Genomic DNA, 72,089 nt, shown 5'->3' on the forward strand with positions numbered 1-72,089 from the left:
AACCAGTGGCATCTGCATCTGCAGAATGTGAAGAACCAGTGGCATCTACATCTGCAGAACATGAAGAACCAGTGGCATCTACATCTGCAGAACATGAGGAACCAGTGGCATCTACATCTGAAGAACGTAAAGAACCAGTGGCATCTACATCTGCAGAACACGAAGAACCAGTGGCATCTGCATCTACAGAACGTGAAGAACCAGTGGCATAGACATCTACAGAACGTAAATAACCAATGGCATCTACATCTGCAGAACTTGAAGAACCAGTGGCATCTACATCTGCAGAACACGAAGAACCAGTGGCATCTACATCTGCAGAACGTGAAGAACCTGTGGCATTTACATCTGCAGAACACGAAGAACCAGTGGCATCTACATCTGAAGAACGTGAAGAACCAGTGGCATCTACATCTGCAGAACACAAAGAACCAGTGGCATCTACATCTGAAGAACGTGAAGAACCAGTGGCATCTACATCTGCAGAACATAAAGCACCAGTGGCATCTCCATCTGTAGAACGTGAAGAAGCAGTGGCATCTAAATCTGCAGAACACGAAGAACCAGTGGTATCTGCAGAACACAGAACCAGTGGCATCTCCATCTGCAGAACGTGAACAACCAGTGGCATCTACATCTGAAGAACGAGAAGAACCAGTGGCATCTACATCTGCAGAACACAAAAGAACCAGTGGCATCTCCATCTGCAGAACGTGAAGAACCAGTGGCATCTACATCTGCGGAACGTAACGAACCAGTGGCATCTACATCTACAGAACGTGAAGAACCAGTGGCATCTACATCTGCAAAACACGAAGAACCAGTGGCATCTACATCTGAAGAACGTGAAGAACCAGTGGCATCTACATCTGCAGAACACAAAGAACCAGTGGCATCTCCATCTGCAGAACGTGAAGAACCAGTGGCATCTACATCTGCAGAACGTGAAGAACCAGTGGCATCTACATCTGCAGAAGAACCAGTGGCATCTACATCTGCAGAACATGAGGAACCAGTGGCATCTACATCTGAAGAACGTGAAGAACCAGTGGCATCTACATCTGCAGAACACGAAGAACCAGTGGCATCTGCATCTACAGAACGCGAAGAACCAGTGGCATAGACATCTACAGAACGTGAATAACCAATGGCATCTACATCTGCAGAACTTGAAGAACCAGTGGCATCTACATCTGCAGAACACGAAGAACCAGTGGCATCTACATCTGCAGAACGTGAAGAATCTGTGGCATTTACATCTGCAGAACACGAATAACCAGTGGCATCTACATCTGAAGAACGTAAAGAACCAGTGGCATCTACATCTGCAGAACACAAAGAACCAGTGGCATCTACATCTGAAGAACATGAAGAACCAGTGGCATCTATATCTGCGGAACACAAAGCACCAGTGGCATCTAAATCTGCAGAACACGAAGAACCAGTGGCATCTGCAGAACACAGAACCAGTGGCATCTCCATCTGCAGAACGTGAACAACCAGTGGCATCTACATCTGCAGAACGTGAAGAACCAGTGGCATCTACATCTGAAGAACGAGAAGAACCAGTGGCATCTACATCTGCAGAACACAAAAGAACCAGTCGCATCTCCATCTGCAGAACGTGAAGAACCAGTGGCATCTACATCTGCAGAACGTAAAGAACCAGTGGCATCTACATCTACAGAACGTGAAGAACCAGTGGCATCTACATCTGCAAAACACGAAGAACCAGTGGCATCTACATCTGAAGAACGTGAAGAACCAGTGGCATCTACATCTGCAGAACACAAAGAACCAGTGGCATCTCCATCTGCAGAACGTGAAGAACCAGTGGCATCTACATCTGCAGAACGTGAAGAACCAGTGGCATCTACATCTGCAGAATGTGAAGAACCAGTGGCATCTACATATGCAGAACATGAAGAATCAGTGGCATCTACATCTGCAGAACATGAGGAACCAGTGGCATCTACATCTGAAGAACGTGAAGAACCAGTGGCATCTACATCTGCAGAACACGAAGAACCAGTGGCATCTGCATCTACAGAACGTGAAGAACTAGTGGCATCGACATCTACAGAACGTGAATAACCAATGGCATCTACATCTGCAGAACGTGAAGAACCAGTGGCATCTACATCTGCAGAACACGAAGAACCAGTGGCATCTACATCTGCAGAACGTGAAGAACCAGTGGCATTTACGGCTGCAAAACACGAAGAACCAGTGGCATCTACATCTGCAGAACGTGAAGAACCAGTGGCATCTACATCTGCAGAACGTGAAGAACCAGTGGCATCTACAGCTGCAGAACGTGAAGAACCAGTGGCATCTACATATGAAGAACGTGAAGAACCAGTGGCATCTACATCTGCAGAACGTGAAGAACCAGTGGCATCTACATCTGCAGAACGTGAAGAACCAGTGGAATCTACATCTACAGAACGTGAAGAACCAGTAGCATCTACGTCTGCAGAAGATTATACAACGTGTAAAGCCTTTCGCCCCTGTTTAGTGTACACAGCGTACAAGCGTTTGGAATCGACGGGAGTGAAGTTGGACTTACGAACAAATCGACTTACGAACAGAAGCTCTGGAACCAACTCGTTCGTAAGTAGAGGAGTCCCTATGCTGATGGCCACCTTTTGCAAGCACCCCTGCAGTTTGTCCAACTGCTGTATTCCTTCAGGTGGGGAGTGGTGGTGTAGCGGTTAGCGCTACACTGCTCTACGAACCCGGCGACCCGGGTTCAACTCCCGCTCGCGGCCACCAAAACACCGGTGACGATTATCTGCACCGGTCGTGGGCCTCCCCTAGGTCGACTCAACCTCAACTGAGTACCTGGTGCGGTGTGTAGTAAACATCGCCACTGGGGAGACAAAGGCGGCCGAGCGTGGTGCTGGCCACCCACCCCCTCGTGTGCCGTGCCGGCCTTCGTAGGTGCTGCTCGCTAACAGCACTTGCCCCAACAGTCTGCTAAGACCAGACGGGGGGATCTTTGTCTTTCGGATGGAAGTAGAGATTTTGGAGGATTTGTTTGATCGTTGAAGGGGCGATACGATATAAAATAAATACTGCGCTCTGCGTTTCCCTGGACGCTTGCCTCCTGCTGCTGCTGATGTTCCGCAGCAGGGGCCGTGCTTCTCCTGAACGCTGTGCACGAGTGATTGGACGGTGAAAACGTGGCCCACTGAAGCCCTTCTGGGCGGTCGGTCGGTCTGCCGGTCGCTAAAGACACGTGTCGTCCCGTTGTTCATCACGCCTCGGGGAATTCATTTGGAGATAGTACCGGCGACTCGACAGTCGAGAGAGACAAGAGCCAGACTCGGACCAAAGGCACCATAATAATACTGATGGCACTTGAAATGCATACGACGCAGTGAATATAAATTACAGACAACCCCACGATATTTTAGTGTTATTTGATTCTTAATTTAAAAAAATGTTACTTTGAAATTCACCAACCCCCTCGCCGCTGCTACGTGTCTTCCGCACAACGCAGCACACGCAACATCGTGTTCGCAGCCCTGCATCGATATTGAAACAATTACGTCAAACGTTTACATTTGTATATATATATGTGTGTGAAATACGTAAACTGTTAACGGACACGATTGCGAGTACACATTTTTCAACGTGTAACCCACAACGTTCATCTCGACACTTTACGACATTCCGCAATACAAAAAATTAATCAACAAAAAATCTAACTGCTGCCCCCCCCCCCCCGAAAATTAGAGGGGGGCATCATTGAGGGCAGACGCTTTCCCATAATGCATTTGGAATCGTTTTCTCGTCATCGTTTTCTTTGGGGGGGGGGGGTTTGTTTCGAAAACGAAGTTGACTTGGGATCTCGGGAGAGTGAAAATCGTTTCTTTAAAAAATATATAATAGTACTTTTTTTTTACTTAACATCTGCGCTAGCAGCAGCAACGGAAGTCTGGGATGCTTCGTATAATTAATTCCACCGCGTGGTCAAGAACAAGTGACCAAGCGAGCTGGGTGACCTTTGGTAGCGAACTCGTGCAGATTGGTACAAATTGACACTGCGACCCCAAGTCGAACTCCCAAAGGCACGGGCTCCTCTTTGGTGGCGAACGCGTGCAGATGCGCACAACTCGATACTGCGACAGCTTGTAAGTAAAGGCACGGGCTCCTCTTTGGTGGCGAACGCGTGCCTATAGCCGCAACTCGACGCAGCGGACCTGGAGAGGCGACCCTTCCAAGTCGGGTCTCCAGGTTGCAGGTTTTTTTTCGACGTGTGCGCGTGTGTGTTGTTTGTTTTTTATTTTGTCGGAGGGCGTCTCGTCACGTTGCTAGGGAAGAAGTTATTCTCCCAGCCACATGAGTCTCGGAGGGGGGACGGGTGGAAGCAGGTTCCCACGATTTGTATGATTGTGTCAATTCCTCGGCGTGCCACTTATATAATTCGTAGCACACACACGCCCCCACGCACCTCTCCACCAACGACCACTGTTGCTACGCAAAGACCTGCGCCCGTCTCTCTTGTCTCAACCTCTCTTTCCCCTCTCGTGAAATAAATAAGACTCCGCTGGCTCCTGCGCAGCGTCTCCCAAGATGCGAGCGATGCTCGCACGTCGCCGTGCTTAATGGCGCGGTGTGTCGATAGCGTCGATTGTTAAAAATAAACAAAACCTTCCTCTCTCGAGCCCATGCCGCTTCCCCGAAGCCGTGGCAGGGCGAGAATGGTTCCGCTGTGTGAGAGCGGGAGCACGTGTTGTGTGTGTTGGGCACCGTTTCGCCCGTGTGGGTGGTAAAGTTCCACGCGGTGGCGACCACTGCCACCATCACCACCTTCGCCTCGCCTCCCCTAATGATGGGCTCGCGTGTAAATCTCTTTGGCTTTGGAGCGCAAGACATAATGCGTGAGCTTGCACGCTTGAGCTCACTATAATGACAGTGAAGGCACAATATATATTTTTTTATAACCCGAAGAAAAAGAAAATTATGACTTATAAAAAGTGTCATTTTTTTTCAGCCGAGAAAGTATTCAACTCGTGTCACAATATACATTGACGTCTGTGACAAAGAGCTTCATAGCTCATCGGATTTCTCCAGGATAAATAAAGATTCTGATACATATATATATTTTTGGCAGTACTTTCGAAGTAAGGGTCGGTCCCGCATAGCGAACCTTCCTCCAGTTCCGTGTGGAGTAATTTCTGCTGCTGCTGTTGTCGTTGCTTGTGGGATGTAACCGGAAGAATTCTCAGAGGAACTCCACTCGATGCAGAGGGTACGGCAACTATGTTAAAAAAAACAACACCCTCCCTCCCATCCTGTACGAGGTGGCGGACGGGAGGGAAGTGAGAGCGAACACACAACACAACATCGGTGCACGCGCCCGTCCATGCGCTATCGACCAACCCCACCACCGATTCCATCGCAACCCCCAATCTCAGCCGTTGAGATTGGGGGGTCATGTGCACCACCACCCAGAGCCACCACCACCACGGCTCGGAGAGGTGGGGAGGGGTGGAGGGGGTCATACGTCCACGGCCAGGGTGTAGCGGTCGTTCTTGCGATTGCAACGGCGCATGACGAGGGCGAAGTAGAGCGAGAGCAGCACGACCCAGTAGCAGGCGTAGAGCGCCGCGCCCACGATGAGGAAGGTCTGCTCGGTGCTGTCGAAGGGATTGCTCACCTCGCGGTACACCGTGTAGGCGATGCCGCCCAGCAGCACGGCGAACCACAGCGAGATGGGCACCAGGCCGATGAAGTTGGTGACGATCGTCTTGCGGCCGGACGTGCCCCAGCCCGCCTTGGTGATGGTGGCGATGGCGAACATCTTGGCGGGCAGGAGGCTGCTCATGTAGAGGAGCGAGTAGAGCGACATGAAGATCATGACGACGTTGCCGCGTAGGAAGCACGCGAACGCAGCCTTGAGCATCCCCACGAACTGGACGGTGAGCAGGAAGAGGAGGATGTTCCAGATGCGGCCCCGATAGAAGAGCTGCACCACCGTGGCGACGAGGAAGAAGGGGAAGAAGCCCGTGATCACCGCCTCGTACGTCATCCACAGGTGGTGCTTGTGGAACCACAGCGAGTTGTAGAGCCACTCTCTGAAGTAGGACTTGCTCCAGCGCGTCTGCTGGTTGAGCCAGCGCAAGTAGCCTGTGGGCGTCTCAGTGAGGCAGCGCGCGCGCGCCGTGTACTTGGTGGAGTAGCCCAAGCTGAGCACGCGGTTCGTGAGGTGGCGGTCGTCTCCGAAGCTGCACTTGGAGCCGAGGAAGCGCTGCTCGTACCAGTCCTCGAGGAAGCGCTGCAGCAGCGAGTTGCGGTACATGCCCAGCGGGCCGCTGATGCACTGCACGCATCCGAAGTAGGACTGGCAGGCGCGCTCCACGTTGAAGGCCATCCAGTAGCGCACACTGCTCAAGAACGAGATCCAGGAGTCGTACTTGTTGAGGATCTGGGTGCGGGAGAGGTGGTGGGGATGGTGGGGGAGGTGAGTAACTTGCGGTTGGGATTTTGTCAGCATTGCGATGTTAGTAGAGGTTTTTTTGGAGTTAGATCGCGTAAATATATAAATGTTGCGTCGTTAAACCTGCCACCACCCGACAGCCAACTAGTAAGGGTTGTCACGTAAACAGAACGTGGCCAATTCGTAACTCGTACAGCACACCGGTGTGTTGGAGAGCCAAGCCACAAGATTTATAATCTGAGTACGACGTTTCACCAGTAATTACAACTAGCTTCATCAGGCGACAGCCAGGTTTGTGGGTTTAACGACACGTGTTTACATTTACGCGATCTAACCCAAAAACATATCGACTATGGATGACATTGGTCGCGAAAGCCTGCCACGTGTTAAACATTGCGATGTTGTCTGACCCAACGCCTGTGTTACGTTCGATGTATGTTGTTGTTGTTTTTTTAAAGCTATGGGTGCAAACCCGAGAACCAGGAGGACACGTTACTTGTACATCGCGGAGTCATCGGTAAACCGGATAACTCCACGTCCAATGTCACCGCACGCACCTGCACGTCGCCTCCGACGCCTCCGACCTTCTCATCCTCTTCGAGCACCTTCACCATCTCCACGGTGCAGGCGGGGTCCAGCACCGTGTCGGAGTCGCACACCTGTGGGGTGTGGTGGTGGTGGTGGAGGGGGGGAATGGAGAAGATAACTTTGACGAATCGGACTGACCAGCTGATCGAAAACATTTTTGGACACTTATCTGTGATAGTTGTTAAAAAAAAAAATCAAGTTTCACGTTGTGTGTTTTGTTTAGCCCATTGAGAAGTCAAGAGACGAGTGGATGGTTGAGCGAATGGGCGAGTGAGTGGTTGAGTGGCTGGATGGATGGTTGAGTGAGTGGGTGAGTGGGTGGATGGATGGTTGAGTGAGTGAACGAGTGAGTGGGTGGATTGATGGTTGAGTGAGTGAATGATTGAGCGAATGGGTGGTCGAGTGGCTGGATGGACGGTTGAGTGAGTGAGTGAATTGGTGAATGAATGACTGAGTGGCTGAGTCAGTGGGTGGTCGAGTGGCTGGATGGATGGTTGAGTGAGTGAGTGAATTGGTAAATGAATAAATGACCGAGTGGCTGAGTGAGTGGGTGGTCGAGTGGCTGGATGGATGGTTGAGTGAGTGAATGCATAAATATACATTTACGTCGCTTGACAGTCAAATTGGCATTTAAAAAAAAACTTTTCACAGCTGGAATTAAAATCATAGTAATGTAATAATTCTCCGGAGACGGATTCGGAATCGGTCTTCTTTATTTTCACTTCACGGTACACTTGTTCCCACACGCTCCGTTGCTGGCAGACAACGGAGAGCGGCAGACTCCCACAACTCCCACCGCGCACGTGGCACCCGGAGCCCCGTTCGCGCGTGGCTCTCACCTCGTTCAGTTCCCCGTCTCCCCTCGATCATCCCTCTCTCCTCCCTCTTAATCCCTTCGTCACGTGGTCCCCCCAGCCAATCCTCCATGGGCAATCTCGACCGTTCTCGATGGTTCCCTGTCACTCCCGGGACCACGCCTCTTATCCGGATCCCCATTAGCTGGGGCCCCAATGGCTGGGCCAATCACCCCTGATGACATGCCGTGATCACGCCGGCCCCACGCTCCCTATCTCGACCCTTATTGGCTACAAGCAGGACCGGCAAGCCAATCCCCCACGTGAACCCACTATAGCTGTTATTACATCACCCCCCCCCCCCCCCCCCCGGTGAAAAAAAAGTAGCCGTCTCGGCTGGGAAAGGGTGATAAACCAATTCCGAACACATTATTAGGGCACCAAGGTGCATTTAACGATACGAGGGTGAACCGGCGTCCCTGCGCCCAACAACATTTAAAAAAAGTCACCCATACAACAAGAATCACCACATACATTAGGGCGCCCCTGCAGCGCAGTAACAACAGGGAAGTAAACGAACGATCAAACGTTAACGAAACGGAAGAGATTTCGACCGCGTACGCGACGCGGGACCCCCTCCGCTTCCAGCGCATGATCCCCTTGCTTCCGGATGGACAGGAGGTGGTAGGCTCGAAGAAGAAGTAGGTTGTTGATGCTCGGTCACGTCCAGGGCAGGTCTCATTGGAGGGGGGGTGGCTGGGGCCGCCTCAGCCCTCAGAACCTGTTCATCTGTAGGAGGCACAACACAGTCCCCCTTGGGATCAATGGATGTGACAATCGGCGTGGTCGGCTCGACGGAACCCGGCAGGTCAACTAGTGGGGATGAAGGGCCGACACGCGCGTCAACATAGGGTTTAAGCCGTGAGGAGTGGACATACCACCGCCGATTTTCGTACTGAACACGGATACTCTGCAAGTTCCGAACATCCACTAGTGTCACAGGCCCTCGCCACGGCCTGTGCAGCTTGGGGGATGTGCCCGCCGGTACCTGGGGGCAGTGGAGCCACGCCCGGTCCCCCACTGACCAAGACATGTGAGTATGCGATTGACGCGCATAACGTTCGTTCCTTGCCTGAGCACGGGCCGTCGCACACCGGGCAGCCTCTCGCGCCTCCGTCACTCGTTCAAGCGAGTCACGCACGTGGTCAGGCAAGGAACGGGACGGTCGCTTACTCGGCTCACCCAATTGCACATCGATGGGTGGAACATTTTCACGGCCATACATCAAAAAGAATGGTGAGTATCCCGTGGACGTGTGTGGAACCATGTGGTAAGCCGCTAAGACGCCTGGTATGTGCAGGTCCCAATCGGTTTGCTTTTCACTGACTGTGTGACAAAGCATAGCCGAGAGGGTGCGGTTGAATCGTTCCACCATACCATCTGTTTGTGGGTGGTAAGGAGAAGTGCGAATTTTCTTCGTACCCAACGCGTCACAAACTTCCTTAAGCAATTTGGAAGAGAAATTCCGCCCTTGATCTGTGAGCAGCCTCTCAGGTGCCCCCTTGTCCATGACATACCCGTTCAAGAAAGCGTCGGTAATGGATGCTGCCGTCTGGTCGGGCAGAGGCCAGGCCATCGGCCATCGAGAAAAATATTCCACCCCGACGAGAAGGTATTTATTGCCCCTCGCCGACAGGGGAAACGGGCCCAGAATATCGAGAGCAACCAATTCGTTAATGCGGGACACCTCAATGGAACGTAACGGTGGTACATAGGGGTTCCGAGGCGGCTTCCTCTTTGCACAGTCCTGGCATGAACGAATAAAGTCCTTGACGTCTGCCGTCATACCGGCCCAAAAGAAATCCTTCTGCAGCGCGGCCAAAGTCTTTTGGACACCGAGGTGCATCAACTTATCAGCGTGCAGAGCACGAAGCAGGTCGTAGCGAAGCGAAGTAGGCACCACCAAGCGTGGTCGGTCAGACAACCCGTCGGTACACATTAACAATCCCGACTTGCCTCGGAACATCTACCATTTCCAACCCGCCAATTGAGATTTTTGTTTCCCTATCAATTTCCGTAGCGGAGACAGCGAGGCATCAGCCTCCTGCTCACGTAGCCAGACCGCGTGTGGTAGCCGTAAGATATCATCCGTGTCCACCGACCCTTGCTGGTCGTCCTCCTTCGCTTTCGCCCCTGCATCCTCATCCGCTATCGCCCCCATAACCGGACAAGGCGAGGTGGCTGGTGCCGCACAGCGGTGCGTGCCCGTCAGGCAAGTGCACTGAGGAAGGGGCGGCAGCCGTGAGAGCGCGTCAGCGTTCGTGTGACGGGTCCCCTTCCTGTATGTAATATCAAAGGAAAATTCCTGTAGCGATTCCAACCACCTAGCCAATTGGCCTGACGGTTGATCTAATTTCAAGGAGTATTGTAAAGCCGCATGATCTGAGCGAACTAGGAATTTCCGTCCATACAGGTACGGCCGGTACAATCGGACAAAGTGAACAATTGCCAAAAGTTCCCGTCTTGTCACACAATAGCGTGTTTCCGCAGGAGACAAAACCCGGCTGCCGTACGCCACTACTCGCTCTACCCCGTCCTTACGTTGCGACAAAACGGCCCCAATGCCGATATCACTAGCATCCGTATCGAGGATGAACGGCTGTGAGAAATCTGGGTAATCCAGCGTTGGCGCCGTGGCGAGGTGGTCCCGAAGTGCCATAAAAGATTTTTCCTCTTCCGCTCCCCATTTAAACCTTTGATTTTTGCCAGTCAGAACGTGTAATGGCTTTGCCAACGTCGCAAAATTTTTAACGAAGCGGCGATAATAGGAAGCGAACCCAATAAACCGCCGAACATCTCCCACCGAAGTGGGTGTGGGCCACTCTCGTACACATTTCGTTTTCAGAGGGTCAGTGGATACGCCGTCCGAACTGACAATATGACCCAAGTAACGGACAGAGTGTTGCAGAAGGTGGCATTTTTTAGGTTTAAATTTAAGGTCAGCCGTACGCATTCTTTGAAAAACCGCCTCTAGACGTTGGAGGTGTTCTTCGAACGTGCGGCTGAAAACAATTATATCGTCAAGATATATGAGGCACGTTTCCCACTGCAGTCCCGTCAACACCAATTCCATGAGCCGCTGAAACGTCGCCGGTGCCGCATTCAAGCCCATAGGCAACCGATTAAATTCAAAGAGACCTTGCGGCGTGCGGAACGCCGTTTTCGCCTTCGACTCATCGTCGAGGGGAAGCTGCCAGAACCCCGAGGACAGGTCAAGGGTGGAAAAAAACTTAGCACCCGATAAAGCGTCCAACGAATCATCCATCCTCGGTAAGGGGTATGCATCTGCCACCGAAACTTTGTTTAACCGGCGGAAATCAACACAAAATCTTGTACCACCATCTTTCTTCTTTACCAGAACGACGGGCGCGGCCCAAGGGCTGTTGGACGGCGAAATGATGTCCGCCGCCAACAATTCATTAACCGCTCCGCGCACGTGATCCCTTTCCGCCGGGCTCATGCGATGAGGGTGCATACAGATGGGAGGCGTCGCACCGGTGTCAATATGGTGCGACAAAAGCGACGTGCGGCCGAGGTCCAAATCATTTTTACTGAAAACATCAGTGTACTGTATCAATAATGAACGCAGGGCATTCCTTTGTTCGTTCGACAAGGAAGAATTTTCTCCGCACAAATCAGCGATCCAACGTTCTTGAGAGCGATCGTGTGGGGGCCTACCAGCGGGCATTCGTGCGCGCGGCGCTGCGTTGCAAGAGGCGAAGTCGGTAGTGGCGTGAGCCAACACCGACCCCTCCGGAACAATAACGCGGTCAGGTCCCCCATTTAACACCTGTATAAAAGGTGCTTGACCCGGTCGCACGATCGTTTGTGCCGCCGCTAAAGAAAAGGATTTAGATGCCGAATTCGATGGGGATAGCAGCACGCCTTCTGCACCCTTCCCCATTCGAAGGGGTTTACGATAACGCAACGGTATTAGCATCTGTGCTCCCGGTGGTACTTCTACCGTAGCAGCAACAACGGCAGTAACTGCGTTACTTGCAGGCGCGCTGGCCAGCAAGGAAGGCAGGAACGCCATTCGACGACCCCCCGGCATTTCCAAACAGTCCTGGTCGACTCGTATTTTCAGCGGCATCCGACGCAGGAAATCAGTACCGAGTAAGCATGGAACAGCTAGCGAGCGAGAGATCAATACAGGTCCTGCGGCGGTAATATTCCCGATAGTGATGCTCACATCTGCCTGGCCACAGATACCCATGCTTCCCCCATTCGCGGCGACACACGCATCATTAACCTTACGTATCTGCGACGCAGGGATGGACAACAAATGAAAAATAACATCAGAAATGATGGTGGCCGACGCGCCCGTGTCCACCAAGATGCGCACATCAACGCCGTCGATGGTACCGCGTACCGTCGACGAGCCCGAAGCCGCAGCTACAACCCTGCGAGCCAATTTTTTCCACTGCGTAGCAGAGCGCGTAACTGTAGCGGGGGAAGTAAATTTTTCCTGAGGAGTGTGAGAATGAGTGCGAATGGATGGGTGATGTGACAGGACCTGCCGGGTGTCCGATGTGTGCCGACTCGCCCGAGGTTGTTGCGGCTCCGCAGTAGGTGGAGGAGATGGAGGTCCCCTCGTCGGAGGAGGCGACAGTAGAGGTCGACAGCGGCAGTCACGGGCGAAATGGCCCCGTCTGCCGCACGTGAAGCACGCCGCCGACGTCGGCCGGCGGTCGGACGACCCGGCCCTTGCACGCGGACGGCCCATGTAGTTGCCACGCTGGTCGCGCAGCCGCCGTCCCGGAATCCCGTGCGAAACAGCAGCAGCCAGCATGTCGTCGTCGCCCGAGTCGTCGGAGCAGTGGACCACCAGTTGTGGAGACCACCCCAAAGGTGGCCCGTCGATCTCTGGTTTCCCCGTCCACGCCGCCATCTGGTCCCAACGCCTGATATTAAATTTTGCGTCCAGGCAGCGCGCCACCCATCGCGATGTAAGTGGTTCGTGGCCGCAAACTGGCAGCGAAATCTTGAGTTCCTGAGCCAACTCCAGCATACGGGAGAGGATGAGAGGATCCAAATGGTCGGCCGTCGCGTCGGGGTAGGCAGCCATGGCCAGCGCCATCAACGCCCCACGATAGGTCAACGGCGATTCCTCCGATGCTCGGCGACGTAACATAAATTTTCTGGTGGCTGACGTCGGTGGGTCATAGAATTCCGCCATCTCCGCGAACGCGTCCCGCAGTGTCTTCTTCTTGGCCGCCGGGATGGAACGGAAGACCCCCAGAGAAACATCGTCGAGCAGTGTAGGTAGCGCTCCCAGCGCTTCATCCTCCGTCCAATTGACGGATCTAAAAGCCGATTCAAAGCGCCATGTGAAAGCACTCCAATCACTCCCGGCGATGAATTCTTTGATTTGTGGAAGGCGATGCCCGCGGTGGCAAGCGCGCGCCGCGGGCGTCTCCGACTGACGTTCCCGCTCTCCACCCGTATCAGGCAAAATGGCGGCCGGCGGCCGCGTGGCGGTAGGCGTGCCCAAAATGGCGGCCGACGGCTTCGGCGCAGCCGCCCCACCCAGAATGACGGCGTCCTCCCGCGTAGCAGAAGGAATGGCGGACGCAGGTTCTTTCACCGGACTCCTTCCCGCGGCGTCCAGTTGATCGGCAATCTGGCGGCCCGCGGCTGGTGAGGATGCCACCGCGGTCACCAGACTAAGCAGAATGGCGCGTAATGACTCGATCTGCTCCGCCATCAGCCGCCACTCGCCTTTTGTTCCTGCAGCGGTCGCATCTTCCGTCGGTCGACGCTGAGAGACGTCGAGAAGTACATTTTCAGCAGGCGGCATAGGGGCTGTAGCTCCCAACAGCTCATCTTCATCCATCTCGACCTCCTCCTCCGATAGAGGCACAGGTAGGTTCTTTTTTCTGGGGTGCTTGGACATCTTGACGATCGTCCAAACAGTCGCAGAAGTACTTCTGACACCAATGTAATAATTCTCCGGAGACGGATTCGGAATCGGTCTTCTTTATTTTCACTTCACGGTACACTTGTTCCCACATGCTCCGTTGCTGGCAGACAACGGAGAGCGGCAGACTCCCACAACTCCCACCGCGCACGTGGCACCCGGAGCCCCGTTCGCGCGTGGCTCTCACCCCGTTCAGTTCCCCGTCTCCCCTCGATCATCCCTCTCTCCTCCCTCTTAATCCCTTCGTCACGTGGTCCCCCCAGCCAATCCTCCATGGGCAATCTCGACCGTTCTCGATGGTTCCCTGTCACTCCCGGGACCACGCCTCTTATCCGGATCCCCATTAGCTGGGGCCCCAATGGCTGGGCCAATCACCCCTGATGACATGCCGTGATCACGCCGGCCCCACGCTCCCTATCTCGACCCTTATTGGCTACAAGCAGGACCGGCAAGCCAATCCCCCACGTGAACCCACTATAGCTGTTATTACAGTAATACTAATGACGAGTCTTACGTGTAAAGCGCCGTTCATCATGCATCTCAAAGCGCCGTACAGCACGATCATAAAACTGAACACTAAGAAACAGCAACCATCACAAATAGTAGAAAGCGCCATTAGTTGAATTCGCTACCCGCTTAATAAGTGCAAGTGTATAGATATTTAATGATGTTTATTTATTGACGAGTGAATGGATGATTATGACGATGATGACAGCCGTCTCTTATTATGTAGAGTAACGTCAGGCCCTCTCCTCGTCTCAATAAAAATGGAATGGAACTTCAGCGGACCTGATTAAGGGGGGGGGGGGGTGTCTGGGTTCGAGCCCAGATTCCCAGCTCCTGCCCGTGATAAAAAAAACAGGTTTCAAGGGTAGCGAGTTGATGGACTCAGCCCAGTCATAAAGAGTTATAAACCTATTCTAATTTGCCATGCACATTCGAAAATAAGACCGTTTACAAAAAAGACTTAAAGCCCTCCACACCCCCGCCCCCCCGACACACCTCTATAAAAAACCGCCACTTTTTTCAAAAATGTTATTGCTGTGGTTTTCACACCTGATGATGATTGCTTGTGTTGCAATCGAAACGTCGTGAGAATTTGATTGGTAAATAAATTATTATTTTATTATTTCCCTTCTACGTGACTTTACCGAAAGAACCAAGAATATGAATTTCTGCAGTCACGAAAGCTATAAATCAAAATTTGCACTCGGCTGTTGGGGGAAGTGCTGTAAGCAAGCACTCTCGAAGGCGTGGACCAAATAATCAAAATGGGAGTGGGGTGGCCAACAGCACGCCCGACCGCCTTTGTCTCCCCAGCGTTGATATTCCACCGAGCACTGGTTCGAGACTGAGTCGACCGAGGGAGAGGCGCGGTACCGGTAGAAGGAACGCAACTAAGTGCGCTAACCACTGCGCCACCGCTCCAAACGAAGACAAAGACCCCCCCGTGTAGCCTTAACAGACTGTAGGGGCAAGTGCTGTTAGCGAGCACCTACGAAGGCCGTAACGGTACGCATCACGACCGACCGCCTTTGTCTCCCCAGTGGCGATGTTTACTACACACTGCACTGGGTACTCATTTGAGGCTTAGTCGACCTAGGGGAGGCACGGGACCGGTTCAGATAATCGTCACCGGTATTGGCCGTGAGCGGGAATTGAACCCGGGTCGCCGGGTTCATAGCGCAGATCGCTAACCGCTAAACTACCACACTCCAAACGCACACATACACACGCACGTTATAGAGGGGCTCGCACATTAAATCACGAATTGATCCAAAACATCTGAATGCACAGAGGACCGCAGAGCTGGAGGAAGTTACAGGTAGCGCCCTTCCTGTGGGTTCATCCACGCGCCTCTTGAGTGGCTCTCACTCACTACGAAAGTGACGAGCAAGAATAGTACAGGGTGCTTCAAAGAAATGTTAACACTTCTGAGAAGTTGTCAACAACGCCACAAGAAATGTGCCTCTGGAGACCACCTGGAGAAGATTCCAGGCACGTGTTGACACCAATGGCGAACAAGTGGAGACTCGTGACTTTTTGAAGCCATGAACATGCATTTGTTGTCATGTTACAGTGTAGTATCCGTTCTTTTTTCATTCAAAACGATGGTCCCATGTAAGTGTTAAACAAAAATTTAAGCACCCTTGACCAGTTCGCCATCACGATTGTTATGATGGCGACGATGATGATGGCGACGATGATGACGACGATGATGATGATGACGACGGCGACGAAGATGATGACGACGGCGATGATGACGATGATGATGACGACGATGGCGACGACGATGATGATGACGGCGATGATGATGACGACGACGATGATAACGACAATGATGATGACGGCGATGATGATGATGACGACGATGATGACGATAATGATGACGACGGCGACGATGATGATACCGACGACGACGACGACGCCGCGCGTACCTGCATGTAGTCGACGGCCATGCCAAGCGCCTTGAAGGCGGTGTACATCACCTCGCGCTTGCCACCCCAACGCTGCATGAGGCACACGTGGCGGTGGCCAAGCGTCGCCTCGCGGACGCGCGCCTCGCCCTCGGCGTACGACCGCTCGCTCTCGCCATCGCCCAGCTCGTGGTAGTTGCTCCGCCACCGGTAGGTGACGGCGGCGCGACCCATCACCTCGCGGAAGATGTCCATCATGTACGCGTCCTCGTCCGAGTTGCCGTCCACCACCATCACGACGCGCACGCCCGGGTAGGCGAGGCGCTTGACCGACCGCAGGCACTTGCGCAGGTAGTCGGGGTCCTCCTGGTAGGCGGCCACGCACAGCGCCACGCTGCGACGCGTCGGCTTGAGCGAGGTGCCGGCGCGGCGCATCTTGCGGTGCTCGAGAAGAGCAAAGAGGCTCTGGATGAGCAGGTGGAGCGCCAGGATCGCGCCGTAGAGGCCGAACGAGAGGTAGTAGTTGTCGGTCGAGATGAATTGGTAGCCCGTGATGTACGCGGCCACGATGGCGCCCAGCACCACCAGGGCGAACATCGTGGTGCCGACCAGACGCAGCGCCGAGGTCACCTTGCGGCACAGCATCTGCGTGGTCGTGAGAGGGAGGGGGTAAGAAGGAGGAGAGCAGAGCGTGAAATCTTTCGTGAAATATTTCATTTAAACAGAGGGGGGGGGGGGGCACATAAAGCAAAGCATTGAAAAAAACAAAAAACCGAAATGATGAACGAAGCAAAGTGCCGACTACACCGAGCATCTTCTTGTTTCCTCTGATCGTAAAAAAAGAGAGAGGGAGGGAGGGGGAGGGCGAGGGGAGTGGGGGGCTTCGTGGTTGGGGTCTGACAAAGATGATCTTTGCCATCTCTCTCTGTTCCTCCTTCTCCTTCCGCTCAATCCACGCTTCCGCTCTCTCTCGCTCTTCTCCCTTCTCGCCCCCTTCACTGGAACAAAACTTCCCCCTCTTCACATAAAGCGCTAAACACCATTCGCTCACCAAGTTTCCGCTCCGCACTCAAAAACTCACTCCTTGGTGCCCCTCCCTCACCACCACGCGACCCCTGAATCCCTCATCCCCCATAACCACCGCCACCGTTATTTTTCCCTCTGCACATTCTCATTATCTGGCTGCCACTCATTAACCCCATTCATTCATTCCTTTCATCATAATTTACAGTCATCATTCCCCATTCATTCCTTTCATCACCATTTAGTGTCATCAATGTTACTGTCATCGTTTACTCTCACTCATTCCCCATTCATTCAGAGGCAATGCCACGTTAAAGAGATGGGGTTTTCAGCGGACTTAAATCTATCAACCGACTCAGATTGCCCTGATTTCAAGTGGCAGGGCGTTCCGTGACTTGTGGGTGCCACGCTGACAAAAGCACCGATCACCAAAAGAGCGCAACCTGTAGACTCGGGAGTGCTGAGCAGTTGGACATCAGAAGATCTTCAGGACCTTGATGGAATAGTTAAATATATAAATATATAAATGTTCCTGCAAGTGATGTGGGGTGAGCCCTTTCAAAGCCAAGTATCTTAAAATCCACTCGGAATTTGACCGGTAGCTAATGAAGGGATAAGAGGACTTGGGTGTAACGTGTTCATAGAATGGTGTATGTCGTGTAAGCACTCTAGCAGCTGCATTCTGAACAAGCTGGAGTCTGCCCAAAAATCCCAACCAGCGTGGCGTTGATGGTGATGACGATGTTGTATCAGTATCGGAGGAGGTCAGGGTTGCACTCAGCAGACACAGAAAACACGTGGACGGCTGGCTACGTGCGGTGCGAAAGAAGTTCCACATACATACACGTATAGCGTGTTGCCCCCTTGCATGTGTAATGTAGTAACTCCACGGGAGACGACTTCACGGGTAACACACTCTTTATTTTATCAAACTTGGTTACAGGTGACTAACACCTACTTTGTATCTCGGGTGACAACCACCCACTTCGCTACTTGGCGACTAACGCCCACTGAGTTACTCGGATGACCAACATCCACTTAGTACTCGGGTGACAAACACCCACTTAGCTACTTGGCGACTAACGCCCACTGAGTTACTCGGATGACCAACATCCACTTAGTACTCGGGTGACAAACACCCACTTAGCTACTTGGCGACTAACGCCCACTGAGCTACTCGGATGACCAACATCCTCTTAGCTACTTGGCGACTAACGCCACTGAGCTACTCGGATGACCAACATCCACTTAGTACTCGGGTGACAACCACCCACTTAGCTACTTGGCGACTAACGCCCACTGAGCTACTCGGATGACCAACATCCACTTAGCTACTCGGCGACTAACGCCACTGAGCTACTCGGATGACCAACATCCACTTAGCTACTCGGCGACTAACGCCACTGAGCTACTCGGCTTCACTAGGTCTTCAGCTCCGTCTTCGGGTCTTCAACTGGGTAACTCTCCCCGAGTGCTCTCGCGCGTCCCCCTTTATACCCCACCTGCGGACGTCGCTGCGAGCACCCACTTATTCGACCAATCGCCGGGTGCTGGCTACGATCCTCTTTTCCCACATCTCATCGTGCCTCACCACTCACTCCGCGCCGCCTCGTCATCTGTCACTCCCGGCGCGCGCGTCCACACCACGCCCACAACGCGTGCCCAACCCCGCACCCCGCGCCGCCCCGTGATCCATCACTGTCACAGTCGGCGCACGTCAATACCACCACTACATCACCCCCTACCACATAGCTCGCAGCCGCCCCGGCTGCTACAAAAATTACAAACCCTCCCTGTGTGCCCCGTAACACAACACAACAACAAGAACAACAACTAAGCTAACAACACAACACGACGCGAACACCACCATCCGCAACCCTCAACCAATGCCACCGCGACAACAGAACAATATATACAAACCGGCGAGTGACAATAGCAATGTGTATACAAAAAAAAAAAAAATGGAAATTTTTTTTTTTTTCTTTCGACTCGTGCAGTGTCCCCTTTTCTTCCGAGCGTCCCTACAACGGGACATTATCCCGGCAGAGGGGAACACCGGGCGAGCTCGGTGTAGAGCACAAAAAAAACCCGTCCTCATGAAAATTGTTGAGACCTAGCCCGAGTCCGCCTTGCCGGTCCGTCGTACGGCACCAGACGCGGTTGAACGTCCGGTGGTGCCGGCGGTTCAGGAAGACATCGGCCAGGCATCGAGGACTCGTGCGTGCCCCGGGGTTCAGGCTCTCGATGGTCAGCAGCCGTCAAGCCCGAGGCACCTGGGGGTGGGTCAGGTGGAGACACGTGAGGATCAGCCTGCGACACCTCCCTCCCCGAGTCGACGGTCACATCACACGCCCGGTCGTCACGGCACAGAACGGGGTCACACGGTGCCGCATAGGGCTTCAGTCGGGAGGGGTGCACATACCAACGGCGTTTCCCCCATTTAATCTGTATACTCTGGGGCCGTGCAACCCGCACAATTTCCACCGGTCCCCTCCAAGGTCTCAACAACTTGGGGGACGTAGCCAACGGTGCATGTGGACAATGCAGCCAGGCCTTATCGCCTGGTTTCCAATCATGCGTATGCACCCTCCGCTCATGCAATTTCTCGTTTGCCATTTGCCGCGACCGCGAATTCAACCTTGCCCCCTCCCGCGCTTCAGTCAATTTGGCGATATTAAATTTGATGTGGTCTGCCAATTTAGATTTTGCACGTGGCTGGGAAATCCCCAGTTGGACGTCCATGGCCGGATCGGCCTCCCGCCCATACATAAGAAAAAATGGGGAAAACCCTGTCGCCGCATGAGGGGCCATTCGATAGGCCGCGAGTACCCCCGGCACCTGTAAGTCCCAATCAACCTGATCGTCGCAGACCTGTTGGCACAACATAGACGTAATCGTTCTGTTCAGACGCTCAACCATCCCGTCAGTCTGCGGGTGGTAGGGGGAAGTACGCACTTTCTTTGTACCCAACAGGTCGCACACCTCGCGCAACAAAACGCTCGAAAAATTCTTCCCTTGATCCGTCAGCAAGCGTTCGGGGGCGCCCTTGTCCAACACATAACCCTGGACAAAGGCGTCCGCCACCGCCGCAGCCGACTGGTTGGCGAGCGGCCATGCCATAGGCCATCGGGTGAAGTATTCCACGCCAACCAGCAGGAACCTATTTCCCCTTGGTGTAACCGGAAAGGGCCCCAAGATGTCCAACGCTACCAATTCGTTTATACGCGAAACCTGAATGGATTGCAGCGGTGGATTAGCCGCCAATGGTGGCGGTTTCCTTTTGGCGCACTCTACGCATCCCTTAAGAATATTCGCCACGTCGTTACCCATCCCCGGCCAATAATAGTCTCGCTGGATTAGGGCGAGCGTTTTGTGAAAACCCAGATGCATGAGCCGTTCATGAGCTGCCAGAACAATCCTACCCCGCATAGCAACAGGCACCACGAGCACGTGACGCCGGGACATGTTGTCCCACCTCATCAACAGGCCCTGTCTGCACACCCAGGAACCGACCCGCGCCTCCCCTTGTTCGGGAGAGCCAACTTTCCGACGCAGCGTAAGTAGGGAGCTGTCGGACATCTGGAGGCGGCCCCACTCAATGAGGGGCAACGACAACAGCGAATCCCTCCCCGTGGGGGCGTCCTCTCCCGGGGTGTCAGTGGCGGCGAGCGCAACTCCCGGGGCGCCGGCGACCGGGGGTTTGCACCGCGCTGATCCCAACAAACATGTGCAGTCCGTGCACGGCGGCAACCGCGACAAGGCGTCCGCGTTTGAGTGCCGCAACCCTTTTCGGTAAATCGTCGTGAATTGGTAGTCTTGAAGGACCTCCAACCATCGGGACAATTGGCCCGATGGCTGCGCCACGCGCATAGCGTATTGTAGAGCCGCATGGTCCGTCCGGACCGTAAAATGACGGCCGTAAAGATACGGCCTGAATTGCTGTGTAAAAAACACAATGGCTAACAATTCACGACGAGTTACGCAATAGCGTTGTTCTGCGGGGGAAAGAACCCTACTACCGTAGGCGACCACCCGTTCAACCCCCCCGACCAACTGTGAGAGCACCCCCCCGATACCCGTATTGCTGGCGTCCGTGTCAAGCAAAAACGGTTGTGTGAAATCGGGGTAACACAAGGGGGGAGCCTGCACCAAAGCGTCACGGAGGGAGCAGAACGCATCCTCCTCCTCTGCCCCCCAGTGAAACCTCACACCCTTAGCCGTCAAAGCGTGCAGGGGCTTGGCTATGGTGGCAAATTGCTTGACAAAACGACGGTAATAGGAGGCAAAACCAATGAAACTACGAACCTCCGTGACCGAGGTTGGCGTTGGCCATGAGCTGACGCAATGCGTCTTAGCAGGGTCCGTCGAGATCCCTGAACGACTCACGATATGGCCCAAATACCTGACAGATTCCCGAAGCAGAAAACATTTAGCCGGTTTAAATTTTAGCTTAGCGGAACGCATCCTGAGGAACACCGCTCTCAGTCGCTGGAGGTGCTCCTCGAAAGTCCGACTAAAGACGATAATATCGTCAAGATAAATCAAACAGGTATCCCATTGGAGGCCTGACAAAACCAATTCCATGAGTCTCTGGAACGTGGCGGGGGCGGAATGTAAGCCCATGGGCAAACGGTTGAATTCAAAAAGGCCCCCAGGTGTGCGGAAAGCAGTTTTAGGTTTAGACTCGTTATCGAGTGGCAATTGCCAAAATCCAGAAAGCAGATCGAGTGTGGAAAAAACTGCGCTCCCGCCAAGGCATCCAGCGACTCATCCATCCTGGGGAGCGGATACGCATCCGCCATCGAGATTTTGTTTAAGCGGCGGAAATCGACACAAAACCGCAAGGACCCGTCCTGTTTCTTTACTAGGACAATAGGAGCACCCCACGGACTAGAAGAGGGCGAAATGATATCGGCCGCCAACATATCATTAACCGCCGATTGCACATGTTCCTTCTCGGCCGGGCTGAGCCGGAAAGGATTCTGACGAATAGGGGCCGCGTCCCCTGTAGCTATGTGGTGGCGCAACAGGTCAGTGCAGCCGATATCGTACTTATGTTTGCTGAACACGTCAGCAAACTCGATGAGCAAACCCCTCAATGCTCCCAATTGCACCCCGGACAAGTTAGCAGAACCCGCACACAGCGAGTCCAACCACTCAGTCCCCTCATCACTTTGAGGATGCGACTCGACAGTAAAATCTGCTTGAGCCACGAGCCGTTCCTCAACGGGCAGCGGCGCGGCGTGAGCCAGCACCGTTCCCTGCGCAATTACGGCCGGCCGCGACCCCGTATTCAGGACCATTACGAACGGCTCACTGTCCCCTCTCACCATGGTTTGAGCAACCGCTAAGTCGAGGCCCTTACTGGCTCTGTTTGACGGCCCCAACAGCACCCCCTGTGCCTCCGCACCCACCTCGAGTGGCTTCCTGAACCGAAGGGGTACTAACATTTGCGATCCCGGGGGTACCCGTACAGTGTGAGTCGCCAGCGCCTGCACCGTCGCACAAACCGTGCGCACTTTGATAGGGCTCGACAAGAAGGCAACCCGCCGACCTGACGGAAGCTCTATGCAGGCCTGATCAATAAGAATTTTGATGGGCATTTTTGACAAAAAGTCCGTACCTAGCAAACAGGGAACGGCCAGCGATGATGATACAAAAATAGGGCCCGCTAATTTAATGTCCCCAATGCAAATAGTCGCCCGAATCTGGCCGATGATCCCCAGGGATCCCCCATTCGCCGCATAAAATGGCACGTCTACCGGCAGAAGGGGTCTACTTTGGACGGGAAGGATGTTATAAATAAGGTCCGAGATGATGGTGGCCGACGCACCCGTGTCAACAAGCACCCGGACCTCAACCCCGTCAATGAACCCCGTTACCACGGACGACCCGGCTGACGCAGCCACGATCCTGTGGGCCAATTCGGACCACTCGACTGCTTGCGGGCCGCGTACGGACCCCCCCCGCCGAATTGAACCCCCGGCACCCAGCCGCGAACCCCCCACCGCGAAGCGGCGACCCGAATGTGCCGTGTTTGTGGACCGAACGTGTGAGGTGCCGCGACTTGCCGGGTTTTGTTGGGATGACTTGTGGCCCTGGTCGTCGTCCCGACGTGGTCCTGCGGTGCGCGGACGCGGGGCCCGGCACCCGGCTGCGACGTGACCCCGAAGGCCGCAGTTGTAGCAGACGACGGACGTCGTAGGTTTCGGTTGCTCCAGCTTGCGGGGCGAACGTGTGGGCGAACGACCTCCCGTTCTCCACTCCCCCGGACACGGTGCAGCGAAGGCCCGCTCCTGCACCGCAGCTGGCTGAGGTTCGGCGATCGTGGCGGCCAGTGCCGCATTCCCCGGCCATTTGCAGACGACCCCCGGCTTGCGTTTGAGGACCTCGTACGCGTGAATGCTCGTGGCGATCGCCAGGGAGCAGATCTCCATCTCGTCCGCCACGTTGATGGGGACCCCCAACTCGTGGGCCAACACCAGCAGCTGCTCCGTCACCATGGCGTCCTTCCCCTCCTTATCCATGCGGGGAAAAGCCGCGTCCGCCAAGGCGAGCAGTGCCGTGCGGTAGGCTAGCGTCGCTTCCCCAGCCACCTTCCGCCGATCGTAGAACTGGTGGCGGCACGTGGAGGGCGGCCCGAACACCTTCGCCATCAGGTGTAGTGCGGCCTGGAGCGTAGAGCGGGACGACCTTGCAGCAGATGTGAAGGCTGCAAGCGCGTCGTCGTCAAGCACCGCTGGCAACGCACGCAGGGCAGTGGTGTCGGACCACCCCAACATCTCCTGATGAGCGAGGAACCTTCGTTGGAAGGCTCCCCAGTCGCCCCCATCCGCCTTGAACGCCGACAGCGCGGGCAATCTTTGCTGGAGGACCCGATCGTCGTCGACGTCGGAGAGATTTTCCCGCGCTCCGCTGGAGTTGTGTAAAATGTCGGCTCGGTTGTCAGGCGCAAAATGGAGGGCTCCGGCGCGCGCCGATGACGTGGGCTGCGCTGCGCGGAGGTGTCCGGCCACGTGGCGTCCGTCTTTCCCGCCAATCGGTGGCGGCCCCCCAAAAACGGCGGCAACTTCCAGGCTTTTGGCGCGAAGCGCCCTTTGGCGGGAATCCTCCACCGTCGCTTCCTCCACGACCCCCGCAGCCGTTTTTCCGCTCGCCGGAACGGAGATGTCGGCCAAGACAGCGGCGGCGGCGAGTAGCAACTCCGCCAAGCGGGCGTGCGCGTCCTGGAGGCCGGTGTCGGAGGCAAGCGGAGCGTCGGCCATCACCGCGAAGTGCTGCATCGGCGGCAACTCCTCGTCCTCTACTCCCGAGGTCGGTGTCCCCGGTACGCCGTCGTCATCCCGACCTCGCTCGTGGGTACGGGTAGTCTTCCTTGTGTCCATACTTCTTGAAGACAGGTTTACTTCTGACGCCAGTTGTAATGTAGTAACTCCACGGGAGACGACTTCACGGGTAACACACTCTTTATTTTATCAAACTTGGTTACAGGTGACTAACACCTACTTTGTATCTCGGGTGACAACCACCCACTTCGCTACTTGGCGACTAACGCCCACTGAGTTACTCGGATGACCAACATCCACTTAGTACTCGGGTGACAAACACCCACTTAGCTACTTGGCGACTAACGCCCACTGAGTTACTCGGATGACCAACATCCACTTAGTACTCGGGTGACAAACACCCACTTAGCTACTTGGCGACTAACGCCCACTGAGCTACTCGGATGACCAACATCCTCTTAGCTACTTGGCGACTAACGCCACTGAGCTACTCGGATGACCAACATCCACTTAGTACTCGGGTGACAACCACCCACTTAGCTACTTGGCGACTAACGCCCACTGAGCTACTCGGATGACCAACATCCACTTAGCTACTCGGCGACTAACGCCACTGAGCTACTCGGATGACCAACATCCACTTAGCTACTCGGCGACTAACGCCACTGAGCTACTCGGCTTCACTAGGTCTTCAGCTCCGTCTTCGGGTCTTCAACTGGGTAACTCTCCCCGAGTGCTCTCGCGCGTCCCCCTTTATACCCCACCTGCGGACGTCGCTGCGAGCACCCACTTATTCGACCAATCGCCGGGTGCTGGCTACGATCCTCTTTTCCCACATCTCATCGTGCCTCACCACTCACTCCGCGCCGCCTCGTCATCTGTCACTCCCGGCGCGCGCGTCCACACCACGCCCACAACGCGTGCCCAACCCCGCACCCCGCGCCGCCCCGTGATCCATCACTGTCACAGTCGGCGCACGTCAATACCACCACTACACATGCGTGGGGTTTTCTCGATTCGTATGTATGCCCCGTGCGTATGTTGAACTTTTTTCCGCACCGTACGTGGCCAAACCGTGCACAGTTGCTCGTCAATTGGCTGAAACATCTTCATATACAGAGGGCCGCGGAGCTTGGGAAATTATTGGGCAGCCCTGGCAGCTCTTCACCGCGTTGGCTGCTTCTGCTGCTTTCCCACTCCTCTGAGTCTTCTCTCTCTGCGAGAGCGAGGCATTATTGTTACTACGTCACATCGTCAGCCTCTGATCTCTCTGGGGCTCTTAGACGAGTCTAATGTCCACAACCCTCTCGGCAATTGCTTCTTGGGGTTCAGTTTTGGGTGGGTTGGGGGGGGGCAGAGTCGGGTTAATGATGACGTCACCCTGCTGCTCTATTTAAGACCGAGAGGAAGTGAGGGCTTCACTATTCTGGCAAATTTCCTGATGATATTGGATGTAATTACCAGCGAAACGTCGTACTCAAAAACTGTAAATGTTGTGGATTCACTCTTCAACACACCGGTGGGATAAAGTAGTGAACTATTTTTTCTTTTGTCAACGTGACACTTTTTTACTCATTGGCCGTGTCGGGTGGTGGAGGGTCACGACACATTTATAAATAACGCGATCTAACCCAAAAACGTTTATTATGAATAATATTGGTCGCGATAGCCTACAACGTGTTAAACTATTCTGGAGTCTCTCCACTCGGGGGCGATATCCGAATGCGTCACGGACGGTGGGACCGCGTGGCCTTGGCGGCTCTTTTTAGACTTCACGGCTTGTCCGTGAGAGGGCATGTGTGAACACACACGGGGGCAGTAGTGGTACTACTACTACCTCTTAGCTTTTCTAACTAGGGGGGCGGAGTGGGGGGGATTTTCTCGTTATTTATTCATTCATTAGTGTTTTTTCATTTGCTAAGTTAGCGGGTTTTGTTTTTCTGTCATCTGCGTAAGGGACCGGCTAAATTCACCTTGCAGTGTTGCGGGATGCAATTTCACGATTGACGCTCTATAAAATTGTAATCATGATTATACCCCTTGACTTACTTAAAGCTTTTCAAGGTCACGATCCCACTGGGCGAGCACGGCAATATGCTGACGAAGAGTTTGATTTCAAATGTCGAGGGCCGCTGCTGTTGCTGCTGGCCGCGACGAGAGAGTTTCAACAGAGGCGTGCGCGATCACCACCACCACCACCACAACCACCACCACCACCACGATCACCACTACCACAACCACCACCAGCACCACCACCACAACCACCACCACCACAACCACCACCACCACAACCACCACCGCCACGTGAATTTTCTTTCGTGTTGTGCACGCTGCATTTAGCGCCACAGCGCGTGGATTTTTAGCATTTATTTATTTGCTGGTGACTGTGTATTTCATATCGGAATCGCCTCCAGTGCTGTTGCTGCTGGCGGCAATAAAAGTTGTTTAAAAAACAGAGACAGAGTTCGTGTCGCGTCGCTCTTTCTTCTCCTCCTGCGTGGAAGGAGCGCAGTTGGTGGCTAAACTCCATCGTGCGCCGATGTTGAATTCGAGTGGCGAGAAACCTCGAGCCGCCACCGCCGAGCAATGAAGAGGAAAGAGCTTCATCGGCCACAGTTGGATCAATGCATTGGGCACGTTGTAGATTGTGATATTAAACGAAACACTTTATTTCGTTTGACCAGGTGAGGCCCAGTGAGCGGTGTGGCTCGTTTTCAGAAGATCTGGCTATCACAAATGATGGCTCAACGAAGTGGGCTCATCATCATCGTCATCATCATCACATGGACGTTTACAACAGCAGCCAAACACTCTAACGTTCATTCGTTCATTCTAAATATGGAAGGAGAAAACCGGAGGACCCGGAGAAAAATCCACGCGATCACGGAGAGAGAGAGAGAGAGACACGCAAACTCCAAATAAACAGCATACTTCTGGATCGGGATCGAAACCACGATCTCCTGCATACCCGTCGAGGAAGTTAACATCTCAGAGCCATCGTGGCGCGTAATGCCTGTGTAACAATGTCCGTGTATACGTGGGGAGCAGTGGTGTAGCGGTTAGCGCACTGCGCTATGAACCCGGCGACCCGGGTTCGATTCCCGCTCACGGCCAACACCCAGTGACGATTATCTGAACCGGTCCCGGGCCTCCCCTAAGTGGACGCAGCTTCAAATGAGTACCTGGTGCAGTGTGTAAACATCGCCACTAGGGAGACAAAGGCGGTCGGGCGTGGTTATGGCCACCCACCCCCTCGTGTACCGTTCCGGCCATCATAGGTGCTCGCTAACAGCACTAGCCCCTACAGTCTGCTAAAGTTATACGGGGGATCTTTGTCTTTATCTTTGTGTAAAGGTGACAATCTCGTCGGGTGGTGGTGGGATTAACGACACGAATTATGGCTCTCACACGCACACAGGGCATCCATAATCCACAGAGCTCCAGTGCACGCGTCCTACTGGTTTGTACCTCCCCTATGTCAACTCAGCCTAAAACTTACACCTGTTTTTAGTGCAGTCAGCATCAGGACCGAGGAGACAAAGGCGATCGTAGTGCACTGTATGAACAATCACAGTAGTTGTCAAATCCACTGCTGGATGAAGGCTTCCTCCCCAAGGCGTGTCGGTCACGTGGGTTGTTTGGCCATACTTCACCGAACGGATCGCGGTGCGGATTGGTGAATGGTGAAAGAGGGGGTGGTGGTGGTAGCCCAGGACTGGGTTGAGAAGTCACTCGCCACTGATATTAGCCGGGTTACCGGCCGCCGTTTAGCAAGTGCAGTTGCGCTAACCGCTGCGCCACCGCTCCGCCGCCCAGCACAATGAACAGAGAGGAGCCGAATTGGAATCGGTCCAATCTGCGTGGGCGCGGGAATGGGTTTGTGTTTTTTTAAATCATCATCAGACGCGTGCAGCGTGTCTTGCGTAACGGGAGCAGACCGGTTAAAGGACACTTTGGACTTATTTCGCACCACACGTAGCCAACATTGTCAAGAGAGAAGTTGTTGTTGCTGCTGCTGTTGACCGTGACCTCGCTTCATTGTGCACGCAAATAACACAAAGGCCTCCTCTGTCTCTCTCCCTCCTTCTCTCTCTCCCTCCTCTACGCCAACGTAGCGGCGACGTTGCCGACGCTACAGCGATGGTGATCGATGCGTTCAACGCGGCGCTTCGCAGAACGTCGCCGTGGTCACGTCCAGCATTTGCTTTGGCACCGGGAGGCGGGTTTAGTTGAAGGGGTGGAATCACGGAGCTCTTGGAAGATCGAGCCCGAGGGGGTGGGAGTCTCCTGCCGTTTGGGTCGCGACTGACGATCGTCAAGGGTTGTTGTTTTCAATAACAACGACGATGGCGGTGGTGCGCGTGCAGCAGAGGATGGCCGTGACATCCTCACCATACGAACACGTCACAACGACGGCTTGGGGCTCACGGGAGCTGTCGTAGAGGACGCTCTGATCCGATTGGTGCAGAGGAGGAGGATTTGAAAATGGCGGGAAAACCGGTGAAGGGGATTGGCGGAAGAAGTGGGAGACGTGTAGTATATAGTAGTGTAGTGTATAGTGTAGTATGTAGTAGTGTAGTGTATAGTGTAGTATATAGTAGTGTAGTGTATAGTAGTGTAGTATATAGTGTAGTTTCTAGTGTAGTATATTGTAGTATAGTGTATAGTGTAGTATATTGTAGTGTATAGTGTAGTTTCTAGTGTAGTGAATAGTATACAGTGTAGTATATTCTAGTGTAGTGTATAGTGTAGTATATAGTGTGGTATATTGTAGTGTAGTGTATAGTGTAGTTTCTAGTGTACTATATTGTAGTGTAGTGTATAGTGTAGTATAGTGTAGTATATTGTAGTGTAGTATATAGTGTGGTATAGTGTAGTGTATAGTGTAGTTTCTAGCGTAGTATATTGTAGTGTATATGTAGTGGTGATACGCGCTGGGTGTATATGTCGTGTGCCAGCGCGTATGTACGGGTGTGTGTGTGGTGACGCGCGCTGACGGGGAGGAGCAGGCGTCAGTGCGCGGGTGGGGGTAGTGCTGCTGATTGGCTGTGTGCCGGTGACGCGCCCAGAGGGAGTGATCGGGTAGCAGCGCGGTGTGATTGGTCGGAGAGTGGAAACACGCGCTGAGCGGAACCGGATCGTGGGGATAGCGCGTGGGGATTGGGTAACGGAGGAGCGGTGCCGACGTTGAGGTCCGCATCCGCTCCGTCTCCCGGGAAGAAGGGGTATATAAGGTGATGCACAGAGGAGCAAGGGGCAGAAGTGGAACCATCTAAGAATGAAGACGAAGGTGTAGAGATAGAGCCCGGAGAGGAGAGTAATGGAGAGTAGAAGAGAGTAAGGTATAGTGTGTAGCCAGCGAGATAGAACGGTCTACACGAGCTGAGTAATGTATAGTGTGTAGCCAGCGAGATAGAAAGGTCTACACGAGCTGAGCAATGTATAGTGTGTAGCCAGCGAGATAGAAAGGTCTACACGAGCTGAGTAATGTATAGTGTGTAGCCAGCGAGATAGAACGGTCTGCACGAGCCGAGTATGCATACGGTGTAGCCAGCGAGATAGAACGGTCTGCACGAGCCGAGTATGCATACGGTGTAGCCAGCGAGAGAGAACGGTCTGCACGAGCCGAGTGTGCATACGGTGTAGCCAGCGAGAGAGAACGGTCTGCACGAGCCGAGTATGCATACGGTGTAGCCAGCGAGAGAGAACGGTCTGCACGAGCCGAGTATGCATACGGTGTAGCCAGCGAGAGAGAGGCAAAGTCTACACGAGGCGAGAGAGGAGAGTGTAGCAGAGGCGCAGAGTCTACACGAGGCGAGAGAGGAGTGTAGCCGAGGCGCGGAGTCTACACGAGGCACAGAGAGCCGGCAGCACAGAATCCTGAGTCAAGAGAAGTGCGGTGTGAAGAAGAGAGGCCACGCGTTGTATTGTTACAAGTCAAGATTTAATAAAAGAAGTGTGTTCCCGTCAAGGAGTTTCCTGCCGTCATTTTCCAATACTTCATCTGGCGTCAGAAGTGAAACGGGCTTCCAAGTATGGAGACGAGGAAGACCCGTAGGACCCACGGGATTGACCGCGAGGAAGACCTGGACGACTCGGAGCCGCTGGTGGCGGGGGGTGAGGAAGAGGACTTGCCCACGCTGCAGGGTCCGTCGACGGCGCCGGCCGAGCGACCGGGGACAGACGCCGGGCTTCGTGAGGCGCACTCCCGACTGGCGGAGCTGCTGCTCGCCGCCGCGTCCATCTTGGCGGAGATCAGCTCGTCGGGAGGAGCGGGGACGGTGGGGGACATTTTACAAGGTCGCCCCGCAGATTCCCGCCAAAACGAATGGGGGATTCCCGCCATTGCGCCTGGGCCTGCTTTTGGCGGGAACGGCGAGCGCCACGTGGTGGTGGGTTCCCAAGCGCGCGCATCGACTTCATCAGCGCGCGAGGGGGTCCGCCATCTTACGTCTGCTGCTGGAGCCGCCATCTTAGACACCGACGGACAGGCGGAGAGGAACCACGAGGCGGATGACTTCATTTTTCAGCAGCGCCTGCCCACGTTGTCAGCCTTCAAGGCGGAAGGCGGAGACTGGGGCCAATTTCAGCGAAGGTTTTTGGCGCATCAAGAGATGTCAGCGTGGTCCGATGCTACGGCGCTGCGGGCATTGCCCGCCATGCTGGACGACGATGCGCTCGCGGCCTTCAGGGCTGCACGGAAGTCGGACCGCTCCACGCTGAAGGATGCGCTGGGTTTGTTGGCCAGGGTCTACGGGCCTCCCTCTACATGCCGCCATCAGTTCTACGCAAGACGGAAAGCGGCCACGGAGACCGCGCTGGCCTATCGCACGGCGTTGCTGGCTCTTGCTGATGCTGCATTCCCTCGGATGGACGAGGAGGGCCAAGACGCGATGGTTTTGGAGCAGCTGCTCAAGTTGGCGCAGGACCTGGGGGTCCCTATCAACACAGCTGACGACATTGATATTTCTTCTTTGAGAGTCGCCACGAGTATTCAAGCGCACGAGGCCCTACAACGGAAGCAAGGCGTTGGTTGCAACGCTGCTGTCGTCGCAGCCCCGGGGTTGGTGGTCGCCGAACCCCAAGTCGTCAGCCCACGAGAGGAGGCGTTCGCCACGGGACGACCAGGGGACTGGAGGCCGGGGGCCCGGTCGCCTCTGCGATCGGGCCGAAAGTCGGAGCAACCAAGATCTACTCCGACCCTCGTCACGTGCTATAACTGCGGCCTCCGGGGCCACGTGGCGTCCGGGTGCCGCGCTCCAGGGCAGCGCGCCATGGGAGCTCGGCTGGACGACGACCGAGAGCCCAAGTCATCTCTACAATCCCCGGCAAGTCGCGGCACCTCACACGCTCGGCCTGTTTATTCGGCACACATGGGACGCCGCGTTGCGGCGGAGGAGGGCCGGTTAAGGTTCGGGGATTCGGTTCGGCGAGGGGGGTTCGGCCGGGACCAGGGAGACATTGAATGGGCGGAATTGGGGCATAGAATTGTGGCTGCTTCGGCGGGTTCGTCCGTTGTTACGGGATCTATTGATGGGGTTGAGATTAGGGTGTTAGTGGACACGGGGGCATCGGCAACTATTATATCGGACCTCATTTATAATATTCTTCCAGTCCAATGTCGTCCGCTGCTTCCAGTGGATGTGCCATTTTACGCCGCTAATGGGGGATCGTTGGGCATTATCGGTCAGGTTAGGGCGTCCATTTGCATTGGAGATATCAAATTATCGAGACCCGTTTTCGTTTCGTCTTCCTTGGCAGTTCCGTGTCTTTTGGGCACTGACTTTTTGGCTAAAATGCCCATTAAAATTCTTATCGATCAACGATGCATTGAACTGCCATCGGGTCGCCGGATTTCATTTTTGACGGGCCCTACTGACATTCGGACGGCGTGCGCTACGATACAAGCGGTGGCGACGCAGACAGTGCAAGTGCCCCCGGGTTCACAGATGTTGATTCCCCTCCGGTTGCGAAAACCATGGGTGAGGGAGGCTTCGGGACAGAGTATGCTTTTGGGTCCTTCTAACAAGGCTGTCGGGGGTCTTGATTTATCGGTGGCTCACACTTTGGTGCGGGCTGACAGGGATCCGTTTGTGATGGTTTTGAACGCGGGGTCGCGACCAGCTGTCATCCCGCAGGGCACCGTGCTGGCTCACGCGGCGCAGGTTCCTGGGGATGATGGGTTGGTTGCGCAGGTGGGCTCGAGCCCCGCGCGGAACGTTGAGCCAAGGGAAGACCTTGAGTGGGTCCATTCGTTATGTGCCGCCTCGGACGATTTGTCGGCGGCGCAGTTGGGTGCGCTGCGCGAGTTGCTCATTGAATTCTCTGATGTATTCAGTAAACATAAGTATGACATTGGGTGCACGGATTTGTTGCACCATCACATTGAAACGGGCGATGCGGCGCCGGTCAGGCTAAATCCCTTCCGACTGAGTCCCGTGGAGAAGGAACATGTTCAGTCGGCTGTTAACGATATGCTAGAAGCCGATATTATTTCACCCTCCTCTAGCCCGTGGGGAGCGCCTATTGTGCTGGTTAAGAAGCAGGACGGGTCCCTGCGATTCTGCGTTGATTTCCGTCGCCTGAATAAGATCTCTGTGGCTGACGCGTATCCGCTCCCCAGGATGGATGAGTCCCTCGATGCATTGTCTGGTGCGCGATATTTTTCGACTCTTGATTTGTTATCGGGGTTTTGGCAGTTGCCGCTCGACGAAGAGTCGAAACCTAAGACAGCATTTCGGACTCCAGGGGGGCTGTTCCAGTTTAACCGGTTACCCATGGGACTTCACTCCTCTCCAGCGACGTTTCAGCGACTTATGGAGCTGGTTTTGTCGGGCTTGCAGTGGGATACATGCTTGATTTATATGGACGATGTCATTGTTTTCAGTAAAACGTTTGAGGAACACCTCCGGCGATTGAGAGGGGTGTTCTTGCGAATGCGATCGGCTAAGTTGAAATTTAAACCGGCCAAATGTCACCTCCTTCGTAGGTCCGTTAGATACTTGGGTCACATTGTCGATTCTTCGGGGATCTCCACCGATCCCGCGAAGACGGATTGTGTCGGTTCATGGCCGACACCTACGTCCGTTTCCGACGTGCGTAGTTTCATCGGGTTTGCTTCTTATTATCGGCGGTTCGTTGAGCACTTCGCCACTATTGCAAAACCCTTGCACGCTCTAACGGCGAAAGGAGTGAAGTTCAAATGGGGACCGGAGGAGGAGGCCGCGTTTCGCTCCCTCCGGGACGCCTTGGTGGGTGCCCCACCCTTGTGTTATCCCGATTTTGCCAGTCCCTTTTTGCTGGACACGGATGCTAGCAACACGGGCATTGGGGGGGTGCTATCCCAAGTCGTTGGGGGTGTCGAAAGAGTTGTCGCCTACGGTAGTAGGGTGTTGTCTCCGGCGGAGCAGCGCTACTGTGTCACCCGTCGCGAGCTGCTTGCCATTGTTTTTTTTGTGCAGCAGTTTAGGCCATATCTGTATGGTCGTCACTTTACAGTCCGAACGGACCACGCGGCGCTACAGTATTCATTGAGGGTCGCCCAGCCCTCGGGCCAGTTGTCGCGTTGGTTGGAAGTCCTCCAGGACTATCAGTTTACGACTACGTACCGTAAGGGGTTGCGACACACAAATGCCGATTGCTTGTCGCGGTTGTTGCCTTGTGATGAATGCGCGTGTTTATCGGGATCGGCGCGCTGTAAACCGACGCTTGCGGGGGAGATAGGGGCACTGGCTGCGACAGCGGGCGCACCGAGTGGGGATGATTCCACTGCCTCTCAGGGTCGGGACTCGCTGCTCTCGCTGTCGCTCAGCGAATGGGGCCGCCTCCAGATGGCGGACAGCTCGCTGCTAGCATTGCGCCGCAAGGTTGGGGGTCCCGAGGGGGACCAGGAGCGTACCGGCTCCTATGTACTTGAGCGGGGCGTGTTATTAAAATGGGACAGTTTGTCCCGGCGGAACGCACTCGTGGTGCCTTCCGCTGTGAGGGGGAGGGTTGTCTTGGCGGCACACGAACGCCTCTTGCACTTGGGAGTTAACAAGACGCTTGCCCTGCTTCAGCGTGACTATTACTGGCCGGGAATGGGAAGTGATGTGGTGCATATTCTGAAGGGGTGCGGTGAGTGCGCCAGGCGTAAACCACCGGCCGTGGCAGCTAATCCACCGCTGCAATCTATTCAGGTCTCGCGTACCAACGAGCTCGTGGCACTCGATATTTTGGGGCCCTTCCCAGTCACGCCGAGAGGGAATAAATATTTGTTAGTGGGGGTCGAATACTTTACCCGATGGCCTATGGCGTGGCCTCTCGCTAACCAGTCGGCAGCGGCTGTGACGGATGCCTTCGTCCAGGGCTATGTCCTGGACAAGGGGGCTCCCGAACGCCTGCTGACCGACCAAGGTAAAAATTTTTCGAGTAAATTGTTGCAAGAGGTGTGCGATCTGTTGGGTACCAAGAAGGTGCGTACCTCCCCGTACCACCCGCAGACTGACGGGATGGTGGAGAGACTCCACAAAACCTTGACTTCCATGCTGTGCCAGCAGGTGTGCGAGGCACATGTAGATTGGGACCTGCAGGTCCCGGGAGTCCTTGCCGCGTATAGAATGGCCCCCCATGCAGCTACGGGGTTTTCCCCATTCTATTTGATGTACGGTCGGGAAGCTGACCCGCCAATAGAAACGCAACTTGGCCTGTCCGCTCCACGAACTAATTCTAATTTGGCAGAACATATTAAGTTTAATATTCATAAGCTGACAGAGGCGAGGGAGGCCGCACGGCTTAATTCGCGGGCTCGCCAAATTGCTAATGAACGGTTGCGGGCACGGAAGGTGTCCATGCACGAATGGAAACCAGGTGACAGGGCCTGGCTGCATTGCCCTCAGGTACCCTTGGCTACGTCGCCTAAATTGTTGAGACCGTGGAGGGGACCCGTGGAGATCGTGCGCGTTGCACGGCCCCAGTGCGTTCAGATAAAGTGGGGAAAGCGCCGGTGGTACGTTCACCCCTCCCGACTGAAACCGTTCTCGCCTCCATATGGCCTCCCCTTGTGTCGTGATGGCCGGGCGTGTGACGTGACCGGCGACCCAGAGGGGGAAATGTCTCTGCCTGATCCACACGTATTGTCGCCTGATCTGCTCCCAGGTGTCTCGGAACTGACAGCTGCCGATCACCGGCGGCCGGATCTCCGCGGCGGGGCCGGCCCTTTCAGGCCCGTTCCGCGCCGTCTGGAGCGGCCGGAACCGCCGGACGGTCGTCAGTGTCCCGCCCCATACGATGGACCAGCCAGACGGACTCGCGCCAGGTCGTGCTACTTTGCATGACCTGCCTCGTGAGGAGTCGGGGCAGCTGGAGCGCCTCGTCACTGCGTGTAGTCGCAGGGACGTGGGGCGCGTTCGTTTCGTATTTGCTCGTATCGTGTTATTGTTGACTTTTCGCGTTCATTGTCAATCTGTACATAGTTATTCTTGTTGTTGTTGTTGTTGTGTTATGTTACGGGGCACACTCGGGGGGTTATGGGGTTTTTTTTTGTTGGTTGTCGTTTTATCGTCGTGGTTGGTTGTTGTTAGCAGCCGGGCCGGCTGCGAGCTATGTGGGAGGGGGTGATGTAGTGGTGATACGCGCTGGGTGTATATGTCGTGTGCCAGCGCGTATGTACGGGTGTGTGTGTGGTGACGCGCGCTGACGGGGAGGAGCAGGCGTCAGTGCGCGGGTGGGGGTAGTGCTGCTGATTGGCTGTGTGCCGGTGACGCGCCCAGAGGGAGTGATCGGGTAGCAGCGCGGTGTGATTGGTCGGAGAGTGGAAACACGCGCTGAGCGGAACCGGATCGTGGGGATAGCGCGTGGGGATTGGGTAACGGAGGAGCGGTGCCGACGTTGAGGTCCGCATCCGCTCCGTCTCCCGGGAAGAAGGGGTATATAAGGTGATGCACAGAGGAGCAAGGGGCAGAAGTGGAACCATCTAAGAATGAAGACGAAGGTGTAGAGATAGAGCCCGGAGAGGAGAGTAATGGAGAGTAGAAGAGAGTAAGGTATAGTGTGTAGCCAGCGAGATAGAACGGTCTACACGAGCTGAGTAATGTATAGTGTGTAGCCAGCGAGATAGAAAGGTCTACACGAGCTGAGCAATGTATAGTGTGTAGCCAGCGAGATAGAAAGGTCTACACGAGCTGAGTAATGTATAGTGTGTAGCCAGCGAGATAGAACGGTCTGCACGAGCCGAGTATGCATACGGTGTAGCCAGCGAGATAGAACGGTCTGCACGAGCCGAGTATGCATACGGTGTAGCCAGCGAGAGAGAACGGTCTGCACGAGCCGAGTGTGCATACGGTGTAGCCAGCGAGAGAGAACGGTCTGCACGAGCCGAGTATGCATACGGTGTAGCCAGCGAGAGAGAACGGTCTGCACGAGCCGAGTATGCATACGGTGTAGCCAGCGAGAGAGAGGCAAAGTCTACACGAGGCGAGAGAGGAGAGTGTAGCAGAGGCGCAGAGTCTACACGAGGCGAGAGAGGAGTGTAGCCGAGGCGCGGAGTCTACACGAGGCACAGAGAGCCGGCAGCACAGAATCCTGAGTCAAGAGAAGTGCGGTGTGAAGAAGAGAGGCCACGCGTTGTATTGTTACAAGTCAAGATTTAATAAAAGAAGTGTGTTCCCGTCAAGGAGTTTCCTGCCGTCATTTTCCAATACTTCATATAGTTTAGTTTCTAATGTAGTATATTGTAGTGTAGTGTATAGTGTAGTATACAGTGTAGTATATTGTAGTGTAGTGTATAGTGTAGTATACAGTGTAGTATATTGTAGTGTATAGTATTGTTGTTGCTGCTGCTTCTGTTCTCGATGATGAAATGGGAACACGAGCCCGCTCTGAACATCCCGCAAAGAGAGCAGAACAGTTTGCGAGGCTTCGTGTGTGGTGTGTGTGTGTTGTGTGTGGTTTGTGTGTGATGTGTGTGTGTTGTGTGTGTGTGTTGTGTGTGTGTGTTGTGTGTGTTGTGTGTGGTGTGTGTGTTGTGTGTGGTGTGTGTGTGGTGTGTGTGTGTTGTGTGTGTGTTGTGTGTGGTGTGTGTGGTGTGTGTGTGTTGTGTGTGGTGTGTGTGTGTTGCGTGTTGCGTGTGGTGTGTGTGTGTTGTGTGTGTGTGTTGTGTGTGGTGTGTGTGTGATGTGTGTGTGGTGTGTGTGTGTGTTGTGTGTGTGTGTTGTGTGTGTTGTGTGTGGTGTGTGTGTGTTGTGTGTGGTGTGTGTGTGTTGTGTGTGGTGTGTGTGTGTTGTGTGTCGTGTGTGCGTGTTGTGTGTTGTGTGTGTGTGTTGTGTGTGTTGTGTGTGTTGTGTGTGGTGTGTGTGTGTTGTGTGTGTTGTGTGTGTGTGTTGTGTGTGTGTGTGTTGTGTGTGTTGTGTGTGGTGTGTGTGTGTTGTGTGTGGTGTGTGTGTTGTGTGTGGTGTGTGCGTGTTGTGTGTGTGTTGTGTGTGGTGTGTGTGTTGTGTGGTGTGTGTGTGTGTGTTGTGTGTGTGTGTTGTGTGTGTGTTGTGTGTGTGTGGTGTGTGTGTTGTATGTGGTGTGTGTGGTGTGTGTGTGTTGTGTGTGGTGTGTGTGTGTTGCGTGTTGCGTGTGGTGTGTGTGTGTTGTGTGTGTGTGGTGTGTGTGTTGTGTGTGTGTTGTGTGTGGTGTGTGTGTGTTGTGTGTTGTGTGTGGTGTGTGTGTGTGGTGTGTGTTGTGTGTGTTGTTTGTTTGTTACCAGTGGCTGGCTCTGCGTGAGGATAAATCCATGCGTGGAAGCGTCACATGGGCACACTGTGAAAACCGCGAAGTTATATTATCGGTTCGGGAAAAAAGTAAAATCCACGGTGGTCACGAGAAACACCCCCCCCCACCACCCCCCAAATCCCCCCCACCACCCCCCCCCTTTCCTCCCCCCACCCACTACCCTTCCCCACCTCCCCCCCACCCACCCTTCCCCCCCACCCACATTCTCCCGGGCCTCCCGACGCCTTCTCTGTGCAAACATTCGATAAAAATAAGAACAGGGTTGTAACCCTTTCTGGCAAATAATACAACAGGAGCTGTGTTAATATGTTCAAACAGTGGCGGCTCCTGCAAAATCTCTCAGTGGGGGCAAATGTCTGGATGATTTATAAGGATAAGGTCCACCCATGCAAAGGATACATTAACAGCTTAAGCATGTAAAGGCAACTTCACTTCTTTAATATTAATGAAAAATAAAGTGACTCTTACAATACATCTTGTTTGTTTCTATACTCACTATTAATACAATCCACTCAAGTTTCTTTTATTAAAGATTCCACTAGGTGGCGACAAATAATATTGTTGAATGCAACGTGCTTACGTATGATGACGTAAGCACGTTAGTGCGAGCCCTCCCGGAAGCCATAGAGAATGCATTGCAGCGCCCCCCGTTCAAAAAAAAACATTTTTGAATGTAAGTCTATGGGACCACTCGGGGCGATTCTCAGCCGGAGTGAAATCGCCCAAAAAGAGGCGGTACTCCACAGAACGGGACATGACGCTGATTGGACTATATCCAGAGGCACAGTGACGGCTAGCGTGACTCTGTGGTTGAATGACATTGGTGGTGCGTCGCCCAATCGCCCTAATGAAGAAACCGCCCCTGTGTTCAAACACCACATAGAGACCTTTTGCAAGGAATCGAGGCTGGCACTGGATGAGACGAGGCAATGCAGAAGGCTGTCTCTGGTGGAGGCCAATCGTTTTCAAAGACAATGCCCATCGATTACAATTATCAGAGCAAGTCTCATTTTAATGTTCTCCACACGTACCGCACGTGGTCAATGCAATAACTTTATTTTTCGCGAAAGGTTTCTATTTGGTGTTTGAACGTCTTAACACAACTCCTGCTTTATCGGCAGAAAGGGTAACACCCTATTCTGAATTATTCTTTGGTTCTTTCGGTAAAGTCACGTAGGTATAAAATAAAATAAATCACGACGTTTAGATTGCATCACAAGCGATCATCATCAGGTGGGAAAACCACAGCAAGACATTTTTTTTTTCTGAAGTGGGAGAGAGATGCCGTGGTAAGAGGTTGTATAGGTAAGAAAGGGGGAGGGGCAAGGGGGGAGAGGGAGGAGTAGGGTGCAAACACGATAGCGGGTGCAGAGTAAAGGTAATCGAACCACTAAAAACAAAAATGCATGACAAATAAATCAAGTTACCTAACTGCAAATTGGACGAGTACATTAATTCCTGCTACTCAGCTGCGAACCTGATCACAATCACGAGGGAGCTGTCGGGGAACTGGTGTGTGCACGGCGCGCCACCCTGGCCTTACACTTCGCGCATAAACATCGCCAAGTAATACACAACAAGTTACGACGATGCATACGGCGGAGTTGTGGATTCTTAAATGCATCTGTGCGGAGCTGTGAGTTGTCAACCCCTTCGCGTGGTGCAGGTTGGCTTTTATCTAGCCCCACCCCTCACACTCACCTCCACAGACCTCCACCCACCTCCACCCACCTCCACCCACCTCCCACATTTAAATGGAATTGGACAAATGATTTAAATGCAAGACCATATTGAATTATATATATAAAGTTGAATAACTCAGTGAGACTTTCTTGGACTAACAATTTTTTACATTAAATAAACGAAATCACCACGGTACTATTGTTTATTTTGTGGTACTGTCACATTTAGAAGTGGGTACTTACTGCCTTTTACCCCACCCCCCAACAACCTACTTCCACCCCCAAATGGACCAGTTGGATACCGTGTCCGAACGAGCTACGGCTTTCAGCACCGCGGACAGCGCCCTCGAAGCGCCGCTTCGCCCCTGCACTGCCGAGCGGGTGGCCACGAGGAGTTGTTGGAGGAGGAGGTTGTAGAGGAGGAGGGGGTGAGGTCACCCTCTTTGTTTTTGTGTGTTGAGTTTGTTGTCCTTCCCCCGCACCTCCGATTGGCACAATTGGCTACGTACGGTGCAAAAGAAGTTCAACATACATAAATATACTCACATAGAGGCCCATAGACTCACAGAGACCTATAGACTCACACAGAGACCTATAGAGTCATAGAGAGACCCATAAACTCACACAGAGACCTATAGACTCACACAGAGACCCATAGACTCACACATAAACCCATAGATCCACACAGAGACTCATAGACTCACACAGAGACCCATAAACTCACACAGAGACCCATAGACTCACACAGAGACCCATAAACTCACACAGAAACCAATCGACTCACACAGAGACCCAAAGACTCACACAGAAACCCATCGTTTGTTGTCCTTCCCCGCAACCTCCGATTAGCACGGTTGGCTACGTACGGCGCAAAAGAAGTTCAACACACACACGTACTTTAACACGTAGGCTTTCGCGACCAACACTATCCATGAGAACGGGGTTTTTTTGTTAGTTCACTGCTGCTGCCGATGATGGGAAGGGAGCCAGTGGGGGGGGGGGGGGGGGGGGTGATGACGGAACCTCGTCCAGGTTGTACTTGCACGGACAGTCTATTGTAGGGGCCACTACTGAACAACCTCCTCACGGTGTGAGACCGATCAGCGAGCAACGTTCTCACGTGGACATCTCCATCAGGGCTGCGCTGTGTTCGGTTGCAGCCCCCAACGATGCCTCACTCATTCGACCTCTCTCCCTGCTACGAGAGAATACAAAAAAGTTATGGAGGAGGAGGAAGATCCATTGCCCGAAACGTCGCCTGTTATATATATCTCAATAACGTCCTCTGTAGGGTTGTGTTATGTGTAGAGGTCTTGTTTCCTGGAGGTGGGCGAGCAGGGTGGACCCCACGCGCCTTCCTGAGATAGCCAAAGGCGCCGTCGGTGCCGCTGTTGCAGTCACAAGAGAGCGCCTCGGCTGCCATCCATTCAAGTCGAGGGCCGCTCAATCGACATTCCCAGGCAGAATACCGCGGCGGTTCACCTCCTCTCGCCGTCAGAAGTGGGCACAACAGGGAGGGGGTGGGGCACGCACGGCTGGTGCAGCGCGTGCTTCGTGCACCGGCACACGAACATCCCTGCTGAGCGAGGTTCACGGTTGTGCCTCAGCCATAAACGAGTTGCTGCCGGGAGCGTGGTCGAGATCAGTGATCGATGAGACGAAGTTGCTCGGGCCAGGAGCCCTTCTCCCCTATGGCATAGGTGCTCGCTAACAGCACCGACCGTGATAGGTGCTGCAAGGCTGCGGGGGGAGACGTCCCACGAGTCACACGGGACGCATATCGGGCCGAGCTGGGAATTACCGCGTCGGGAAATGATCCAGAAGTTGGTGTTTTGTGTCTGAGCATTTTCAAATATCGCCTCCCACACCCGTCCCCACCCTTCCTTCATCCAAAACGTTGAGCCGAGTCTACAGCGATTAGTCGCGCCGGGACCAGTCGTCAAGTATAGCCTCGCGGTGCGAGCGAGTGTGTCTGTGGAAACCCGTGGAAGCTGCGTACCCCCTAACAAGGGTTCGAGCGAGTGTGTCTGTGGAAATCCGTGGAAGCTGCGTTCCCCCTAACAAGGGTACGTGCGAGCGTGCGTCTATAGAAATCCGTGGAAGCTGTGTGCTGAAAAGGGCGAGCGCGTGTCCATAGAATCCGCGGAGGCTGTGCTCCACTTTCGAGTAAGTTCGCATGCGATATATATTACAATTAACAACAGCTTCCTTTGTTTATACGAGAAAGTATTACTTATGGGAAAGATGTTTAACTAAATCCGAGCCAAGGCGTGTCGTGGGAACCATCTTTACCTTCACCGACTATGATAAAGATACCCCGGATAACCCCAACAGACTTATGGAGCAAGTGCTGTTAGCGAGCACCTATGAAGGCCAGCACGGCACACGAGGGGGTGGGTGACCAGCACCACGCCTGACCGCCTTTGTCTCCCTGGTGCCGATACTGACACACGGTACCAGATACTCATTTTGAGGCCGAGTCGACCTAGGGGATGCCCACGATCAGTTCAGATAATCGTCACCGGTGTTGGACGTGAACGGGAATCGAACGCAGGTCGCCGGGTTCATAGCGCAGCGCGCTGACCGCGACACCACCGCTCCCCACATACACAACCACGTGCTCACGTATACAGCATTCCCTTTTGTCAATCCACCGCTGGATACTAGGAACTTCCCCGTGTAGCTCATATGTGACCATACTTCACCACTCTGGGCCAATGCGTTTGGTTGACGTCGGGTATCAAGAAGGCACATGCCTGTGTGTCCAATCCACTGCTGGACGACGGCCCTTCCCTACACGCGCGGGGGGACCCGTACCGACGCGTCACTGCGTGCGGCGTGACGACACGCGGTGACGCGCGGGGGGACACGTGCCTACGCGTCACCGCTTTGCGGCGTGACGACACGCGTTGACGCGTGCGTAGCAGCTCCTCGTCTCGTGGTGAGCCGAGTGAGTAAGCTGGCAGCGTGGGGGGTACGGGGGTGGTCATATTCATTTATTTATTTGCACCACGTGTTCAGTCAGAGAGAAGCCCTCCCCAGTCGAGACTCGTTATTTGTTTATTTATTTACTTACACATCTCACACCCCCCCCCGCCCGCCGCTTTCTCTCCCCCCCCTTCCTCTCTCTTTCTTTTCCACTCGAGCCAAGCAAAGCAATCACCGACTGCTGCTACTAAATCCTCCACGTGTCACCCTTCAAAGCCCTTGGCCCTTACCTCCCACCAGCATCGGAGCCTTGAACACCACTCGGCCACACACCGCCCACCTCCGCCGATAGTGATGATGTAGTGGCGATGGTCGGGGCAATAGTAGTGGTGGTGGTGGTGATGGTAGTGGTGGTGGCGATGATGTAGTGGTGGTGGTCGCGGTAATAGTAGTGGTGGTGGTAGCGGTGTTATTGGTGGTGGCGGCAGTGCCGCTGGCCCGGCGATCCGAGGTGACGGAGTCGTGGGCATGTCGCGAGCAACTCGGACCGCGAGAAAGTGAAGAAGAGACGCGCGTTCGAGGACCGAGAGACGGTAAATCCGAGACATGGGTTGGAGGGTGCAAAGCAAACCACTCGCGAGGCAGATCGGCAAATCGAGGAGGTTCACGGCCAGCTTGAAGGGGAAGACAAGAGATGATATATATACATTTTATATTCATAAATCACCTTCGATCAAAGCCCTTAACATAATTCATAATCAACGTTTTAACATAACTTTAAAAACAAAAAAACGGAAGACGTGATCGAGATGGCAGGGATGCTCAAGGGGCGGGGAATGGGTACCCATGACAGAGGGATAGAGTGGGGGCTGGAGAAGGGGGGGGGTACGTGAAGTGGTGGGGGCAGTGGAAGAGGCGGTGTGTGCATTGGGGATCGCGCTCTTGGGGAGCGCGGGCGCTAGGGGTTGCGAGAGGGGGCCCAGAGTGGGAGCTGTGGGTGACGAAACCCCCCCCGCCACCCCCCCCTCCCACCTCCCCCCACAGCATCATCGGTGGGGGCCGGGGTGCAGAGTGAAGGAGGCAGGGAGTGCAGAGTGAAGGAGGGAGTGCAGAGTGAAGGAGGGAGTGCAGAGTGAAGGAGGCAGGGAGTGCAGAGTGAAGGAGGGAGTGCAGAGTGAAGGAGGGAGTGCAGAGTGAAGGAGGGAGTGCAGAGTGAAGGAAGCAGGGAGTGCAGAGTGAAGGAGGGAGTGCAGAGTGAAGGAGGGAGTGCAGAGTGAAGGAGGGAGTGCAGAGTGAAGGAGGGAGTGCAGAGTGAAGGAGGGAGTGCAGAGTGAAGGAGGGAGTGCAGAGTGAAGGAAGCAGGGAGTGCAGAGTGAAGGAGGGAGTGCAGAGTGAAGGAGGCAGGGAGTGCAGAGTGAAGGAGGGAGTGCAGAGTGAAGGAGGCAGGGAGTGCAGAGTGAAGGAGGGAGTGCAGAGTGAAGGAGGGAGTGCAGAGTGAAGGAGGGAGTGCAGAGTGAAGGAGGGAGTGCAGAGTGAAGAAGGCAGGGAGTGCAGAGTGAACGAGGGAGTGCAGAGTGAAGGAGGGAGTGCAGAGTGAAGGAGGGAGTGCAGAGTGAAGGAGGGAGTGCAGAGTGAAGGAGGGAGTGCAGAGTGAAGGAGGGAGTGCAAAGTGAAGGAGGGAGTGCAGAGTGAAGGAGGCAGGGAGTGCAGAGTGAAGGAGGCAGGGATTGAAGATTGAAGAAGGGAGTGCAGAGTGAAGGAGGGAGTGCAGAGTGAAGGAGGGAGAAAGCTCAAGATTGGACAAGGTGGGGGGCGGAGTTTGAGCCAAGGATCAGCCATTGGGCAGAGGATGAGACAAGGTGGTGGGGGGGAGGGTGGGGGTTTGCCTCCGCGGATGTCTTTCCTAAGCGCAGTGCGTGTGGCTGTCGTCATGCCGATCAGCTGTTGCCGATACTCTCTGTTTCGAGTTAGTATCGGGGGCGGTTGTGGATGGGATTATGATTGAGATGGTAGAGGGGGTGGGAGGGCGGACAAATGTCTTGTCTAGGGGCCTCCTCCTTTCCGTGGCCTTGGGCGACTCGGAGGGGCCGCCCGCTCTGAGCGAAGGCGGGGGGGCGCACGAGTAGGCACGTGGCCCATCGCGGAGGCAAGCGGTAACATAAAAAAAAACAAGTAAACACGCTTTAATTAAATGTACCGCACTAGTAATGGAAGAACACCATGACTCCAGGAAGGGTCCCCGAAGCTTGCCATAACGTAAGGGACCGTGGCCAATTACAGCCAACGTTAGTTGACCGTGGACAATTAGACCAAAGCTGAAACGTAACATATATAAAATAATGTTATTTTTATTTATTTATTTTTTATGAAAGAATATAGTATTGTCACCAGTATGACATAGGTATTTCAAGTTTGCAGTTGATAGCATATTTGGAAGTGAGTAAAAATTGAGTTACAAGATTTGTTTCGAGGATACAACAGACGGAGTGAGTTAAATAAAGCGTGTAATAAAAAAAGACAAAGACCCAACACCACCTCCGTTGTAGCCTGTAACAGACTCCTCTTGTGGGGACCAAGGGCTGTTAGCGAGCAGCGCCTTTCATAAGGCGGCACGGCGCACGAGAGAGCTACGTGAGTGGCCAACACCACGCCCGGCCGCCTTTGTCTCTCCACAGTACCGAGTCAGAGTAACATCAATAACGATCACTCACACATAAGACAAAGACTCCCCTCTGTGTGCTATCGGCTAAATAGACTGTTGGGTCAAGCGCTCTTAGAAACCACGCCTGGCCGCCTTTGTCTCTCCCCAGTGCTGATTTTTACGCACCGGGTACAGCACAATGCTACTTTTTTAAGCCTGGGTCGACCTAGGGGAGGCCCAGGGCCGGATCAGAAATTCGTCACCGATTGTTGGCCTCGAGCGGAAATCGAACTCGGGTAAAGGCAGGTCCGTAGTGAAGCTAACCACTACACTACCGCTCCCCATAACACGTGCGCACACACACGCACTGCAGATACGGCGCGCACCCCACACTTTGTTAGAAATTTCTGACAATCTGTGTACGTTACAGCTGCAAGCGATATTACGGACGTAAGGAATCACGTGCGTGTGCACGTGTGTGTGTGTCTGTGCGTGTGTCTGTGTGTGTGTGTCTGTGCGTGTGTCTGTGTGTGTGGGGAGCGGTAGTGTAGCGGTTAGCGCGCTGCGCTATGAACCCGGCCACCCGGGTTCGATTCTCGCTCACAGTCAACACCAGTGACGATTATCTGAACCGGTCCCTGTCCTCCCCTAGGTCGACTCAGCCTCAAATGAGTACCTGGTGCGGTGTGTAAACCACTGGAGAGACAAAGGCGGTCTGGCGTGGACCTGGCCACCCACCCCCTCGAGTGCCGTGCAGGCCTTCATAGGTGTTCGCGAACAGCACTTGCCCCTACAGTCTGTTAAGCCTATATGGGGGATATTTGTCTTTTTGTGTAGAGGAGCGATGGCTCACAACAACGAGCGGAGCGCCGGGCGACTAAAGCACAGCCAATTGGCACAGTAAGGGGGCACAGGTGGTGCATCGGTCACTCATCTCGGTCAGTCGACCCGTGGCACCTGCTGGGTCTGCCCCGTGACCTCCTGCCAGCGGGCGTTCGACACTTCACGTGGCCTTAACATGGTGCACCTAGCCTGGCACAAGCGCCGTGGTGATGTCACCGCCACTTAGTGGCGAATGGGGGTTGCTGTTGTTTTAGATTTGAAGCTTTCGTGACTGCAAGGATTCATACTCTTATGTTTTTTTTCGGTAAAGTCACGTAGGTAAAAAATAAAATAAAAAATTACTAAAAGGCACTATTTTACTTTACCGAGTGTTAACATCCCCAGCGTTTAACAGTACTCTCCTTTTTGTATTTGATTGTCAACCAACACTGGGTAAAAAAACATGGGCATTTTCGTTCTCTTCTACAATGTGCACCAACAGGTCCAACAGTTCCACATTCACTCTCTGTTAGCCCCCCCCCTCCCAATACGTTCCTTTCATTGACCACCACATTCAGATAAGCCCCTCCCTCCCGCCTCCCCCCCTTAACTTGTATTTAAGAACTTGTATCTTGAAATCTCTGCCTCACTTGATACAGCAAATCTAGCTGTGACAGTCCCACCTGATGACGGAGACTTGTGTTGCCTCCGAAACGTCGTGATTTATTATTTTATTTTATTTCTCTTATTACTTTTAGTAATGTTTTATTTTATTTTTTACCTACATGACTTTACCGAAAAAACTAAGAGTATGTTGTTGTTGTGTGTGCGTCTGTGTAGTGGTTAGCGCGCTGCACTACGAACCCGGCGGTCCGAGTTCGTTTCCCGTTCACGGCCAACGCCAGTGACGATTATCTGAACCGGTCCCGGGATTCCCCTAGGTCGACTCAGCCTGAAATGAGTATCCAGGAGAGACAAAGGCGGCCAGGCGTGGTGTTGGCCACACTCCCCCTCGCGTCCCGGCCTTCGCAGATGCTGCTCGCTAACAGCACTTGCCCCCACAGTCGGTTGTAGCTATACGGGGGATTTTTGTCTTTGTGTGTGCATGTGTGCTTACAATCAAAGCCATATGGGACATCCACAACGCGCACGCGTAAATAAACAATTACGTTGCGGGTCTTTTCACTCGTCCATACTTCGCCACTCTGGTCAGCTATCACTATCACTACCCCCATCACTATCCCTATCACTACCGCTATCACTACCCCCATCACTATACCCCTATAACTACCCCTATCAATACCCCTATCACTACCCCTATCACTACCCCTACCCCTATCACTACCCCTATCACTACCCCTATCAATACCCCTATCGCTACCCCTATCACTACCCCTATCTCAACCCCTATCACCACCCTAACCTCTATTACTGCTCCCATCAGTACCCCTACCTCGATCACCACCCTAACCTACTACCCTAACCACTACTTCAACCCCTCCTAACTGCCGCCTCTCATCCTCACTGTCACAACAACTAACACCACCACCACTTTTAATAACCCCCCCCCCCACTCTTTTATTTGAACCACCATCGTCTTAGTACGCACACTTTCATCATCGCTGCAAGGCGCCTTGGAATACGAAGTCCAACACCAAAGTCGATGCCGCGTGTGCCTGTTCGCCCCGGCACGTCAACGAAACCCTCATCCGTGAACCTCAAAGCTGCGGCGGTGCCAAGCTGTGCGAAGATGCGAATCTTTGATTTGATGTTTCAATGTTCCGTCATTGGTGGCTGGGGATAAAGCTACCGACTCCCGACACTGAAGAAGCTGCTCTACTCACAGCTCAGTCGATGTGAGTCTATGGGTCTCTGTGTGAGTCTATGGGTCTCTATGTATGTCTATGGGTCTCTATGTGAGTCTATAGATGTCTGCGTGAGTCTATGGCTCTCTGTGTGAGTCTATGGGTCTCTGTGTGAGTCTATGGGTCTCTAGGTGAGTCTATAGATGTCTGCGTGAGTCTATGGCTCTCTGTGTGAGTCTACGGGTCTCTATCTGAGTCTACGGGTCTTTATGTGAGTCTACGCGTCTCTATGCGAGTCTATGACTGTCTATGTGAGTCTACGGGTCTCTATGCGAGTTTACGGGTCTCTGTGTGAGTCTATGGCTCTCTCTGTGAGTCTACGGGTCTCTGTGTGAGTATATGGCTGTCTGTGTGAGTCTATGGGTCTCTATGCGAGTCATTAATGCCCGGGCTGAGCCAATAAATTCATTCCGCTCCAGAACCCGGTTTCACCACGGGCAGTGCCTGAGAGGCCCGGATTCGAACCCAGGCCCTCAGCGTTGCCGGCTTAGCGTCTCCTGACCTCTCTGAGCCACTCGGCCCATTGCCTGTCCATCTTTAAAGCTGCCGGCATGATCAGTGTTAAAAATTCACGAGCAGTATTCACCCCTCATCCTTATCCTGAAGGCAACGCTGCCATGCAAGCCCAGCCAAATCACGCACGCGGTGTTCTTGCGCGCACAATGCAACCGACCTCTCTCTGCGCGAGAACGTGGAACTTTTACCACTTTCTCAGCCCAGCCAGCCAGCCAGCCGCATAAACAGAGTGTCGGGGCAAGTGCTATTAGCGAGCACCCATGAAGGCCGGCACGGCACACGAGGGGGTGGTTGGTTCAGCACCATCCCCGATCGCCTCTTTCTCCCCATTTGCGATGTTTAGACACCGGACCAGGTACTAATTTGAGGCCGAGTAGACCTAGGGGAGGTCAAGGACGGGTACAGATAATCGTTACCGGTGTTAGCCATGAGCGGGAATCGAACTAGGGCCGCCGGGTTCGTAGCGCAGCGCGCTAACCACGACACAACCGCTCCCCAGACACTGACACTCAATCACACCCTCACTCACTCCCACACATTCATTGACACTAACACTCAAACAACTCACTCACACTCACTCCCACCTTCACTCACACACATTCACACAGACTCACTCACTCCCATTCACTCACTGACACACTCCCACTCACTCCCACTCACTCAACTCACACTCACTCACTCGCACGCACTCACTCAACTCACACTCACTCCCACACTCACTCAACTCACACTCCCACACACTCACTCAACTCACACTCCCACACACTCACTCACACACATTCACTCAACTCACACTCACTCCCACACACTCACTCACACACATTCACTCAACTCACACTCACTCCCACACAAACTCCCACACACTCACTCACATACATTCACTCAACTCACTCCCACACACTCACTCCCACACACACACTAACTCCCACACACCCAAGTCACACTCACTCACACTCGTACACACTCACTCCCACACACTCACTCACACTCACTCACTCCCACACACTCACTCAACTCACACTCACTCACACACACTCAACTCACACTCACTCCCACACACCCAAGTCACACTCACTCACACTCGTACACACTCACTCCCACACACACACTCAACTCACAATCACTCCCACACACTCACACACACTCACTCCTACACACTCACTCACACACACTCACTCCCACACACTCACTCACTCACTCACACACACTCACTCAACTCACACTCACTCCTACACACTCACTCCTACACACTCACTCAACTCACACTCACTCACTCCGACACACTCACTCACACACTCACTCACTCACTCAACTCACACTCACTCACACATACTCACACTTACACACTCACACAGTCACTCACACACACTCACTCATCACACACACACACACTCACTCACACTCACTCACTCACACACACACACACACACTCATTCACACACTCCTACACACTCACTCACACACACTCACTCACACACTCGCTCAACTCACACTCCCACACACTCACTCACACACTCACACACTCACTCACTCAACTCACACTCACTCACACAATCACTCACACACTCTCACTCCTACACACTCACTTACACACTCATTCACTCAACGCACACTCACACACACACACACACTCACTCACTCCTACACACTCACTCACTCAACTCACACTCACTCGCTCACACACTCACTGCCACACACTCACACACACACTCACACTCACTCACACTCGCTCACACACTCACTGCCACACACACACACTCACACTCACTCACACACTCTCACACTCACACTCACTTACACTCGCACACACTCACTCCTACAAACTCACTCACACATTCACTCACTCACTCACACACACTCACTCACACACTCACTCCTACACACTCACTAACACACTCACACTCACACTCGTACACACTCACTCCTACACACTCACTCACACACTCACTCACACACACACACACTCGCACACTCACTCACACACTCACTCACACACTCCCACACACTCACACACTCACTCACACACTCACACACGCCTCTCGTTTTTCGACCAACCCGCACAAAACGCCGGATCCACGCGACTGGCGCACATCACTCACCTTCGCCTGGAGCTCAAGCTACGAAATGCTGCTGATGATGATGTTCCTGCTGATGGCACTTCTGCTGCTGATGCTCCTGCTGATGTTCCTGCTAATGGCACTTCTGCTGCTGATGCTGTTGCTGATGGCACTTCTGATGATGATGATGTTGCTGCTGGCACTTCTGCTGCTGATGATGCTGCTGCTGATGTTCGTGCTGATGGCACTTATGATGATGATGATGCTGCTGATGGCACTTCTGCTGCTGATGATGATGCTGCTGATGTTCGTGCTGATGGCACTTCTGCTGCTGATGATGACGCTTGTTGTTGTTTGTTGCTGCCGGCTGCTGGTTAGTTGTTTCACGAGGTCACTAGAGTTTGCCGCGAGGTAAATCCAGGGGCTGACAACTCGTGCCTTGCGGCAGCCTCCCCAGCCGGCGTTCTGAAGCCCTCTCTCTCCTCTCTCTTTCTCTCTCTTCTCTCTCGCTCTCTCGGGGAGCACGGGAAGAAGAGAGGAAGCTTTCCTCCTCCCTCCTCCAACCTCGTTAGCCGGGGACGTGGCCGACTCTTGCTGCTACCCACTGCTGCTGCTGCTGCTGCCGCCGCTGCAAGTCGCTTGCCGGAGTGAGCGCCGCTGCTTTGAGCTCCTTGCAGCGAGTGGGTCCCGCGATGTGCAATGATCGGGCTTTAAGTAGTCACGTTAATCGCGACCTTAATGGTTGGGGGGAAGGGGGGTAGAGAGAGGGGTGGTGAAGGGGTGGGGTGCTGCGGATGGATGTGGGTGGTGGTGGGTGGTGTGGGTGGTGGAGATGCGAGTGAGCGAGCGAGCGAGCGGGTGGCCCCTTGTCCACCCAACCCCCAGCGCCTCGACGCGCCGTGCCGGCCCCCTTCGTGGGGCGCCGCTCGCGGGACTGCACTTGCCCCCAGAAGCGTGCCGAGGCTACGCGGGGGACCTTCGCCTTTTCTTCGAGCGGGTTGGGCGGTTGGAGTCGCGGTGGGTGCCGGGGGAGGTGAGTCGCCTTGATGCTCGTGGTGTAGGTGGGGAGGGGTGGTGGTGGTGGTGAGGGGGGGGTGAGAAGGGAGAGCCCAAGAGGAGGAGTAGGAGGAGGGTGGGACGGGAAGACGGACGGAGGCGAGGAGGAGGAGGGAGGGAGGGAGGGGGAAGAGGAGTTCCCGGGCTTCGGAGGAAATTGCGGAGAGACGATTCTCGGGGTGGCCGTTGCCCGTTCGTCGCCCTGCTCGTCGACTCTGCTGCTGGATTGTTCCCGTATGCGATGCCTGTTAACACTTTGTGTGTGTGTGAGGGTGTGTGTGGGTGTGTGAGGGTGTGTGTGGGTGTGTGTGTGTGTGGGTGTGTGTGTGTGGGTGTGTGTGTGGGTGGGTCGGCCTTCATAGGTGCTCGCTAACAGCACTTGCCCCTACAGTCTGTTAAGGCTATACGGGGGATCTTTGTTTTGTGTGGGTGGGTGTGGGTGTGTGTGTGTGGGTGTGTGTCTGTGGGTGTGTGGGTGTGTGTGGGTGTGTGAGTGTGTGTGGGTGGGTGTGTGGGTGTGTGTGGGGAGCCCCTGTAACGCGACGCATGCACGGGGAGTTTGCTCCCTATCCCAGTGCCCTTTCACAGACTCTCGCACCACGTGGGTGTCACCCATCACGCTCGGGCTTCGCCTGCCAGACCGCGCCTATTAAGAAGAACCACCTCGGTTCGATTCCGGACCCGGGCACGTTTTACGTGCGGGGTTTGTATGTCACACTCCCATCCCCTCCCGCCTTATTCTGCAGAGTGTGTCACAGGAGTTAGTATGTCCACCCCATGTTCGCTGGAGCGTGAGTGAGTCGTTCGTGTTCGTAGGTCGACTCAGCCTCACATGAGCATGTGCCGCGATGTGTCAACGTCGTCGCGGGGGAGACAAAGGCGGCCGGGCGTGATGCTGGCCACCCAGCTGACGACTTCGTGTGCCGTCCAGGCCTTCATAAGTGCTACTCGCTAACAGCACTTGCCCCAACAGTCTCTTAAGACACCTATGAAGGCCGGCACGGCACACGAGGGGGTGGGTGGCCAGCACCACGCCCGGCCGCCTTTGTCTCCCCAGTGGCGATGCTTACTGCACACCGCACCAGGTACTCATTTGAGGCTGAGTCGAACTACCCTGGCACACACACACACAGTGTGGTCTGGGTTGCCCTGACACCCCAATGTAGCAGGATCCTGGTAAAAACATTTGTTCATAATAAGTGTGGATTTCCTGAGTAAATATCTAATTATTATTATTCTAACTCGTTCACACTAAACACGCGTTAACTCATGCGCAAACGAACGCATACACACGCTAACTCACAAAAAGACAAAGATCCCCCGTATAGCCTGAACAGACTGTTGGGGCAAGTGCTGTTAGCGAGCAGCACCTATGAAGGCCAGCACGGCACACAAGGGGGTGGGTGGCCCGCACCACGCCCGGCCGCCTTTGTCTCCCTAGTGGCGATGTTTTTACGCACAGCACCGGGTACTCATTTAAGGCTGAGTCGACCTAGGGGAGGTGTTGGCCGTGAGCGGGAATCGAACTCGGGGCGCTAGGTTCGTAGCGCAGCGCGCTAACCGCTACACTACCGCTCCCCACGATAACTTATACAAACAAACTCATACACACGCTAACTCATACACACAAACTCATACACAAGCTAACTCATACACACAAACTCATACACACCAACTCATACACAAGCTAACTCATACACAAGATAACTCATACACACAAACTCATACACAAGATAACTCATAAACACAAACTCATACACACAAACTCATACACAAGCTAACTCATACACACAAACTCATACACAAGCTAACTCATACACAAGATAACTCAAACACAAGCTAACTCTTATACACAAACTCATACACAAGATAACTCATACACACAAACTCATACACACAAACTCATACACAAGCTAACTCATACACACAAACTCATACACACAAACTCATACACACAAACTCATACACAAGCTAACTCATACACACAAACTCATACACAAGCTAACTCATACACAAACTCATACACACCAACTCATACACAAGATAACTCATACACAAGATAACTCATACACAAGCTAACTCATATACACAAACTCATACACAAGATAACTCATACACACAAACTCATACACACAAACTCATACACAAGCTAACTCATACACACAAACTCATGCACACCAACTCATACACACTCCCCTCCACGCACTCTCCTGCCTCTCCCCACTCATCTCGCTCCACTCCCCTCCACGCACTCTCCTACCTCTCCCCTCTCATCTCACTCCACTCCCCTCCACGCACTCTCCTACCTCTCCCCTCTCATCTCACTCCACTCCCCTCCACGCACTCTCCTACCTCTCCCCTCTCATCTCACTCCACTCCCCTCCACGCACTCTCCTACCTCTCCCCTCTCATCTCACTCCACTCCCCTCCACGCACTCTCCTACCTCTCCCCTCTCATCTCACTCCACTCCCCTCCACGCACTGTCCTACCTCTCCCCTCTCATCTCACTCCACTCCCCTCCACGCACTCTCCTACCTCTCCCCTCTCATCTCACTCCACTCCCCTCCACGCACTCTCCTACCTCTCCCCTCTCATCTCACTCCACACCCCTCCACGCACTCTCCTACCTCTCCCCTCTCATCTCACTCCACTCCCCTCCACGCACTCTCCTACCTCTCCCCTCTCATCTCACTCCACTCCCCTCCACGCACTCTCCTACCTCTCCCCTCTCATCTCACTCCACTCCCCTCCACGCACTCTCCTACCTCTCCCCTCTCATCTCATTCCACTCCCCTCCACGCACTCTCCTACCTCTCCCCTCTCATCTCACTCCACTCCCCTCCACGCACTCTCCTACCTCTCCCCTCTCATCTCACTCCACTCCCCTCCACGCACTCTCCTACCTCTCCCCTCTCATCTCATTCCACTCCCCTCCACGCACTCTCCTACCTCTACCCTCTCATTTCACTCCACTCCCCTCCACGCACTCTCCTACCTCTCCCCTCTCATCTCACTCCACTCCTCTTCACGCACTCTCCTACCTCTCCCCTCTCATCTCGCTCTTTGCGCTCTCCACTTTAGGCTTTCTGTCGAATCCCCGAGTCAAGCTTTCGCTCGGTGCGAGTTCGGTCTCTCATCGTCTTCTGCTGCTCCCACAGTCTGAAACTGGCCTCCCCCCAGTCGTCCGTGCTGTCGACTCCCTGACCCTGTTCACGTCCCTGGCTCGATACCTCCTCTCCCTCCTCCTCCCTCGCCTCCCTCTGCCTGTGACTGAGCCACGCTGTAATTGTATCCTGCTAGCTCGCACCGTATTCTCCCGATTATAAGTCCCCTCTCACCCCCCCCCCCCCCCCCATTTTTTTTTAAACAAAAAGTTAATCCGGTAGGCGCGCGCGTGCGAGCCATGCGCGCAGCGCACGCGGCGTGCCATGAGATTTGAGTCACTTCGACGTGAACAGGGGCGCCTCGTTCGAGCCGTGGCCGTCACTCTCCCGGGGCGTCTCCACACTTCGGGAGAATACGGTATCATAGGGGCACGCGGGGGGGGGGGGGGGCTGTGGGTGGCACGGGGGGGGGGTCGTCTGATCTTTTCGCCATCACGATACAACAAGGGGCAATGGGCACACTCCGCGTGACGCGGGGGGGGGGCTATTGAGACATTATTGTAATAATGCTACTAATCGAAACGTCGTAATATGTTATTTTAATTTATTATTTTATTTTTAGACGTGACTTAACCGAAAAGAACCAAAGAATAATTCCTGCAGTCACGAAAGCTCCTAAATTAAGAATGCTACTAATGCTAGAGGAAATGTAATTTTAGAGAGCGTCATTCACGCAACTGGCGTCCCACAACGCTGCCACGTCAATTCGCCAGTCCCTTGCGAAGACAACACGCAAATAACAAACTGACCCCCCCGCCCCACACTTAGCGAATAAAACAAAACAATAAAAGATTAGCACATCATGAACGTGAAAGAGAGAGACACGAAATAATGCACGTAACAAGAAAATGATCATCGCAGACATTATGAATTTAACTTAATTAACTTGTCCGGTGTTCGTTACCCCAACCTCCAAGATCACGAAAGACAATCACAACATTTCGCCGGATTTAGGAGAACCTTCACAGGGTGATGGTGGTGGTGATGGAGTGGCCAGAAAGTTACGAGCCAGTTGGACCCGAACAAAAGTGACGATTTCCCAGCAAATAAATATACATTTTTGGTCCGATTTTAATAAGTTAACTTGTTTAGATTTGTTGCGATTTGTCTACCACTCTGTTTAACAACAAACTCCCGCATCCCTATCAAGTGGCCCATGCCATGCACGATCCCTATCGGCATGCATGTCAAACGCATGTTGGGACTTCCATCGCACCGTACGTAGTCACATTATGAAAGAAAAACAAAAACGATATTAACTGCCGCAACAGAGCAAAACGTTCGTCAATAATATCGCCGTGCCCTGCCTGTGTGTGTGTTTGTGTTTGCGGGGGCTAAACGGGCGCGTTGCACGAGCTCGAGAAGAGATGGAGTGATGTGGTACAGGAGGACGTGGAGCTGAGTGGACTTGCCGATGACCGGTACCAGCGATGTCAAGATCGGCCTCTGTGGAGGAGGCTCGTGAAGGACGCTACTGGGCAGTTGGAGGCAGTCGCCCTCCAACAACAACGGACTGCGGAGGAAAGACGCTCACAATAACGAGCGGAGCGCCGGGTGGCTAAAGCTCAGCAAGTTGGCACAGTAGGGGCACAGGTGGTGCATCAGCCAGTCATTTCGGTCTTCTCAGTCAGTCGACCTGTGGCACCTGGGTCTGCCCCGTGGCCTCCTGCCAGCGGGCGTTCGACACTTCACGTGGCCTCAACGTGCACTTAGCCTGGCACAAGCGTCGTGGTGACGTCACTGCCACTTAGTGGCGAATGGCGGTTGTTGTTGTTTGCGGCGTTACAAAGGAAACACATATATATGAGGGGCGACGTTTCGGGAAAGTGGGCCTTCTCCATGACGCAAAACATAGAGAGAGGTCGGCGCAGAAATCTTTTGTTAAATTTTTCATTTAAAAAGGGGGGGTTACATGAAGCCAAACATTAAAAAAAACTAAATGATGAACGAAGCAAAGTGCCGACTACACCGAGCATCTTCTTGTTTCCTCTGATCGTAAAAAAAAGAGAGCGACTGGATCGTGAGAGTTGGATTCGAGACGCGCTTTATGCCGTGGGCCCTCGATGCGAGTTAAGATTAGAAACAAAACGGTAATGTTATGCTGGCACCGAGTTTGTAAATTGAGTATGCGAATATTTGTACGAGACCCGCATGTAATCAAAGGTCGGATCTGCGAACATCGTTGTATGTTGAACTTCTTAGCCAACCATGCGAAGCGGAGGTACGGACAAACGACAACACACTATAGGTCTCTGTGTGAGTCTATGGGTCTCTGTGTGGGTCTATGGCTCTCTGTGTGAGTCTATGGGTTTCTGTGTGGATATATGGGTATCTGTGTGGATCTATGGGTCTCTGTGTGAGTCTATAGGTCTCTGTGTGGATCTATGGGTCTCTGTGTGAGTCTATAGGTCTCTGTGTGAGTCTATGAGTCTCTGTGTAAGTCTATGGGTCTTTGTGTGGATCTATGGGTCTCTGTGTGGGTCTATGGGTTTCTGTGTGGATATATGGGTATCTGTGTGGATCTATGGGTCTCTGTGTGAGTCTATAGGTATCTGTGTGGATCTATGGGTCTCTGTGTGAGTCTATAGGTCTCTGTGTGAGTCTATGAGTCTCTGTGTAAGTCTATGGGTCTTTGTGTGGATCTATGGGTCTCTGTGTGGGTCTATGGGTCTCTGTGTGAGTCTATGGGTATCTGTGTTATTCTATGGGTCTCTGTGTGAGTCTATGAGTCTCTGTGTAAGTCTATGGGTCTCTGTGTTGATCTATGGGTCTCTGTGTGATTCTATAGGTCTCTGTGTTAGTCTATGGGTCTCTGTGTGAGTCTATGCGTCTCTGTGTAAGTGTATGGGTCTCTGTGTTAATCTATGGGTCTCTGTGTGAGTCTATGGGTCTCTCTATGAGTTCATGGGTCTCTGCGTTAGTCTATGGGTCTCTGTGTAAGTCTACGGGTCTCTGTGTGAGTCTATGGGTCTCTGTGTGAGTCTATGTGTCTCAGTGTGCGTCTATGAGTCTCTGCTATGTGCGTCTATGGGTCTCTGTGTGAGTCTATGGGTCTCTGCGTTAGTCTGTGGGTCTCTGTGTGAGTCTATGGGTCTCTGTGTGAGTTTATGGGTCTCTGTGTGAGTCTATGGGTTTTGTGTGAGTTTATGGGTCTCTGCGTTCGTCTATGGGTCTCTGTGTGAGTCTATGAGTATCTGTGTGCGTCTGTGAGTCTCTGCTATGTGAGTCTATGGGTCTCTGTGTGAGCCTATGGGTCTCTGTTTGAGTCTATGGGTCTCTGTGTGAGTTTATGGGTTTCTGTGTGAGTCTATGGGTTTTGTGTGAGTCTATGGGTCTTTGTGTGAGTCTATGGGTCTATATCTACGTTTATGGGTCTCTGTGTGAGTCTATGGGTCTCTATGCACGTCTATGGGTCGTTGTATGAGGTTATGGGTCTCTGTGTAAGTCTATGGGTCTTTGTGTGAGTCTATGGGTTTCTATTTACGTCTATGGGTCTTTGTGTGAGTCTATGGGTCTCTGTGGGAGTCTATGGGTCTCTGTGTGAGTATATGGGTATCTGTGTGAGTCTATGGGTCTCTGTGTGAATATATGGGTCTCTGTGTTAGTCTATGGATATCTGTGTTAGTCAATAGGTCTCTGTGTGAGTATATGGGTCTATGTGTGAGGAAATGGGTCTCTGTGTGAGACAATGGGTCTCTGTGTGAGTATATGGGTCTATGTGTTAGTCTATGGGTCTCTGTGTTAGTCTATGGGTCTCTGTCTGAGTCTATGGGTCTCTTGTGAATCTATGGGTCTCTGTGTTAGTCTATGGGTCTCTGTGTGAGTCTATGGGTCTCTGTGTGAGTCTATGGGTCTCTGTGATAGTCTATGGGTCTCTGTGTGAGTCTATGGGTCTCTGTGTGAGTCTATGCATCTCTGTGTTAGTCTATGGGTCTTTGTGTGAGTCTATGGGTCTCTGTGTTAGTCTATGGGTCTCTGTGTGAGTCTATGCATCTCTGTGTGAGTCTATCGGTCTCTGTGTTAGTCTATGGGTCTCTGTGTGAGTCTATGGGTCTCTCTGTGAGTTTATGGGTCTCTGTGTTAGTCTATGGGTCTCTGTGTGAGTCTATGGGTCTCTGTGTGAGTCTATGGGTCTCTGTGTGAGTCTATGGGTCTCAGTGTGCGTCTATGAGTATCTGCTATGTGAGTCTATGGGTCTCTGTGTTAGTATATGGGTCTATATCTACGTTTATGGGTCTCTGTGTGAGTCTATCGGTCTATGTGCGTCAATGAGTGTCTACTATGTGAGTCTATGGGTCTCTATCTACGTCTATGGGTCTCTGTGTGAGGTTATGGGTCTCTGTGTGAGTCTATGGGTCTTTGTGTGAGTCTATGGGTCTCTATGTACGTCTATGGGTCTCTGTGTGAGTCTATGGGTCTATGTGGGAGTCTATGGGTCTCTGTGTGAGTCTATAGGTCTCGATGTGAGTCTGTGTGTGTATGTTTAACTTATTTCGCACCGTACGTAGCCAACCGTGCTAGTCGGATGTCCTGGGGAAGGACAACAAACTAAACACGACAAAAACAACAACAACGCAGTTCTAAAGATTTGAGAATATTTCTAGAAAGACGGGTACGTCACCCATAGACAAATCCTGCATTGCTGCGTGAACGGTGACGGTCGGATATGCGACGTGGTACTTTGCATGTACACATGACATTGTGTGTGTCTTTCTCTGTGTCTTTGTGTGTTGGGGGGGGGCGGGGATAGTGGTAGTGTAGCGGTTCGCGCACTGCACAACGATCCCGGCGACAAAAGTTTGATTCCACCTCACAGCCAACACCAGCGACGATAATATCCTCCCCTAGGTCGACTCGGCCTCAAGTGGGTAGCTGCTGCGGTGTGGAGTAAACATCGCCACTCGGCATGCAGAGGCGGCCGGCCGTGATGTTGCTGGCCACCCACCTCCAGCGTTGTGCCGTGGCGGCCTTCACGGGTGCTGCTCGCTGACTGTGGTGGTCCCAGCAGTCTGTTAAGGCCACGCGGGCCCCCTGCTTTGTCTTGTCCGTGATGCATGTTTTTTAAAATTTTCTTTCTGGCTGTCCCCCTGATGATGCCAGTTGTAATTACTTGCGAAACGTCGGACTCAGATTGTAAATGTTGTGGATTTGCTCTCCAACACACCGGTGTTGCTGTACTAGTATACTACACTATACACTACACTATACACTACACTACTATACACTACACTATACACTACACTACTATACACTACACTATACACTACACTACTATACACTTCACTATACACTGCACTACTATACACTTCACTATACAATACACTACTATACACTTCATTAAACACTAGTGCTGTACTAGTGTTTAATGACAGGATGACACCTGTCGGCCTGAAGGGGTAATTGCGGTTATGGGGGTATTGCGTAATGGCTTATTATGAGGGGGGCGTATCTGGGGTAAAGGTGAAAGGCGGAGTTAGTGCAGAGGCTCTGGGAAACTGCTCGAAGGTTCTGGAAAGAGGCGTGGCCAGAGACGGAACTTGGCCGCGCCAGGGCAGATATAAGGGGGGCCGAACCAGAGGTTCGGGTGCCGTTGATGGTCCTGGGTCCTGGCTGCGGCGCTGCTCGCCGTCATCTTTTCGTCTCTGACCACGTGGCTGATCTCCTGCAAGACCCTCTCTGTCGCTGCGCTAGTCAGACAGCCAGCGTAGCGTGTACCGGAGATGGGCTATGTGTTGGGATTGCCTGTGTGTGACTGTGTTTCGTAATGTATCGCCCCATGTGCTCTTAATAAACAAGAAGCCTTCTACTCGACGCAAATGGGAAGCCGCTCACTACACTAGTAACAAATTGGCATATTCTGTTAAACCTTACCAATTGGCTGTGTCGGGTGGTGGCGGGTTTAACGACACATTTAAGTCTTCATGCGATCTAACCCCCAAAAACCTCTATTATGGATGATATTGGCCGCGAAATCCTCCCACGTGTTAAACAAAGAGATGGAACTGCAAGCAACGACATTACCTTAATAACAGCACTTGCCCCAAAAGTCTTATTCAAGCTATATGGGGGATCTTTGTCTTGGAGGGAGGGGAGGGGAAGAGAGGGGAGGATGTAGGGCACAAGATTGTCTGCAAGAAGATGAAGGGGAGAGAAAGGTAAACTAACACGCTTAGTTCCTGTGCACAATTCAGCTGCAGCGCACGCCACGGCTACATTGCACGCGGCTTGCTGGCTGTGATGAAGGGCACGACTATTTATTTGCTTTTCCACATGTCCGTGTTTGTCTTCGTTGAAGGCCACGGAGAAGATCCCAGATTCCGCCCCGCTGGCTCCAGTGCCGCATTATCCTCGTAGCAAAATGTAGCTACGGGCCCCGCACTTTCAAGGGCCCCGCGCTAAATGCTTTCAAGTTATCAATTCCGATTCAGTGATTCTGCACTTGCTCTATTACTATAGTACTATACCGCCTTCAACTTTTATGAACTACTGGGTGTTAAAGGTTAGCGATTTGTCGTATTATCTGGCTATATAGGAAATGAAAAAATACAACTACTTTATTATGCGAGTAAAAAAATGTGTGTTTTAATATGTGTGTTTTTTTATATTTAGGCCCCCCCGCATTCGTCTCACGGGGGAGAACAACCACCCCCCCCCCCCCAAAAAGAGTCGGCTAACGTTCCGGACAAAGGTCCTTATCCAGAATGTAACACTATTAATAGTTTGGACTCATCTAGCGTCTTTCGCATTGTGTCAAGGCGCCAAACCTAAGGCGTGTTAATAGTAATAATACATACCACGATCGTCGTCATCATCATCATCATCATAAGTCACGATCTATCCACTGCTGGATGAAGGCCTCCCAACCCCGCCAGTCACGCTCCTGCGATGCAACGATCCACCCAGCGCCCGCGCCCGGAGCCTCGCCGAGTCTCGATGATTCGGGGGGGGGGGGGGGGGGGGGGGTTGGGCAGCGCCGTCGGTAGCACTCGCGCCTCGCAGCAAGAACAGCCTGAGCTCGATTCCCAACGCGGGCGCCTATCTGCGCGTGGAGTTTGTGCGTTCTCTCTTGCTCTCTCTTTCTCTCTCTCCCACTTCCACGCGGTTCTTCAGTTTTCTCCCACGACAAACAAAAAAACAACCCAACGTGACTGGTATTGCCCACTTCTCATATATAAAGGACTGCAGAGCTTGGGAAATTCTTGGTAGCGTGGCTGCTGCTCGTCTGTGATTCGTCCGCCTCCTGGCGCCTCTGAGTCGTCCCCTCTCTCTCTGAGTCGTCCTCTCTCTCTCTCGCTCTCTCTTTCTCTGCCACCGTGCAGAGCAGTCGCACCTGTTGGTCGCTCCTGCTCCGCCAGGTGAGCGGATGGAGGCCTGGGCTCAGGTGAGAGCCTGAGCCTGGCCTAGAGAGAGGTGAACGGGGGAGAAACGCGCTGTCATCGTGGCGTTTTCTCCCTGGTTTTAGTATATACATATTTAACTTGTACTACTGTTGTCGGAGTTTCCTTTTTGCTATTATGTTTGTTGCTGGAGTGCTGCTGCCATGCGAGCGTCATGGCACAGCACGACAGCACCGAGGCACTCACGGACCAGCACGGCTTCCGCTGTTTCCCGCCGCTGGGGACGTCGCCCGACAGCGTCGCTGGTGCGGTGGCGGCACACATCGGGCCGGCGGCCATCCGCGTCGTACAGAAAGAAAACCGAGGCTACGTGGTGTACGTGGCCACAGTGGATGCAGCAGCAGCAGCGGGAGCAGCCGCCGCGGCCACCGCCGCAGCAAGAACAGCAGCACCAGCAGCAGCAGCAGCAGCGGGTGAGGGAGCATCCCCCGCTGCCGCCGCCCCCGCCGCAAGAGGCGCAGCAGCAGCTGCCGCAACAGCAGCAGCAGCTGCAGCAAGGGGGTGCCGACTCTGTGCGTGGAGAGTCGGCTCCTGAGAAGGGAAGCGACAACGACGATGGAGGTTTCGACGTCGTGAGAAACGCGAGAAAGAGGAGGAGGATGAGCAGGCGTGGGAACGGCCAGCTCGAGGGGGCGGCCGCAGCTGGCGACACCGACCAGCCAGCCAGCTGCCCGGTGGAGACGGGGGGGGGAGGCCATGGAGGCCACTGGCGTCGCTAACCAGGCGGACGCGACCAAGCCGGGAACGCGATCGCCGAGCCCGGCCCCACCCACCCCAGCGACAGGAGGAGAAGGGCCGCCGACCACCGCCAGCGCCGGCGTTGTGCTGAGCAGCGCTGCAGCGCGGGGGGCCCCCCCCTCGCTCGCCCTGACGGGTGACGGGGAGGGGAGCGCGGAGCCCGAGGTGTCCGGGGAGGAGAACGCTGCCGAGCGAACCAGCTGCTCGGTGGACATGGAGGGGGAGGCCATGGAGCCCGGCGGCGACGCGCACCTGGCGGCGGAGACCGAGGGAGCGCAGCGGCCGGACCCGGCCTCGCCCGTCCCGACACAGCGGGGAGAGGAGATGGCGATTGCCGCCGGCGCCATCGGTGGGTGGGCCGACACCGATGAAAACAGTGTGCCAAGCTGTGTCGTGGCTCTAAGGAGCGACCTTCCGGCCATCACGAGGTGGGGCGACAAACCCAAGGACTGGAGGAAGGTGAACAGAATTGGAACCGAGCCTGGTGAGGTCCCGGCTCCGGGAGAGGCGGTGGATGCAGCGGGGTGGGCCGGCGCCGAAGAAAGGATTGATGGTGAGAAATCTGAGGATGATTGGGACGAGGAGGAGTATCCCAAAAAGATCGGAGGTTGGAGGAATGAGAGACCGCACGGAGAGTACACGCCCCAAGAACTCCTTACTTGGATGAAGAGGGTGTATGGTAAGCGTAACGTCTATGTGCAGAAAAACTTTCCCGATAAGAAAGCCTTCATGAAGGTAGCACGGCCGGTGCTCAAGGACCCACACAAGCACAAGTTCAGCCGGCAGGACATCTACCGGTTGAAGGCAATGTTGACCAAATTGAGGAACCTACCACCCCCCCCCCCCCATCAGGGGAGGAGGGTGCGGGTGAGCAGGGGGGGGGGCCTGCCAAGAAAAGGGGTGTCAGAGGCCTGACTGACAGAGCGTATCGGACACTGGCTGTGGGGCGGTGGCAATGTTGTGCGGACGGTGTGTGGTGATTGTGGTGCCGACGCTGCGCGTCGCGGAGTGGCGTGTGGGCCGGTGCTTGTCTCTTTCGTTGCCATAAAGGCTGATGCATTGTGTGGCCAAAAAGGCTGGTTTACCTGATACATTGAAAATGCTCCAGCGCAATTGCCGCTGGAGGAATAAAATTATAAAATGTCAAAAAAGTCTCTCTCTCTGAGTCGCCCCCTCTCTCTCTCTCTCTGAGAGCGAGGAGCAGACAAGGTACGGCAGTGGCTGCGCAGCGTTACAAGTTGACAACTACACTACGACAACTAGTATTATTATTAACTTGACACTACTACTACTAGTATTATAATTAAGTTGACGCTACGACTACTGGTATTATTATTAAATTGATATTACTACTACTAGTATTATAATTAAGTTGACTTACTACTACTAGTATTATAATGCTTTTGAAGCTACGACTACTAGTATTATAATTAAGTTGACACTACTACTAGTATTATAATTTAGCTGACATTACTACTACTAGTATTATTATTAAGTTGACGCTACGACTACGAGTATTATTAAATTGACACTACTATTATTAAATTGACACTACGACTAATATTATTATTAAGTTGACACTACAACTACTAGTATTATTAAGTTGACACCACAACTACTAGTATTATTAAGTTGACAATACTACTAGTAGTATTAAGTTGACACTACTACTAGTATTATTAAGTTGACTCTACTACTAGTATTATTAAGTTGACACTACGACTACTAGTATCATTAAGTTGACACTACAACTACTAGTATTATTAAGTTGAAACTACTACTAGTATTATTAAGTTGACACTGCTACTAGTATTATTAAGTTGACACTACTACTACTACTAGTAGTATTAAGTTGACACTACGACTATTAGTATTATTAAGTTGACTCTACGACTACTAGTATTATTAAGTTGACACTACTACTACTACTAGTAGTATTATGTTGACACTACGACTATTAGTATTATTAAGTTGACTCTACGAATACTAGTATTATTAAGTTGACACTTCGACTACTAGTATTATTTAGTTGACACTACGACTACTAGTATTATTAAGTTGACACTACAACTACTAGTATTATTGAGTTCACACTACGACTACTAGTACTATTAAGTTGACACTACTACTACTAGTATTATTAAGTTGACACTACTACTACTAGTATTATTAAGTTGACACTACTACTACTAGTATTATTAAGTTGACACTACGAATACTAGTATTATTAAGTTGACACTACAACTACTAGTATTATTAAGTTGGCACTACTACTACTAGTATTATTAAGTTGACACTACGAATATAAGTATTATTAAGTTGACACTACGACTACTACAATTATTAAGTTGACACTACGACTACTAGTATTATTAATCATGATCAACGATTTTTGGGTTTAGATCGCGTTATTTATAAATGTGTCGTAACCCTCCACCACCCGACACGGCCAATCAGTAAAAAAGTGTCACGTTGACAAAAGACAAATAGTTCACTGCTTTAGCCCACCGGTGTGTTGAAGCGTGAAACCACAACATTTACAATTTGAGTACGACGTTTCGCTGGTAATTGCATCCAGCATCATCGGGCAATTCGCCAGAATTGTGAGGCTCTGCTGTGTCTCCCGTTCTTATATAGAGCAGCAGCAGGGTGACGTCATCATTAACTCATTAACTCATCAGGTGCAAAGATTTGAGGGGGGTTATTGTAATTAGATACTTGATTAGTAATAAGGCTATTGTTACGATGCGAGTTGTAGATTAGTAATCATTTGGAATGTGTTCTATTGTGATTATGCTACATTAATAATCAGTTAGTGCTTGTTTCCCTTATAAGGAATTGTAATGCATCTTATTTAATAATACGCTTCCAGGCCGCACTAATTATTAAGTTGACACTATGACTACTAGTATTATTAAGTTGACTCTACGACTACTAGTATTATTAAGTTGACACTACGACTACTAGTATTATTAAGTTGACACTACGACTACTAGTATTGTTAAGTTGACTCTACGACTACTAGTATTATTAAGTTGACACTACGTCTACTAGTATTATTAAGTTGACACTACAACTACTAGTATTATTAAGTTGACACGACAACTACTAGTATTATTAAGTTGACTCTACGACTACTAGTATTATTAAGTTGACACTACTACTACTACTATTATTAAGTTCACACTACGACTACTAGTATTATTAAGTTGACACTACAACTACTAGTATTATTAAGTTGACACTACTACTACTAGTATTATTAAGTTGACACTACTACTACTAGTATTATTAAGTTGACACTACGACTACTAGTATTATTAAGTGGACTCTACGACTACTAGTATTATTAAGTTGACACTACGAATACTAGTATTATTAAGTTGACACTACGACTACTAGTATTATTAAGTTGACTCTACGACTACTAGTATTATTAAGTTGACACTACTAATACTAGTATTATTAAGTTGACACTACGAATACTAGTATTATTAAGTTGACACTACGACTACTAGAATTATTAAGTTGACACTACGACTACTAGTATTATTAATCATAATCAACGATTTTTGGGTTTAGATCGCGTTATTTATAAATGTGTCGTAACCCTCCACCACCCGACACGGCCAATCAGTAAAAAAGTGTCACGTTGACAAAAGACAAATAGTTCACTGCTTTAGCCCACCGGTGTGTTGAAGCGTGAAACCACAACATTTACAATTTGAGTACGACGTTTCGCTGGTAATTGCATCCAGCATCATCGGGCAATTCGCCAGAATTGTGAGGCTCTGCTGTGTCTCCCGTTCTTATATAGAGCAGCAGCAGGGTGACGTCATCATTAACTCATTAACTCATCAGGTGCAAAGATTTGAGGGGGGTTATTGTAATTAGATACTTGATTAGTAATAAGGCTATTGTTACGATGCGAGTTGTAGATTAGTAATCATTTGGAATGTGTTCTATTGTGATTATGCTACATTAATAATCAGTTAGTGCTTGTTTCCCTTATAAGGAAATGTAATGCATCTTATTTAATAATACGCTTCCAGGCCGCACTAATTATTAAGTTGACACTATGACTACTAGTATTATTAAGTTGACTCTACGACTACTAGTATTATTAAGTTGACACTACGACTACTAGTATTATTAAGTTGACACTACGACTACTAGTATTGTTAAGTTGACTCTACGTCTACTAGTATTATTAAGTTGACACTACGTCTACTAGTATTATTAAGTTGACACTACAACTACTAGTATTATTAAGTTGACACGACAACTACTAGTATTATTAAGTTGACTCTACGACTACTAGTATTATTAAGGTGACACTACTACTACTAGTATTATTAAGTTGACTCTACGACTACTAGTATTATTAAGTTGACTCTACGACTACTAGTATGATTAAGTTGATACTACGACTATTACTAGTTTTATTAAGTTGACACTACGACTACTAGTATTATTAAGTTGACACTACGACTACTAGTATTGTTAAGTTGACTCTACGACTACGAGTATTATTAAGTTGACACTACGTCTACTAGTATTATTAAGTTGACACTACAACTACTAGTATTATTAAGTTGACACTACAACTACTAGTATTATTAAGTTGACTCTACGACTACTAGTATTATTAAGGTGACACTACTACTACTAGTATTATTAAGTTGACTCTACTACTACTAGTATTATTAAGTTGACTCTACGACTACTAGTATGATTAAGTTGATACTACGACTATTACTAGTTTTATTAAGTTGACACTACAACTACTAGTATTATTAAGTTGACACTACGACTACTAGTATTATTAAGTGGACTCTACGACTACTAGTATTATTAAGTTGACACTACTACTAGTATTATTAAGTTGACACTACGACTACTAGTATTATTGAGTTCACACTATGACTACTAGTATTATTAAGTTGACACTACTACTACTAGTATTATTAAGTTGACACTACTACTACTAGTATTATTAAGTTGACACTACTACTAGTATTATTAAATCGACACTACGACTAGTATTATTAAATTGACACTACGACTACTAGTAGTATTACGTTGACACTACGACTACTAGTATTATTAAGTTGACACTACGACTACTAGTATTATTAAGTTGACACTACGACTACTAGCATTATTAAATTGACACTACTACTAGTATTATTAATTTGACACTACGACTACTAGTATTATTAAGTTGACACTACTACTACTAGTATTATTAAGTTGACTCTACGACTACTAGTATTGTTAAGTTCACACTACAACTACTAGTATTATTAAGTTGACACTACAACTACTGGTATTATTAAGTTGACACTGCGACTACTACTAGTATTATTAAGTTGACACTACGACTACTAGTATTATTAAGTTGACACTACGACTACTAGTAGTATTAAGTTGACTCTACGACTACTAGTAGTATTAAGTTGACACTACGACTACTAGTATTATTAAGTTGACACTATGACTACTAGTATTATTAAATTGACACTACGACTACTAGTATTATTAACTTGACTCTACGACTACTAGTAGTATTAATTTGACACTACGACTACTAGTATTATTAAGTTGACACTACGACTACTAGTATTATTAGTTGACACAATTACTAGTATTATTAAATCGACACTACGACTACTAGTATTATTAAATTGACACTACTACTAGTATTATTAAATCGACACTACGACTAGTATTATTAAATTGACACTACGACTACTAGTATTATTACGTTGACACTACGACTACTAGTATTATTAAGTTGACACTACGACTACTAGTATTATTAAGTTAACACTACGACTACTAGTATTATTAAGTTGACAATACGACTACTAGCATTATTAAATTTACACTACTACTAGTATTATTAATTTTACACTATGGCTACTAGTATTATTAAGTTGACTCTACGACTACTAGTATTATTAAGTTCACACTACGACTACTAGTATTATTAAGTTGACAATACGACTACTAGCATTATTAAATTGACACTACTACTAGTATTATTAATTTGACACTACTACTAGTATTATTAAGTTGACTCTACGACTACTAGTATTATTAAGTTCACACTACAACTACTAGTATTATTAAGTTGACACTACGACTACTAGTATTATTAAATTGACACTACTACTAGTATTATTAAATCGACACTACGACTAGTATTATTAAATTGACACTACGACTACTAGTAGTATTACGTTGACACTACGACTACACGTATTATTAAGTTGACACTACGACTACTAGTATTATTAAGTTGACACTACAACTACTAGTATTATTAAGCTGACACTACAACTACTAGTATTATTAAGTTGACACTACGACTACTAGTATTATTAAGTTGACACTACTACTAGTAGTATTAAGTTGACACTACGACTACTAGTATTATTAAGTTGACTCTTCGACTACTAGTATTATTAAGTTGACACTATGACTACTAGTATTATTAAGTTGACACTACTACTACTAGTATTATTAAGTTGACACTACGACTACTAGTGTAGTGGTGATACGCGCTGGGGGTATACGTCGTGTGCCAGCGCGTATGTACGGGTGTGTGTGTGGTGACGCGCGCTGACGGGGAGGAGCAGGCGTCAGCGCGGGTGGGGGTAGTGCTGCTGATTGGCTGTGTGCCGGGGACGCGCTGAGAGGGAGTGATCGGGTGGCAGCGCGGTGTGATTGGTCGATGAGTGGAAACACGCGCTGGGCGGAAACGGATCGTAGAGATAGCGCATGGTGATTGGGTAACTGAGGAGCGGTGCCGACGTTGAGGTCCGCATCCGCTCCGTCTCCCGGGAGGAAGAGATATATAAGGTGATGCACAGAGGAGTAGGGGGAGGAAGTGGAACCATCTAGGAATGAAGACGAAGGTGCAGAGATAGAGCCCGGAGAGGAGAGTAATGGAGAGTAATGGAGAGTAAGGGAGAGTAATGTAGAGTAATGTACAAGGTGTAGCCAGAGAGAGAGAAAGGTCTACACGAGCCGAGTAATGCATATGGTGTAGCCAGAGAGAGTGTAAGGTCTACACGAGCCGAGTAGTGCATACGGTGTAGCCAGAGAGAGTATAAGGTCTACACGAGATAGGTACTGAAGAGTGTGTAGCCGGAGATGTAAGGTCTACACGAGACGGGTACTGAAGAGTGTGTAGCAGATGTGTAAAGTCTACACGAGACGAGTGAAGAGTGTAGCAGATGTGTAAAGTCTACACGAGACGAGTGAAGAGTGTAGCGGATGTGTAAAGTCTACACGAGACGAGTGAAGAGTGTAGCAGAGGCGCAGAGTCTACACGAGACGAGAGAAGAGTGTAGCCGAGGCGCGGAGTCTACACGAGGCACAGAGAGCCAGCAGCACAGAGTCTACGGGAGTTGAGAGAAGTGTGGAGCGGAGAGAAGAGGTCACGAGTTGTACCGTTGTATGGTGACCGTACTGTGAAGAAGAGAAGCCACGCGTTGTATCGTTCAAGTCAAGATTTAATAAAAGAAGTGTGTTCCCGTCAAAGGAGTTTCCTGCCGTCATTTCCAATACTTCATCTGGCGTCAGAAGTGAAACGGGCTTCCAAGTATGGAGACAAGGAAGACCCGTAGGACCCACGGGATTGACCGCGAGGAAAACCTGGACGACTCGGGGCCGCTGGTGGCGGGGGGTGAGGAGGACGACTTGCCCACGCTACAGGATCCGTCGACGGCGCCGGGCGAGCGACCGGGGACCGAGGCCGTGCTTCGTGAGGCGCACTCCCGACTGGCGGAGCTGCTGCTCGCCGCCGCGTCCATCTTGGCGGAGATCAGCTCGTCGGGAGGAGCGGGGACGGTGGGGGACATTTTACAAGGTCGCCCCGCAGATTCCCGCCAAAACGAATGGGGGATTCCCGCCATTGCGCCTGGGCCTACTTTTGGCGGGAACGGCGAGCGCCACGTGGTGGTGGGGTCCCAAGCGCGCACATCCACGTCATCGGCGCGTGATGGGGTCCGCCATTTTACGTCTGCCGCTGGAGCCGCCATCTTACACACCGACGGAGAAGCGGAGAGGAACCACGAGGCGGATGACTTCATTTTTCAGCAGCGTCTGCCCACGTTGTCAGCCTTCAAGGCGGAAGGCGGAGACTGGGGCCAATTTCAGCGAAGGTTTTTGGCGCATCAAGAGATGTCCGCGTGGTCCGATGCTACGGCGCTGCGGGTGTTGCCTGCCATGCTGGACGACGACGCACTCGCGGCCTTCAGGTCCGCACGGAAGTCGGACCGCTCCACGCTGAAGGATGCGCTGGGTCTGTTGGCCAGGGTCTACGGACCTCCCTCGGCGTGCCGCCATCATTTCTACGCAAGACGGAAAGCGGCCACGGAGACCGCGCTGGCCTATCGCACGGCGTTGCTGGCTCTTGCCGATGCTGCGTTCCCTCGGATGGACGAGGAGGGCCAAGACGCGATGGTTTTGGAGCAGCTGCTTAAGTTGGCGCAGGACCTGGGGGTCCCTATCAACACAGCTGACGAGATTGATATTTCTTCTTTGAGAGTCGCCACGAGTATTCAAGCGCACGAGGCCCTACAACGGAAACAAGGAGTTGTTTGCAACGCTGCCGTCGTCGCAGCTCCGGGTTCGGTGGTCACCGAACCCCAAGTCGTCAGCCCACGAGAGGAGGCGTTCGCCGCGGGACGACCAGGGGACTGGAGGCCGGGGGCTCGGTCGCCTCTGCGATCGGGCCGAAAGTCGGAGCAACCAAGATCTACTCCGACCCTTGTCACGTGCTATAACTGCGGCCTCCGGGGCCACGTGGCGTCCGGGTGCCGCGCTCCGCGTCAGCGCGCCATGGGGGCTCGGCTGGACGACGACCGAGAGCCCAAGTCATCTCTACAATCCCCGGCAAGTCGCGGCACCTCACACGCT

The 72,089-nt window shown here is 52.3% G+C and overlaps 1 protein-coding gene across 1 annotated transcript; it reads right to left on the bottom strand.

The window, feature by feature from the left end:
* Positions 1–5,509: 5,509 nt before the first annotated feature.
* HAS3 (hyaluronan synthase 3) lies at positions 5,510–51,290 on the bottom strand. The gene is made up of 4 exons (XM_078882138.1): positions 50,845–51,290; positions 16,249–16,872; positions 7,006–7,107; positions 5,510–6,436 (listed from the first exon to the last, which is right to left on the bottom strand). The coding sequence occupies exons 2-4, from the start codon at positions 16,870–16,872 to the stop codon at positions 5,510–5,512; spliced, it is 1,653 nt and encodes a 550-aa protein (XP_078738264.1). The 5' UTR covers positions 50,845–51,290.
* Between the last annotated feature and the right edge of the window lie 20,799 nt (positions 51,291–72,089).

This window comes from Lampetra fluviatilis, chromosome 63 (assembly GCF_964198595.1).
Source record: "Lampetra fluviatilis chromosome 63, kcLamFluv1.1, whole genome shotgun sequence".
NCBI lineage: Eukaryota > Metazoa > Chordata > Hyperoartia > Petromyzontiformes > Petromyzontidae > Lampetra > Lampetra fluviatilis.

Bases quoted from the DNA above. Each gene is read 5' to 3' on its own strand.
- HAS3 (XM_078882138.1), bottom strand. From the start codon at position 16,872: ATGCTGTGCCGCAAGGTGACCTCGGCGCTGCGTCTGGTCGGCACCACG. The intron at 7,108-16,248 runs GTACGCGCGGCG...CACACCCCACAG, and splicing joins TGGCCGTCGACTACATGCAG to GTGTGCGACTCCGACACGGT. The intron at 6,437-7,005 runs GTGCGTGCGGTG...TCCCGCACCCAG, and splicing joins GCGTCGGAGGCGACGTGCAG to ATCCTCAACAAGTACGACTC.